The sequence below is a fragment of the Ixodes scapularis genome, unplaced genomic scaffold, assembly GCF_016920785.2.
Source record: "Ixodes scapularis isolate PalLabHiFi unplaced genomic scaffold, ASM1692078v2 PGA_scaffold13__105_contigs__length_92229423, whole genome shotgun sequence".
Taxonomy (NCBI): domain Eukaryota; kingdom Metazoa; phylum Arthropoda; class Arachnida; order Ixodida; family Ixodidae; genus Ixodes; species Ixodes scapularis.
Window position 1 is genome coordinate 34,803,976 of NW_024609839.1, and position 72,089 is coordinate 34,876,064.

At 48.6% G+C, this 72,089-nt stretch overlaps 1 protein-coding gene across 1 annotated transcript; it reads left to right on the plus strand.

Moving 5' to 3' along the window:
- Nucleotides 1-46,014: 46,014 nt before the first annotated feature.
- On the plus strand, nt 46,015-49,567 carry LOC120849846 (the record flags this gene model as incomplete). Its single annotated transcript, XM_040222101.2, has 2 exons — nt 46,015-47,265; nt 48,083-49,567. Coding segments are annotated over exons 1-2 (2,736 nt in total), but the record flags the coding sequence as incomplete, so codon positions are not given.
- Between the last annotated feature and the right edge of the window lie 22,522 nt (nt 49,568-72,089).

Sequence of the window (72,089 nt, forward strand, 5' to 3'; positions counted from 1 at the left end):
AGCACAGGTGTTGCAGTTGGTATTGATCCCGCTGGTCTGTCGCACGTTTCGTCAACACAAACATTTCATACACACTCGTTACGCGAATTGCAAGCTGTCCGGACATTTCACCGAGCGTGTTACGTACCCAGATCACGCCGCTTTGTGGCAACAGTCTGCAGTGGCTCATTACCAGAAAAGTGGTCCCACATCCATTTCAGTTCAGTTCGTCCACGGCAGTCGCCAAACCCCGAAGGAGAGGATTTATTCGGACAGAATGCCACTAAAGCAATGCAGCTTCTTCAGTGGTCAGGATAGATTCTCTTCTGCTAGTTTTGTTATACTGTCACGGATCCTTGTTCCAGTCCTATCTTCTATCAATATTCACTATTCTGGGACACTGCAGGTCATGCTCAGCTGTAATCGTATGTTCAGGTGGAGGTGCTGGGCACTTTACCCCTAGCCCTTCACTCTGTGTGAACCCGGCGGCTCTTCAGCCGAGTTACTCGATAATGGGACACGGCTGGCGGACTATTCTGCGTCTTATACCCCTGTCGAGCCGTAGGCAAAGTCCTGACCCGAGCCTGGCAGAACAACCGCAAGACGACCGAGTACCACAAGGAGTAACCTCGGAAATACACCACAAAGCACCTGAAATCCGAGCCAGTTGCTGCTACCAGGAAAAACCACCGGAATTCGGTCTCCTGTCAGAAAATCCGAAGCTGACTGAGCCAACAATGACAAACCTGTAGCAGCAAACCGTGTCCCCTCCCACCATTGTCTGCATGCCCGTCGCAAATCACACTCCGACGCTTTTTCACGCAAGCTGTATGAAGACGTCAAGGACTGGATTGAACAATATGACAGTGTCGCCCGCCACATTGGGTGGACAGACAACCAGCTCCTGCAGAACCTATACTTCTCGTGGAAGCAACCGCCGGCGCTGGTCTGAGAACCATGGATCCTCCTTAACGTCATGGGAAGTTTGCAAGATCAAGCTGAAGCGCGCATCCGTCAGCCAACATCAACGAAAGAGAGCCGCATTCTTGATTCTGTCCAGGACACTGCCCCAATGAGAGCGCCACCGCACTCATGGAGGATGTTTTGCGCTTGATCGAGCGCCCACGCCCACGCCGACCTTGATGCTACAGAAGACAAGAACCTAAGAATCCCATGCGCCTCACGTGAGGGACAACACCTTCGGCAGCCTTGTCCGCAACCCCCCAACAACAGTCGAAGTGTTCATATCACTGAGGCTTCCAACATGGAATGTGCACTGCATGCCCGAGCCTGCCACTATGAACAACTTCCCGGCGTCTCGACACACGAGTTGTCCAGCTACTACTTCGACGCCAGCCTCCCAGGCATCCACGACATCACCCACGACGTTGTCTGGGAGGAGATCAGGAAGCTACTTCCTGCCATCAGTTGCCCGGCTTTTATTTTGATTGCCGAGATTGTTTCGGAACAAGTTTGATAGGTATTTCAACCGAGACTTCTGCGAGCGAAGCGGCATCTGACAAACCAAGGGCAACTTACGCCACAATGGCACGACGACCGCCACCGGCTGCCCCTTAGTATTCAGTGCCAATTCAATGAGACACTCTAACGCCGAAGCATTCCCGACATCGTGTGTAGGACTATGCTCAACAAAGTACACCGAGGAAAACGTAGGTGATGCGAATGTGCGACCGAAAACCACTTTGCTACCACTGCATGAAGCCGACCATGTCTACCAAAGCAGCCCGTACCCATGAATTGGTCGGCGAGGGTTCGTGCCAAACGACCCTCGATTACGTCTCGAGGAGCGACCACAGGAGATTAAGGATTACCTTCGGCGACCTTTGTCCCTGATGCTGAAGGTGCTGAATCGAAGATTCTGAATCCCTGATTACCCCAAAGCTCCTGATGTCTATCACCTCAACAAGAGGTAAGCACGACAAAGCAGGTGAGCGTCGATGCAGTGACAGTGGATTTGGTGTCGGTTGTCGTCCAAGGACAATACCTAAAAATTTGCTGACACCAATTTTCTGTGTCCACTCCACGAAGCACACAATTTCCAACTTTGAGGGAGAATGCCCCTGAGTGACTTGAAGGAATAGAATGGTTGGTTGCTCTCAAAAGTGAACTGCAAGCATCACCAGACTTGGATAGCAAACAAAAATTGTTGCCAGCTTTCAAGTCAACGGTACAGCAAAAGGCACAGCCACGTAAGCAATACATGCCCGAGCTTGCTAAGTTGATGCCTAAAACTACCAGGAAAATTTTCGGATTAGAAGCCAGCCCTGCAGCTTCAGTGCACATGATGTATGATTACAAGACAGCATCAGTCGGTCAAAGTTGCCACTCGACCAAACTGAATACCGACGTGCCAGGAGCGTCATCCGACAACAACGTCCACAGGTACTACGACTGAACGCCTGACACGAGACTGTCGCAGAAAGAACTCGTTATGGAACCATTTACTAAGAATCAATAATTATGTAATCAAGTGGAAATAAACATATTTGATACACTAACCAGATAAACATATTTCCGCTTGCCTTCATGCCTTGAGAGTCTACACACCGAGAATTGTGTCCATTGCACGCTCTGGACCTTACGAGGACACTCGCTTCTCTTCTCCTTCAATATTAATTAAGGGGTCATACCAGACTGGCAGACTTCTTGCAAGGGGCTGCACTCGTACAACCTTTCCTGAACATGTGGTGCATTCGAAAACCAACTCCAGTGATGTGAAAATGTTACTTATTAATTTATTCCTTCCAGGGGCCTTCGTAGGCATTGCAGAGAGGATACTTAAAACTACACACATGATAATAGCATTAAAGCACACTGCTGTAACTTGTTAATTGGAAAAACAAACACACCTCTGAGCATATAGTTTAATAGTATGTGTTGATGCATTGTTATATAGCATGACACTTCCTATATGTATGACACAATAGACCCTTTGCAGAACTTTATCAAGCAACACAACCGTCACCATTTTTTTCGGCGCAAAGCACACGAATGGGCCCCAGTTCACGTCGAACGCCAATGCAGCATTCGAGTCCAATAGGTGCTGAGCGGAATTCACAGGGATGGCGGACATAACATTCTTGTCGAACAAATACCCAAAGTATGAAAGCCTGGGGTAATTACAGTAGTAGCTACAGTAATTTGTTTCATCAGAATTTGGCAGACGGCAAAGGCTACGGTCTCGGTGAATCAATACACACATTGGAGAGAGGCACATGACAGCATATCACCACAGTGCTCGTCTGCAGATTTGTCACACACCTTCGCTCCGTCTCTGATTGGCTCGAGGGGGCTGTGGCGGTTGGCCTTTTCCAAGTTACGGTGATGCGAAGTATAGACAGCCCACACTTTTACAAAGAGTCTATTGAAGAGACCGAAAGGAATGGTAGTCAACATTTTTCAACAAGACTGCTCTCCAGGCAAGGGATGAACACAAATATGAATCATCTTATCCGGGTAATTAGAACAATTAAATAATTGACCGACTAATACAATGCACTCTTGATGGAAAAGAGTATAGCAGCAATAAATCCTACAAAACAGAAGAAATGGGCAGTTATTCTATGCATGCACCAAAAGAGTTGTTCTTATAGCAAGTCGAATAGCTTTGAAGCAGGTGCCTGCAACGATTTATTCTTCCCCATACTCAATAAAACGCCAACCTCGTAGCTGAAAATAAGGGTGCACTTCGCACTCACACACATAAAAAAAAAAAAAAGGAAGAAAAGCGATCGAATGTAGAATCGTGGATTAGCACAAAAGGTTAAAATCGCAGGAGCTTCCTCGCTAAAAGTTGCTATGGTTGTTCGGTGACGGAGGGCTGAAACAACTTCCCTTAGGCCCTAACGCGACGTCTACATTTCGCGTAGATTCTCAGATATTTCAACGTTCAAACAAAGCTAAGAGAATGCGAAAATTTCATGTTAAAAGCACTCAAAGTTCTATCGATCCTCGGACACATCCCGGAATCCGAGCACCGGTACGGCGATGCAGAGCTGATGCTGTCTCACAGGCGTTAATATCCAGATGATCCAGAGCGATCTTGCGCAAAAACGGTATAAAGTCTCATTCCTTCATATTTTCACATTATACCTGCGTCAGCGAGCACGAAGAAGCCCGAAGTCGTCGGAAAGCAGCTGCACATCACGGCTACCGCGCACCGAACAAACTCGCATCCGCCAGCTCTGGGCGCTGCCATCTTACCTGTGACGTCACGGCTCTTGGGAGGTCACGTGACGAGTGGTCACATTTGCGTAAAATATGGCGGCAACCGGGGGGGTGCCACTTCCGAACTTCCGGTTTATCACTCTAAGCCCCTCTACCTCGTTGAGACTTTCCTCCTTTCGCCATGTTGATCGCGCTGCGCAAGCACGTGGTCACGCAGTCCCGAGCGGGTGACTTCTCGCTGCTCAATAAAGAGTTTTGGTAGATGGTTTTCGGCGTCCCGCAACGCTTTCCGCAACCCGCTATGATACCCGCGGAACTCCACAGTCAGCGCACGCGATCGGCGCGCAGGCGCAGCAGCGGCTTTTTCGTTGCGGAGGGCTTAGCGGTGGAGGAAACTCGGTCTACGGAAACTCCCTATTAGGGAAGTGTAGTAGACCGTTCCCGCAGCCCGCTAAGCACCCGGATAGCGCTTCGTGATCCGCCACAAGACCTTGAACTATGCAGACAAGGCTGGCGGTGCGCATGCGCAGCTGCGGCATTTTCTTCGGGGATACTGTAACAGAAGAGAAAAGCGGTCTACTACAACTCCCTATTGATGGCTCTAGAGAGAGAGCTTCACCGGAGCCCCGCCCGTCCTCCTTTCACGTCACAGCGCACCTGACTCGGAAGATGTTGAAGGAGTTGAGAGATGCCGAAAACCTCAATCTTTGTCAAGTCTTAAAATAAAAACTAGGACATGCAGGCAAAAGCGGTTTTTTGTTCTTTACTTCAGAAGGTCGAGACACCAACTCCCAAATTATTGAAGTAAACCACTGAAATTGTTGCACAGCTCCTTTAATGGGGCTCAAAACCTACTCGCTAAAAGTATGTAATACCGGACACAAATTGCAGAATGTCGGAAGTCATATTTAAACTTATAGTTGAACTATGGTCGATTCACTTGTCGTTTTCAACAAATTGGGCGCGATTAGAACGGCGAAGGTAGCCCGTACAAGATGCGACGGCTTCCGCTGTCCGCAGCCTACGAAAGAATTTATGAAAAATAAATCACTGAAACAATTGTGGACAACAAATGTGACGGTACCAAATGTCGACTAGTGCTAGATTGTGCACTATTGTTCTTGATATAAATAGCGCACCTCTTTGGACGGATGTCGTAGTAGTACGAGACGACCTGCGTCTGCGATCGCCACTCTTGAAGCCGTCCCAACTGCGTAGGCGAGGATGTTTCGTGTGACAATATAGTTCTCTCGGCACACAACTTGTGCAAAAGCACGTTGACGTGGCTCGCCTCCAAAGCTGCCGGGGAGCGCATATATTTCCGCCCGAAAACAAGGGTATGAAATGAACTTGTTCCGGCACTTTTCGTACAATCTACCGCCGAGCACATATTGCTGCCCATTGCAAATAAGTGCGCCTTGTGTCGTTCCACTTCTTTGTCCTTGTCTTTTTCGGCGCTTTTAATTATTTAAAGAACCATGAGCCAAGTGGCCCAGTTTTCTACTTTAAAGCTTTAAACCTTGAAGCTGCGAAAAAATGGGAGGCGACCTCCGGTAGAATTCCGGGGAAGATTTGTCTCCCGGCTACCGGGACAATAGGCACTGCCTAATTCTACACGTAATCCGGAAGAGTGCCCGAAGAAGAACTGTCAATTGTCGCCGAGAAGAATGTTGCAGTGCACTTACGATGGAAATGGCGAACTTGAATGATGTAATCCGAGATATATGTCGACGCGGGCACTGGAGAAAAGACACACAAACGCAAAGAAGAGAAGGAAGGGCACCGTAAAGATTCAACACGATTGGGCACAGGCTGTCACTTGCCAAACCGAACACAAACCCCTCAGAATAATGTATTTGGCTTTTTTGAAGAAAACTCGCTTGTAGACGGTACACGTGTACGACTTTCCAAATATTAATAACGTTGGTACAGTTCAAAAACGTTGTACGACAGCGCCGCCGGCCTCAGTACGCACGAAACAGGGTAACCAAGCACACATTCAGGGATTGGGAACCGCTACTGAGTCATTCGTCATCCTTTTACCCCGCGATCACACTCCTGACGTTTCACGCGTGCAGAGAGCGCAGTTAAGATGTTAAAAAACAGGCCGTTGAATGATCCGGCGAACGCGCACTCTTTCCACGCTTTCGGCTTGGGGAGAGAGAGAAGCAGAAATTATTGTAATGCACCTTTTACAGAAATGTTGGGCGCCATATATTGGCAATCAAGAGAAACGTTTTTGATGGCCTGCCTTGCTTCCGGTTCTCCCCACTCCAAGCAAGGTTGACTCTCTAAACGCGGTCGTTAAACGTGCTCAACGTTTGTTTTACCTCTTGTTCAACGGGATCAACGAGAACATTTGCTTTCAACGAATGCGTTGACTACGGACGACTTCGTTCGTTTGTACATTTTCCCAAATGAATGGACGAGGAACTTTGCCGCGGTGCCCCTTGTGATTGACGGCACAGTTTAAGCTCTCTTCGGTCAATGAGGAAGCATGGACGGTTAGATAAAACTGGGATTCATGTTATATGCAAAACCCGGCAGTGAATTTAAAAAAAAAATATTGCAGACAAAATTAAAGCTATTGGTTTAACTCTGTTCAAAAATGTTTGATTGACAAGATGCATTTTCATAAATATTAAGGCTCACTCTAAAATCATCCAAAGAACTTGTCGCCTGCACTTACCAATGTCAAATCTTCATCAAAGATGTATTTTACTGGTAGATTTTACCATGTGAAATTTCAAAGCGTAGCTCTATTCCTGTTAAAAATAAGACCAACGAACTTGCCCGGGTCAACAGCGGACGCCTTCGGGACTACTAAGTTGTTTGTGAGCACCGCTGACCCTGGAACGTTTGGTGGTCATGCTTTTTACTGAAAGCGAGTAACAATTTGACATCGCACGAGGTCAAATTCACCACTAAAATACATCCTTAATAAATATTTAAGATGTATATGTGCACATGGCTGTGTCGGTTATGATGCGTACGAAAACACTCGACCGCGGCGGCAGGTTCACAAGGTCGGTAATTACCCGAATCGCGACTGACGTCGTGTTGGGCTCCACCGGCGGGAGAACAGGCTTTCGCAGCGTCAAATGGTTTGCTCCGAGGTCTATGAAGGCGCCATACTCACAGGGAAAGTTCATTCTGAGGATGACGTCTCTGGCACAGTTTCGTAGAACGACGAAGTTTACAGGACACGTCTTGCCGTAAACCTCGACTCGGGCGTTGCACAATCCGACGGGTGGAATAAGGTGTCCTCCAGCGGTTCGAATTTTTGGTCCACTCAGTGTGGCGTAACTTCCCGCAGGCGGCGAGAAAGAATCCCACTCAACACTGAGTAGCCTGCTCCGGTATCCACCAGTGCCGACACGTCCTGGCCATCGAAGACAATGTTGGGGTTGTTTAGCACTGCTCCGGAAGCATCGTTTCGATTCGTGGCGTCGCAAGAGTGAGAGCTTTCCGGCGTTCTTGGAGGCGCTTTACGTCGTCGGCCTACGGTGACTCCAGGGTTTACCGCCCTTAGTTTTCCTGGCGAAACAAGGGAGACAGACTCTCACGGCAGGATCTGCGTGGAGGTGATGCTGGGTGGTGGGGTGTCCGACGGCAGATGGAAATCACGGCGGGAAGACGGTCGGAGGTATTCGTCGATGTCCCGAGGTCGCTCGCCGTACCTTAGGCGAGAGTCGCTCGGCTGTAAACCTCGGAGCCAAAACTGGCGGTATAGTAGCAGCAGCGACAGAGATGGCCAGCTGCTCCACAGTGGAAATATAATGGGTGCCGGCCTGCCACCCTCCCATCGTCGGTCCTTCGAGGCGCACATTGCTCCCAGTGGGAGTGTGCTGCGGCGAAGGGGCTCGCGTCCTGGTCAACCTCCGTACACCATACCTCGGGAAACCTCACTCATGAGGGCCCTCACTCACCCTTACTCACTTCATCTTCACAGGTGAGGTGAGGATGAGTTTCTGAATCAGGAAAATTCATGCGTGTGACGGTGAGTGAGGGCCGTGAGGGCTGTGAGGACCGTGAGTGCGTGAGGGACGTGAGGGCGGTGAGTGCGTGGGGGGCATGAGGGGAGTGAGAGCCATGATTGCGTGAGGGGCGTGAGGGCGGTGAGTGGCGTGAGGGCCATGAGTGCGTGAGGGGTGGAGGCAACGACGCCGGGATGTCGTTGGTAGTAGGAGGCGCGTGCTTGGAGGGCGCGCTCCATGTTCGTTGCTTCCGTGACAAACGCTTCGACGGTGGTCGGCGGGTAGGGGACGAGGCCCCCAAAGATGTCGTCCCTCACCCCGCGCATGAGGACACGCAGCTTCTTGTCATCAGTGGCTTGTGGGTCGGCACGCGCACTCAGCCGCACGACGTCTTGAACGAAGCTGGTTACGCTTTCGTTGGGGCCTTGCGTCCTCGTCCGAAGGAGGTCCTCGGCTCTCTCCCTTCGGTGGTGACTGGCGAACGTCCCTCGGAGCTCTCCTTTCAGCTGGTCCCATGACGTAATCGAGGTTTCACGATTCTCGAACCACTGTCGCGCCGTTCCCTCGAGGGAAAAATAGACATTTTGAAGACGCTGTTCCGGAGTCCATTGGTTGTGCAGCGCCACCCGTTCGTATTGCTGCAACCAATCTTCGACGTCTTCGTAGATCTCGCCGTGGAAGGACGTCGGTGTACGAGGGGCGACGGGCAGGTAGACGACGGGGGCGACAGTCGGGGTCTGCGACGACTGGGGGTCCTTGGTCGGCTTCGTCGACTGGTTGGTCTTCTTTGGCAGTAGACCGGTACAAAACCCGTGCAGCGTACCCCGCACCTCCACCAGAAATGTCACGAATTAAGGCGACGAGAAAGCAAAGAGTAAACTGAAAATAAAGGTTTAATGGGCGAAATTGTGCCAAACAAAAATAAGTAACGGAAGAGCGTCGAGGCAGCAGAAAAGCGGGCGGCGATTCGGCGGCACTACAGAGCGCTAGCGAGACTGAGACTGACTCGACAAGGTCGCGGGCAGCTGCTTATCTACCGTGCGTCACTATCTCGAAAGTTCGACAAGGAAGGTTCGAGCGTCGCGCGCTCGGGGCGAGGATGAACTGGCACTTTCGAGAATAACAAAGCAGAGGGAAAGTTACGTCTGCTGCGAGAATGACCGGGAATCTTCTAGAAGACCGTGACCAAGCGTTGCCTTCTCGGCTCTGCGCGTGGCATTATCCCCCCTTTAAAAGTGCATCGCCCCGATGCAAAACGAAAGGAAAACGGAAATGGCTAAAACAATTACGGCGAAACAAAACAAACATGCAGTTTCACAATCCTAACGCGCGTACAACGGCTTGAGTCGAACTACGTGGACGACTTCGGGTCGTGGCTGGCGGCGTCCTGATGGGCGAGTTCCGTCGGGGAGCACCTCGTAGTTCAAGTCCCCAAGGCGGCGGATGACCTTGTAGGGTCCGAAGTAGCGTTTTAACAGTTTCTCGCTGAGACCGCGGCGGCGAATGGGCGTCCACACCCATACCCTGTCTCCGGGCTGGAACTCCACGTCGCGGCGGCGAAGGTTGTACCGGCCAGCGTCCACACGTTGCTGGTCCTTTATTCGAAGACGGGCTAGCTGGCGTACTTCTTCTGCTCGTTGGGTGACCAGCTGGGCGTCGTCAGTGCCGTCATCCGTCGGGTCGTGGGGCAGCATGGCGTCGAGCATCGTTGTCACCTTTCTGCCGTGCACCAGCTGAAAGGGTGTAACGCCGGTAGTTTCTTGAATCGCCGTGTTGTACGCAAACGTGACGTAGGGCAGCACTTCATCCCACGTCTTGTGTTCCACGTCCACGTACATAGAAATCATGTCGGAGATGGTCTTGTTTAGTCGCTCCGTCAGCCCGTTGGTCTGCGGGTGGTATGCCGTGGTCCGGCGGTGGTCGGTGTGGCTCAGGCGGAGAATCTCTTGTGTCAGTTGCGCCATGAACGAGGATCCTCGGTCCGTAATCAGGACTTGGGGAGCGCCGTGTCGGAGGACGATAGACTCCACGAAGAATTTGGCTACTTCCACGGCGGTCCCCGACGGGAGTGCTTTTGTCTCGGCGTACCTGGTGAGATAATCAGTTGCCACGATTATCCACCGGTTTCCCTACGCCGACGGTGGGAAAGGTCCGAGAAGATCCATTCCAACCTGCTGGAATGGTGCAGTCGGGGGCGCGATCGGTTGCAAGAGACCTGCCGGCTTCGTCGGTGGTTTCTTGCGTCGTTGGCATTCGTGGCACGAACGGACGTAGAGGTGGACAGTCTTCGGAAGCTTGGGCCAGTAGTATTTTTCTCGGATTCGAGCAAGAGTCCTACTGTAGCCAAGGTGACCAGATGTTGGGTCGTCGTGGCAGGCTTGGAAGATCTCTTCTCGAAGACTAGCAGGAATCACTAACAACCACGTCGAGTTGTTGTCCCCGAAGTTTTCTTTATAGAGGATACCTCTCCGGACGGCGAATCTTGGCAGGTCACGTGAGAAGGCTCGGGGAATCGTACACCCTCGTCCCTCCAAGTGGTCGATCAATGCACGCAGCTCAGGATCGTCCCGCTGGAGCGCTGCCATGCCGTGAATGCTCACCGCGCCAAGAAAGTGGTCGTCGTCGTCGCCTTTGGCACATCCGGCAGCTGACTCGACAGAGGCTCTGGACAGGCAGTCGGCGTCGCTGTGTTTTCGGCCTGACTTGTAGACCACGGTTACGTCGTACTCTTGCAGTCGTAGGCTCCATCGAGCGAGGCGTCCCGATGGGTCCTTCAGGCTCGCTAACCAACACAGCGAATGGTGGTCGGTGACCACCCGAAAAGGAGTCCCGTACAGGTATGGGCGGGATTTCGTGATGGCCCAGACGACGGCCAGACATTCCTTCTCGGTCGTTGAGTAATTGCGTTCCGCGTTCGACAGCGTCCGGCTAGCGTATGCGATCACGCGCTCCGCACCGTCTTGTCGTTGGACCAGTACCGCTCCGAGTCCTGTATTACTGGCGTCCGTGTGGACCTCCGTTTCGGCTGATTGGTCGAAGTGGCCGAGAATCGGTGGTGACTGGAGCCGTCGCTTTAGTTCGTCGAATGCCTGTTGTTGTTCTTCACCCCAGTCGAAGTTCACGGCGTCTTTCGTAAGGTGCGTTAGCGGCGCAGAAAGCTTGGCGAAATCCTGAACGAATCGCCGGTAGTATGCGCAAAGTCCAAGGAATCTTCGGACGGCAGTTTTGTCGGTGGGCGGTGGAAAGGCCGCTACGGCGCGAGTCTTCTCAGGGTCAGGACTTACACCTTCGTTGCTCACCACGTGGCCCAGGAACTTCAGGTCTCCGTAGGCAAACCGGCACTTCGTCGGCTTGAGGGTGAGTCCTGCGGTCCTGATTGCCTCTAAAACGGCCCGAAGGCGTCGTAAATGCTCGTCGAAGTTGGCCGAGAATACCACGACGTCATCGAGGTAAACGAGACAGCTCTGCCACTTGAGGCCTGCCAGGACGGTGTCCATGACACGTTGGAACGTTGCCGGCGCCGTGCACAGTCCGAAGGGCATCACCTTGAACTCAAACAGTCCGTCGGGCGTGACGAAGGCAGTCTTTTCTCGGTCTCGTTCGTCGACTTCGATCTGCCAGTAGCCACTCTTAAGGTCCATCGACGAAAAGTATCGGGAGTGGCGCAGCCGGTCCAGCGTGTCGTCGATGCGGGGGAGCGGATACACGTCTTTCTTCGTGACCGCGTTGAGCCGCCGGTAGTCAACGCAGAATCGAAGCGTTCCGTCTTTCTTCTTTACCAGCACAACTGGAGAGGCCCACGGGCTGCTCGAAGGCTGAATGATGTCGTCGTTGAGCATCTCCTGTACTTGTTCATGAATGGCCTCTCGTTCCTTTGGGGAGACCCGGTACGGCGGCCGATGCACAGGGAGCGCGTCCTCGTTGGTAATGATGCGGTGTTTCGCAACTGTTGTCTGGCGCACCCTCGACGTCGTCGCAAAGCAGTCGCCGAACTCGGCGAGGAGGTCTCCGAGCTGTCCTCGTTCCGTGGCGCTGAGCTTGGGGTTAACGTCAAGCTGTTGCGGCACTGTACTAGACGGCTGACATGGCGAGGGCTGGTCGAAGATCGCGGCGATTTCGGCGTCGGCCCGGAGTTCCTCGACGTGTCTTATAGTGGCACCTTTCGTTAGATGCTGCGCCTCCGGTCGAAAGTTTGTCACGAGGACCACACAACGTCTATCCTGCAGCTCTGCTACGCCCCTTGCGACGCCTATTCCTCTTCCGAGAAGCAGTTGGACGTTGCCTTCCAGAAGGACTTTCCCGCTGGCAACTGCGTCGGTAACGACGGGCACAGGAACACTCGACCGTGGCGGCAGGTTCACGTGGTCCCCAATGACTCGGACGGTGGCTGGCGACGTTTTGGATTCCTCCGGAGGTAGCACGGGCTTTCGCAGCGTCAACCTGTTTGTTCCAAGGTCGATCACGGCACCGTACTCACAAAGGAAGTCCATGCCAAGGATGACGTCTCTCGAACAGTCTTTGAGGACGACGAATTTGACGGGGCAAGACTTTCCGTGGGTGTCCACGCGCGCAGTACACCTTCCCACTGGTGTGATGAGATGTCCGCCGGCGGTTCGTATTTTTGGGCCATCCCACGGCGTCATCACTTTCCGAAGGCGGCGAGAGAGCTTCCCACTTAAAACGGAATGGTCTGCTCCGGTGTCGACGAGTGCCTTCGCGTCGTGGCCATCGATGGTAACGTCGAGGTTATTCGACACCGTCACAGAAGCGTCGTTCCTATCCGTTTTGTCGCTAGTGTGGGAGCCCTCCGACGTTTGTGGAGGATATTGGCGTCGTTCGTCACCGGCAATACCACCTCCCGGGATTGCCGCACTCAGTTTTCCCGGCGAGGCAGGGGGGACAGGCTTTCTCGGCGGGACCTACGATGAGGCGATGCAAGGCGTTGCGGTGATGGCGATCGGTAACCGTGGCGGGGAGACGGTCCTGGGGATGGCGAACGGCGGAGGTATTCGTCGATGTCCCTAGGTCGCTCTCCGTAGCGTGGTCGCGGGTCGTCGGGGTGGAAGCCTTGTAACCCCAGCTGCCGGTACGGGCAACGGCGGTAGACATGATCGGCTTCCCCGCAATGGTAACAAAGCGGGCGTCGGTCGGCCGTTCGCCACACGTCAGTTTTCCTGGGTGCTGGTTTTTCCGGGCGCACGTGCTGTCGTTCTTCGCGACGTTGGTAGTACTGTGGCGCTGGAGGTTGACGTCGTGGTGGCACCGTAGCTTGGCGGGGAACTTGCGGCGGTCGTCTGGCCATGGCGGCGTAGGTCAGCCTCGGTTCCTCAGGGGCTTGCTCGTTGACGGGAGTTTCAGGCTGCAAGGCCCGCTGTACCTCGTCGCGCACGATCTCGGCGACTGACAGCGACGCCGGGCGCTCAGTAGCGGGGAGCAGCTTTCGGAGCTCCTCTCGGACGACGTCCCGGATAACGTCGCGTATGTCCCGGGTGCGGGCGCCGATGTCGGTGGAGGCAACGACGCCGGGATGTCGTTGGTAGTAGGAGGCGCGTGCTTGGAGGGCGCGTTCCATGTTCGTTGCTTCCGTGACAAACGCTTCGACGGTGGTCGGCGGGTAGCGGACGAGGCCCCCAAAGATGTCGTCCCTCACCCCGCGCATGAGGACACGCAGCTTCTTGTCATCAGTGGCTTGTGGGTCGGCACGCGCACTCAGCCGCACGACGTCTTGAACGAAGCTGGTTACGCTTTCGTTGGGGCCTTGCGTCCTCGTCCGAAGGAGGTCCTCGGCTCTCTCCCTTCGGTGGTGACTGGCGAACGTCCCTCGGAGCTCTCCTTTCAGCTGGTCCCATGACGTAATCGAGGTTTCACGATTCTCGAACCACTGTCGCGCCGTTCCCTCGAGGGAAAAATAGACATTTTGAAGACGCTGTTCCGGAGTCCATTGGTTGTGCAGCGCCACCCGTTCGTATTGCTGCAACCAATCTTCGACGTCTTCGTAGATCTCGCCGTGGAAGGACGTCGGTGTACGAGGGGCGACGGGCAGGTAGACGACGGGGGCGACAGTCGGGGTCTGCGACGACTGGGGCTCCATGGTCGGCTTCGTCGACTGGTTGGTCTTCTTCGGCAGTAGACCGGTACAAAACCCGTGCAGCGTACCCCGCACCTCCACCAGAAATGTCACGAATTAAGGCGACGAGAAACCAAAGAGTAAACTGAAAATAAAGGTTTAATGGGCGAACTTGTGCCAAACAAAAATAAGTAACGGAAGAGCGTCGAGGCAGCAGAAAAGCGGGCGGCGATTCGGCGGCACTACAGAGCGCTAGCGAGACTGAGACTGACTCGGCAAGGTCGCGGGCAGCTGCTTATCTACCATGCGTCACTATCTCGAAAGTTCGGCAAGGAAGGTTCGAGCGTCGCGCGCTCGGGGCGAGGATGAACTGGCACTTTCGAGAATAACAAAGCAGAGGGAAAGTTACGTCTGCTGCGAGAATGACCGGGAATCTTCTAGAAGACCGTGACCAAGCGTTGCCTTCTCGGCTCTGCGGGTGGCAATATGGCGACGCGGGCACTGGAGAAAAGACACACAAACGCAAAGAAGAGAAGGAAGGGCACCGTAAAGATTCAACACGATTGGGCACCGGCTGTCACTTGCCAAACCGAACACAAACCCCTCAGAATAATGTATTTGGCTTTTTTGAAGAAAATTCGCTTGTAGACGGTACACGTGTACGACTTTCCAAATATTAATAACGTTGGTACAGTTCAAAAACGTTGTACGACAGCGCCGCCGGCCTCAGTACGCACGAAACAGGGTAACCAAGCACACATTCAGGGATTTGGAACCGCTACTGAGTCATTCGTCATCCTTTTACCCCGCGATCACACTCCTGACGTTTCACGCGTGCAGAGAGCGGAGTTAAGATGTTAAAAAACAGGCCGTTGAATGATCCGGCGAACGCGCACTTTTTCCACGCTTTCGGCTTGGGGAGAGAGAGAAGAAGAAATTATTGTAATGCACCTTTTACAGAAATGTTGGGCGCCATATATTGGCAATCAAGAGAAACGTTTTTGATGGCCTGCCTTGCTTCCGGTTCTCCCCACTCCAAGCAAGGTTGACTCTCTAAACGCGGTCGGTAAACGTGCTCAACGTTTGTTTTTCCTCTTGTTCAACGGGATCAACGAGAACATTTGCTTTCAACGAATGCGTTGACTACGGACGACTTCGTTCGTTTGTACATTTTCCCAAATGAATGGACGAGGAACTTTGCCGCGGTGCCCCTTGTGATTGACGGCACAGTTTAAGCTCTCTTCGGTCAATGAGGAAGCATGGACGGTTAGATAAAACTGGGATTCATGTTATATGCAAAACCCGGCAGTGAATTTAAAAAAAAAAAAATATTGCAGACAAAATTAAAGCTATTGGTTTAACTCTGTTCAAAAATGTTTGATTGACAAGATGCATTTTCATAAATATTAAGGCTCACTCTAAAATCATCCAAAGAACTTGTCGCCTGCACTTACCAATGTCAAATCTTCATCAAAGATGTATTTTACTGGTAGATTTTACCATGTGAAATTTCAAAGCGTAGCTCTATTCCTGTTAAAAATAAGACCAACGAACTTGCCCGGGTCAACAGCGGACGCCTTCGGGACTTCTAAGTTGTTTGTGAGCGCCGCTGACCCTGGAAAGTTTGGAGGTCATGCTTTTTACTGAAAGCGAGTAACAATTTGACATTGCACGAGGTCAAATTCACCACTAAAATACATCCTTAATAAATATTTAAGATGTATATGTGCACATGGCTGTGTCGGTTATGATGCGTACGAAAACACTCGACCGCGGCGGCAGGTTCACAAGGTCGGTAATTACCCGAATCGCGACTGACGTCGTGTTGGGCTCCACCGGCGGGAGAACAGGCTTTCGCAGCGTCAAATGGTTTGCTCCGAGGACTATGAAGGCGCCACACTCACAGGGAAAGTTCATTCTGAGGATGACGTCTCTGGCACAGTTTCGTAGAACGACGAAGTTTACAGGACACGTCTTGCCGTAAACCTCGACTCGGGCGTTGCACAATCCGACGGGCGGAATAAGGTGTCCTCCAGCGGTTCGAATTTTTGGTCCACTCAGTGTGGCGTAACTTCCCGCAGGCGGCGAGAAAGAATCCCACTCAACACTGAGTAGCCTGCTGCGGTATCCACCAGTGCCGACACGTCCTGGCCATCGAAGACAATGTTGGGGTTGTTTAGCACTGCTCCGGAAGCATCGTTTCGATTCGTGGCGTCGCAAGAGTGAGAGCTTTCCGGCGTTCTTGGAGGCGCTTTACGTCGTCGGCCTACGGCGACTCCAGGGTTTACCGCCCTTAGTTTTCCTGGCGAAACAAGGGAGACAGACTCTCACGGCAGGATCTGCGTGGAGGTGATGCTGGGTGGTGGGGTGTTGATAAATACAAGCTTTACTGTCAGCTTTAGAGTGTGGACGGTGCGTCCATCGCGGTTCTCGGTCCAGGAACAAGTGCCCGAGCTCTCACTAGCACGCGATTGTCACGAGGCTCGCGGCATCGGCTGCTTAGTCCACCTGCCGGTGGCGCCGGTACATAACACCTCTTCCCCCTCAGATGTAGCTCCCATAGCGTTCTGGAGGGTGCCTATTTCTTGGAGGTTGCTCCCTTCTTCCGCTTCCGGCGTCTGTCGTATGTTCCGGCGTCGTCTCGGAATTATCTTGAAATGACGATCTCTCGGTAGGGTGATCGTGTTGAGAGTCCGAAACAGGAGCAGGAACAGACCACTCAGCCGATGGAGTCGATGTCGTAAATCGACGCCTTATTTGATCCACGTGGCGGCGGGTTGATCCAGTTGCTGTCTCTACCAGCCAGGAGCGAATTCCAAGTCTTTTGGTCAACTTTCCTTGGATCCACTTGGGGGTTCCTTTGAAGTTTAGGACATAGACTGCCTGTCCCTCTTGAAATACCCTGGACGGCGGTGTCTTTTCCATATCTCGTTCCTTGTGACTACTTTCTCGACGAGGAAGGAGTCTACTGATGTTAGTAGCAAGCTCCCTGTTGAACATCAAAAATGCTGGTGTTTTTCCTGTCGAGCTGCAAACTGAGTTGTGTTGTTTGTACAGGAATCTAGCAATTCTCAGTGAGAGCGATCCCGTTTTCTCTCTTGACAAACTTTGCTTAAGTTCGTAAACCATGCGCTCGGCTTGGCCGTTTGTCGCTGGATGGTACGGAGCGCTGGTCACAAACTTCACGCCATTCTTTTCATAAAAGTCTGTTATCTCCTTCGATACGAAGACGCTTCCGTTGTCGGAAACAATCTTGCGAGGCAGTCCAAAAGTTGCGAACATACCTCGGAGTTCTTTGATGACCGCTGCAGATGTAGCACTAGTCATGCTTCGCACTTCTAGCCACTTCGTGTAGGCATCTACAACGACAAGGAACATGTTTCCTTCCAGAGGGCCTGCAAAGTCCAAATGCAGCGTGTCCCAAGGAAGTGATGCGTGATCCCACGTAGGAAGCGGTGCCTTGCTTGGTATCTTCCTGGACTCTTGGCAGATGGGGCAGCTGCCAACAGCGTCCTCTATGTCGCGGTCGATGCCAGGCCACCACACATAGCTGCGTGCAGATGACTTCATGGCCACGATCCCCTTGTGTCCAGCATGCACCAAGTTCATGGCTTCAGGACGTGCCAAGGCTGGTATGACCACCCGGGATCCCCATATGACACATCCTCTTTGAGTGGACATCTCTGCGCCTTTTTTTCTGTACGCGGTAAAGTCCTTCTCCGTGAGCTCATGAAGTTTGCCTTGCTGCACAGCCTCGTAGACGCGGGACAGAATCGGATCCGCGCATGTCATGGCTGCTATCTTCTCTGCTGTCAGCGGAGAACTTGTCAAAGCTTCAATCATCAGGACGTCTCCCGGTGAGCAAGGCTCGTCGTCACTGTCAGGTAGGGGCAGACGGCTTAGAACATCCGCGTTCTGGTGTCGTTTTCCAGGCCTGTACACGAGTTCGTAATCGTACGCCGACAGTTTGACGCACCATCGCCGCATTCGGGGTGACAAGACTTGTGGTACCGGCTTCTGCGGTCCCAAGATGCCAAGCAGTGGTTGGTGATCGGTGATAATAACGACACTTCGTCCGGCGATGTATTGGTGAAAGTGCATCGCCCCAAACACCACTGCTAATCCTTCTCGATCAAGCTGTGAGTAATTTTTCTCGGCATCCCCTAGAGTTCTTGACGCGAATGCGATTGGAGCTTCCCTGCCCTCGTGGTCGACTTGCGCAAGAACTGCGCCGACGCCATATGGTGACGCATCACAGGACAGAAGCAGTGGTTTTGACTCATCGTAGTGAGCCAACGTTGTCTTGCGGAGTATTAACTCTTTCAACTTCCGGAAAGCGAGGGCATGGCGCTCTTCCCAGTGCCAAGGGACGTTCTTGGCTAGTAGTCTGTAGAGATCGCAGGCTACAGTCGCTCGGTTTTCTAAGAACCTGTCGTAGAATGCGAGCATTCCGAGGAACGACTGCAGCGTGGCTTTTGACGTAGGTTCTGGCAACTCCCTGAACGCCTTGATCTTGTCGTTGGTTGGATGAACACCAACCGCATCGATCGTGTGGCCCAGGTAAGTGACCTCAGGAACGCCAAATAGGCATTTCTCACGGTTTGCTCGCAGGCCAGCTTCTTGGAGTCTTGACAGGACAAGGTTCAGGCGCTGGGCGTGTTCCGCGGTTGTGGCACCGCTGACAATGATGTCGTCCAGATACACGCTGACACCGGATATTCCTGCAAGTGTTGTCTCCATGCATTTCTGGAAAATGGCTGGTGCTGCCGAGACGCCGAAAGGAAGTCGCTTGACACGATAAAGGCCCTTTATCGTGTTGATGGTAAGAACGTCAGCTGTGTTCTCGGTGACTCGTAACTGCTGGTATGCTTGAGCCAGGTCGATGGTGGAGAAAATTCTCCCTCCCCGCAGCTTTGCGAGCACCTCTGTCACTGTCGGCAGTGGATATGACGCCTTGAGCGTCACAGCGTTGACGGTGCTGCGGTAGTCACCACAAAGTCTGATGCTGCCGTTTTTCTTCCTTACTACTACAACGGGTGTTGCCCAATTCGAGTGCTGAGTCTGTTCAAGGATGCCTTGTTCCGTGAGACGCTGCAGCTCGGCTTCCACCGCTGGTTTGAGCGCGAATGGCACAGTGCGAGCTCGTAGAAACTTGGGTGACGCGTTGTCTTCCAGTTCTAGGCTTACCGCTGGCCCGTTGTAGCCGTTCAGGTTTCCGTCAAAAACTGACCCGTACCTTTCGATGGTGGCTGTCAGGCTGCCGTCCAACACCACCTGGTGCACGCCGCTGAGGCCAATTCCCAGGGCTGCAAACCAATTCCGCCCAAGAAGGTTACATCCGGGGTGCTTCATCACAAGAAGAGGCAAATTCACTTTCAGTTTCTTGAACTGGACCATGACGTGAATTGTTCCCAGAGATTCGATGCCTTCCCCAGACCAGGTACGCAGAGCGATGTTATCGTCTGTAAATTCTGGAGGATTCCTCGGCCACGCTGCTCGGAACGTTTGTTCGCTGATCAAAGAAAACGCCGCTCCCGAGTCCACCTCAAATCTGAGAGGAACACCCTGAACCTCCAGGCTTATCATAACCTTCTCTGCCGGCTCCCGCCGCGGTGTTACGGCGTACAAGTCGCCCAGCGTGCCTGACGGTTCTGTAAAGGGGCCATGATTTTCCTGTGGTTCGAGTGCCTGTACGGAGTTTTGGCTGTTTTTCTTTCTCTTGAAGCAAGCTTTCGCGATGTGTCCCGTCTTTTTGCAGTACCGACACTGCGATGTTCGGAACTTGCAAGAACTAGGACTGTGGAGTTCTTCGCAGCGATAGCAGGGCGTGGACGATGGCGTCGTCTTCTCCTGGCGACGATGCGCCGGACGCGTTTTTTCCGCTTTGTTTATTTCTTGAAAATCTGCTTTTATTTGCCGCTGGTGGTCCTTGGCGCTCTCGGCTCGTACGGCAATGTCGAACGCCTTGAGAAACGTAAGGTCCCGCTCCGCAAATAGCCGCTGCTGGAGATTTTCATTTTGAAGACCGCAAACAAAACGATCGCGCAACATTATGTCCATGGGTAACATCGTCGCGTTGCTGGAAACCGCTGTTGTGACCGTGCTGACCGTGCCGTCGGCTGCCCCAGCAGCTAGTGCTGAGACGGGAAGGCTAGCTGTGCTAGTCGTCGGAGTCACTTGAACGTTCCCAAAATTGCAGTCTGCTGCAAGTTTCTTAAGAGCAGCGACGTAAGCGGTCACTGACTCTTCGGGCTGCTGATCTCGCCGTTGGTACTTGCAACGGCTGAACAGTTCTGCCGGCCGGGGATCAAAATGTGCTTGTAGCAAATTCACGATCTCCTCGAAAGTCAACTCACTTGGAGACCTGGGAGCCACCAATGCCTTGACCGTTTCAAATGTGGAGGGACCACACAGAGTTAGCAGAACGGCCCGTTTCTTGGTGCCATCCCTGATGCCGTTGGCCTCGAAGTAGTAGATGAGCCGCTCCGCCCAAGATGACCACCCCTTTCCCGAGAACGCTTCCATGGTGCCGTGAGTCGCCATCTTCTCAAAGCCGCAGGTTCGTTTCTCTCACTCGTCGCCAATTGATAAATACAAGCTTTACTGTCAGCTTTAGAGTGTGGACGGTGCGTCCATCGCGGTTCTCGGTCCAGGAACAAGTGCCCGAGCTCTCACTAGCACGCGATTGTCACGAGGCTCGCGGCATCGGCTGCTTAGTCCACCTGCCGGTGGCGCCGGTACATAACAGGTGTCCGACGGCAGATGGAAATCGCGGCGGGAAGACGGTCGGAGGTATTCGTCGATGTCCCGAGGTCGCTCGCCGTACCTTAGGCGAGGGTCGCTCGGCTGTAAACCTCGGAGCCAAAACTGGCGGTATAGTAGCAGCAGCGACAGAGATGGCCAGCTGCTCCACAGTGGAAATATAATGGGTGCCGGCCTGCCACCCTCCCATCGTCGGTCCTTCAAGGCGCACATTGCTCCCAGTGGGAGTGTGCTGCGGCGAAGGGGCTCGCGTCCTGGTGAACCTCCGTACACCATACCTCGGGAAAACTCACTCATGAGGGCCCTCACTCACCCTTACTCACCTCACCTTCACAGGTGAGGTGAGGATGAGTTCCTGAATCAGGAAAATTCATGCGTGTGACGGTGAGTGAGGGCCGTGAGGGCTGTGAGGACCGTGAGTGCGTGAGGGCCGTGAGGGCGGTGAGTGCGTGAGGGGCATGAGGGGTGTGAGAGCCATGATTGCGTGAGGGGCGTGAGGGCGGTGAGTGGCGTGAGGGCCGTGAGTGCGTGAGGGGTATGAGGGCCATGAGGGCGGTGAGTGCGTGAGGAGTGTGAGGGTCATGAGTGCGTGAAGGGCTTGAGGGGTGTGAGGGCCGTGAGGGCAGTGAGTGTGTGAGTGGCGTGAGGGCCATGAGTGCGTGAGGGGCGTGAGGGCAGTGAGTGCGTGAGGCCCCCTTCATACAGAGCAACCTTCTCCGCAATTTTAGTGTTGCTGGTGAGTTGTTCCCTAGCTTTCCCTAGATCACCGTGGCCTATATCGACACGAATTGCTGAGACCGGGTCCGGCTCGAAACAACCAAGCAACTCGGAGCAATTCGAAGACGTTTGAAGCGGCTGCATGCAATCAAAGACGCGATATTTTCACGTGATACCTCGTGCCGGTGATGATGGCAACAAAGGACTTGGTTCTGGTTTGAAATTGATCGTTTTTGGAAATACTCTTTCAGAAAGATGCATTAGTATTCTCAACGAGATTTAAATGCATAAAAACACGTTTATAGCGCCTAATTGTGTGTCTAAGTAGTGCAAGAAAAATACAATATCATGATGATGACGGCAAATTGCAGCAATTGGTTGCTTCGCGTGAATGCGGGTGGCCCGTATGTTGCTGGCGTTGCGACGTCAAGTTTCTGGGCGAAATTGCCCCATCTGAATCGGGCCTGAATGGCGTGAGGGCCATGGGTGCGTGAGGGGCATGAGGGGTATGAGTGCGTGAGGGCCGTGAGGGTGGTGAGTACGTGTGAGGCGTGAGGGCTATGAGTGCGTGAGGGCCGTGAGGGTGGTGAGTGCGTGAGAGGCGTGAAGGCCGTGAATGAGTGAGGGGCGTGAGGGCGGTGAATGGCATGAGGGCCATGAGTGCGTGAGGGGTATTAGTGCGTGAGGGCCGTGAGGGCAGTGTGGGGCGTGAGGGCCATGAGTGCGTGAGGGCCGTGAGGCGGTGAGTGAGTGAGAGGCGTGAGGGTCTTGAGTGAGTGAGGGGCCTGAGGGCGGTGAGTGGCGTGAGGGCCATGAGTGCGTGAGGGGTATGAGTGCGTGAGGGCCGTGAGGGCGGTGAGGGGCGTGAGGGCCATGAATGTGTGAGGGCCGTGAGGGTGGTGAGTGCGTGAGGGGTGTGAGGGCCATGAGTGAGTCAGGGGTGTGAGGGCCGTGAGGTTCAGTGAGGGTGAGTGAAGGGCTGAAGGTGAGTAGCTGTGAGGGTGAGGGTGAGTGAGGGGCTTAGGTGAGTCTGGATGTGAGGGTAAGGGTGAGTGAGGGCGACCTGAAATGCCGACCTCTGCCGTACACTGAGCGAGTTGCGCGGCCGGAACACGGATGGCGCCACCCTACAGCAGCGCTCGCGTGGTCGGAGGCGCTCATTACTAAAAGCCAAACAAAACAATAATGAATCAAACTTCATGTAGCTCTAGTTATGACTGCATATTATTTCACTAAATACAAATTGCGTATTTTTAAAAATACAACATTTTTTTTAAGTTCGTGCCAACATCACGCTTTCAAAATGTTGATTTTTTTCTCTTTTTTTTGTGCTTCTTAAACGAAACCGCTGCCTGTGCGCATGCGCGCTTTCGCTCTGTGCGTTCTGAAACCAGTGGACCGTTCTGGAGGCGTCCATAGGTCTGCTCGGTGCTTTCGCGCTTTCGCTTGCCTTCTGTGCGTCAAGCGTCGGCGCCTCGATCATCGCATTGCGCGAGCCTCGCACTTTCGGGCGAGTGGAAAAATGTTCGTGTCTTTGAACTACCTCATTTGTGCGGTTACACAGAGTGGTGTCCAAGCAGCATCGGCGACAAGAAGCACCCGTTCGTTCGGATCCCAACTGAAGGCGGTGAGTTTGAACGTTTTCACCCCAATTGAAACTTTTTTCTAAGCTGATCTTCCAGCCACAAATTGCACCATTGGAGGGTTTTGTACTCTTTTAGGTAATTGAACATATAGTTTCATTATCGAAATTTACAAAATGTCACCGTGATTTCATTGCAATGCACACATTTCGGCGAGCGTTCTTAGCACGGTTTTGTGGATGAGGACCGTCCTGCAAATATTTTATAATCTGTAGATTGTTGGCGAAATATCACTTCCTCTACCTCTCGTCGATTTCGTGCACAGCAGTGTAGATTCCCGTCGAATAAATTGTAGTCTATATACAAATATTCTTCTCCCAGTTTTATAATATTTCAAAGTTTATATCGTATACATCTGCCCGTTCTTATTAATGTATCTCGTGTTGATTCCTTTACAGCCCTGCAACTAGTTTGCCACGTTTTGATTCGTTCAAAGATAAATAAAAAGCTGCATAGTACCTTAATTTAATTTCAAAAGACACTTTGAAAATTTCGAAATATTTACGCATAGAAGGGCGGACTGCAGACAGCAGAGCTTGATCGCGAGATGTGCTATCCGTCCTTCCATGTGTAGTTCTTTCGGAAGTTTTTACACCTACCAACGCAGTCCCCTCATAACAACTAAAACTCACGTTAAGCTTTTTTTCTCGTTTGTTGCACATAAAATGGCATCGTTTGTATCATGTTTTTTTTTTGTGTATCCATACAGATCTTCAAGGCATGAAAATCACTCCAACAAGCCTCAGGGACAGGGAACCCCAATAGACAAAAGGTAGTGTCCGTGGTAACGTTTTTGTGAATTGCACTTGATTGTTGGCCAACCTATCAAGGTTTCTGATTATGTAACCATCAGCATGCTAGGTTCCGCCGTAAAACAATGTAAAACGAGGGTGGCTGGGGCAAACAGGATGATAAGAAAAACAAAATGATAGTAGGAGCAGCCCTATGCAATGTTTCATAGCCCTGTTTCTCTTCTGCAAGTGTATGTGTTGTGACGAGAAAAACTGATGTGTTCTTGCATTGTCCTGTGCAGATCCTGAGAAGATAGAAAACACACATACAGCAAAAATGAGAAAGAACAATGGAGTGACTGGTCCATCCCACGGGCATCATAGCATCTCGGTGGCCACACCAAGAAAACCTGGTTCAACTCGTGGTTCAACTTGACGGCGCAATCGACAGGTATTGGAAGCTCATCAAGAGGCCAAGAGAAATGAGAAATACCAAAGTGGTCTACAAAGAGCCAGGTCTAAACATCATTACGAAATATGTCTCTAAAGATTTTGGTTCAGGTCTGTAAGAAATCAACGAAAAAGTTTGCTCAAATTACAATGCATTGTGTCAACTTATTTGCATGGACCAGTCAGAATCACGCGAGCTTTCAACTAGGCATGAAATTTTTTGGGACAATGTTGTCCACTGCATTAGCAGGTTGCTCCTTGCATGATTTTTATGGAGCAAGATCATAGGCTAACAGACGCCTCTGAGCATCCACTTTGTTTAGACAAGTTGTTAGCCTGCTGGTGGCCAACAACCTCTAGGCGTTCTTCTTTTTTTAGGGTGGGAAGGGGCTTAGAATCAGTAATTTCAGGAACCTTGGCAGCTAGAATTCAAACTACCCACTTGTAGAGTTTCACTCTTCAAGATCTCAAGTTTTTCTGGACAATATCTGACCCAATAAATTTTGCATTATTGTCTTATTACACAGGTTGAACAATTGAAGTTTTATCATAATATACGTTCAGGTTGGTATTTGAGATTTCACAACCAATAACCATTTAAGTATCTTCTTCGACGCACCTCACCGATGGGGCTGTTTGCATACAATTCTCCGGCAGGGCTCCATATTTACTTCCGACTGGGTTTGCTTCTATGTAACACGTATCAGAAATTATGATTATTGTTTTCATGCCACGGAAAGAAACATTTCTTTTTGCGGTTACAGTATTTTTCTTTAAAATGGACATCTCCAATTTTCAAAACAATTCTATATAACGTCAGTCATCTATAATCATAAGTCAATGCCAAGATCCCAAAGAATAAACAATGTAGGTGGTATGTCGTTTATTTTTGTCACCTGCGACTGGGAAAGGGAAAGAACTGCAACTGATTCAAGCTGGAAACCCCAGAAAATTGTAACCATTGAGTCACCACGTCATATCTGACAATGGTGAAGCTCTCGGTAAATTATGTAACCGAAGAGCTTTATTATTCTTTTTTGTCTCACTAATATATTTATCCCCTTTTTTGCGTTCGTCTTTACATAGGCCACAATAAAATGATAAAAAAACATGTATTTATCCATTTTGTTCCCAAGCTAGCTGTCGAAAGGACGTACTTCGGGTTTATTTATTTGATGTGACGAGTGAGAATTGCATGAAGACACATATCAGTCCCTGAAAATATGAAGGATATAGCGGCGTGACCGAAACGGTCGACCTTGTTAGCGAGATATGACTGAATTGTGTTTTTCAATTGCGAAGACAGATATCCTCGCGCCTTAGTTGCATCTGAGGTTTACGAAACTTTAAGCAGTCACTTGGCGAACTATAGCAGTAATGGTAGGTGCCCGCCGATAGCCTTTCAAAGTGAAAAAGCACTTTGTCGTCTTCGCGCTAACAGTGTCGTACATTGTGTCTTCACTGTAGTACCTCTTGCTAACGTAGATACTGCGCGAATTATTAATTTTTTTCCGCATAGCAAGGCTTGTTTAAAGTGACATTGTAAATTGCTTTCCTTGTCATGCAAATGACTGAATGAATGCGTCAAAGAGTGCGAAAAAAAAATGCTGCATCTGTTTCGATTTCCTAGAAGACGCCGACGACAAGTAACTGACTGTCAACTGCTGGACACAAGGTAGGCAAGCAAAACTTACAATTCTTGCCAAAACAAGTGGCATGGCACGCGCGAACCGCAAATTTCCAAACGAAACCTACAGCAATACCGAGGTACGGAGCAGCGGCAGAGCACGGCGAAGGGGCTGCGCCATGTTGGATTTTGAGCAACTTCGTCTTCGCAAACGGCTAGGAAGCCGCTCGAGCCAGCTCGACGCCGTAAAAGTCATAATTAAAACGTTATCGCTGTATTTTATCAACATAGTTTTTGTATCTTATTTTAGATTCGCAATCCATCAATAAAGCAATCAGTCGCCGATTCGTTGCAGTAATGAGCGCCTCCGACCACGGAAGCGCTGCTGAGCGCCCAGTTTACCCAGAAATTGACTCCACTGAATAAATGGCAGTAACCGGGAGGACAAGAGCTGCGGGCGACGAGTTGCGACGTCGTAGCTCGGGGTCGATGGTTCCGAAGCGGCGTTGACGAAAACCTCCGCAGCGCTTGCTGAACCTTTTCCCTGACAACCTCGGCGAATGAGGGCGAAGCTGGTCTTGCAGCGGCGGGTAGTAGATTCTTCGTTTCCTCTCGGACGACGTCCGGATGATCTTGCGGATGTCCAGGGTGTTGCAGCTGATAGACAAAAGGGCGGCGACGCCGCGAAGTTTCTGGTAGTGCCTGGCGCGTGCTAGTATGGGGCGTTCCATATTTATCGCCTCCGTGACGAACCCATCGACTGTTGCCGGGGGATTGCGAATGAGACGGCTGAATATCTCGCTCGTCACGCTCCTCATCAGGCGGCGCACATCTTTCTCCTCGGTAGCCGAGGGTTGGCGCTGGCGCTCGGGCGGAGAACATCCCTGACGAAGCTGGTGGTGCTATCATTTAGGGCTTGGGTCCTTGTTCGAAGGATGTCTTCGGCCATCTCGCATTCGTGTTGGCTTGTAAACATCATCTTGAGTTTTTGCTTACATACCTCCCAGAAAGGTAAAAGAAGGCTCGTGGTTCTCAAGCCAGTGCTTCACAGCTCCTTCCAGTGAGAAGTAGATATTCTGCAAGCACTGCTCAGGTGACACCCCGTCATGGCGTGCCACACGTTCATAGTGTTGCAGCCGATTCCCAATGTCCTCGCAGACGATCCCTGGAAAAGCTTCCGAGTCCGGTGTGTGACGGGTAGGTATTAGGGATGCCCCGAACCACCCTAGGTTCGAATTCGAAAGGTGTCGATATTTTCGAACCGATCTGATGTTCGAATTCCAAAGGTTTCGATATTTTCGAACGTACGGAGGTTCGAATTCGAAAAGTTCGTAACTTTAAAAAATCGTGGAGTTTCGAATTCGAAATGTTCGAAGCTTTCACGGTTTCTAAAAGTTCGGGTTCGAGTATTTCGAATATGTTTTACTTGAGGTTCGAGAAATTCGAAGTTTTCAACCTTTCCTAACTTGAAATTCGAGAAAATCAAATGTTTCGAATTTGTTCGGATCTGAAAAATCGAAAAAGTCGAACGTTTCAAATTCTTATAGACATAAAGTTTGATAGATTCGAAGATTTCGAATTTCTTTCTACATAAAGTTTGAAAAGGTTGAAGGTTTCGATTCTCTTTTAAAGCTAAACTCGAAAAAAAACTTCGAAGGTTTTGAATTTCTTTCAAGTCCAAGTGCGCAAAGTTCGAAGTCTGGTTTTCATGTTCCGCCACCCAGTTTCAGTTTCAAATAACGTTTTCACGACTCACTGGTTTTCACCAAATCAGGTTTACAAAGTTCAGGTGTGATATTTAGACTGCGCGAAGTTGGTCAGGCAATTAAATGAGAGGATGAGTGTCCCGGATGTGCTGGAATATTTGCCAGTGCAGAGTGACATGCGACCATAGATCAGTAATTGTGACCGCCAGCCTGGGGGGGGGGGGGGGGGGGGTTCGGGGGTCATTAACGTGCATCAAAAAGTAGTGATCACACGAGCGCACTGTTTAACGATACTTATCCAGTTCGAAACGACCAGGAGCAGGCAGGTAGTTGAGGCACACAACAACCTTGAAGCGATCTGGCAAGCTGCCTCCCTACCCCTTGCACGCTGGTAGTAATCCGATCGAACGCCGCCCGAGTGCCGCTGGCATATAGTAAGTTTAGTTTGTACATGATACAAAATCCTGAGACTGGGAATGAAATTTCAAAGAAGAGGTCTGAGAAGACAAAAAAAAGGGGGGGGGGGGAACAGGACAACGCTTTAAACTCAACTCTGGAAATGAAATTTGAAAGAAAAAGTGTCAGAAGACGGAAAAAAGGGGACAGGACAACGTCTCAAACTTAGCTCAGGACAACGTCTCAAACTCAGCTCAGCTGAAAACTCAGCTCAAGACAACGTCTCAAACTCAACTGAGCTGAGTTTGAGACGTTGTCCTGTTCCCTTTTTTCTTTCTTCTTGCACTGTTCTTGCGAATTTCATTCCCAGTTTCGGGATTTTGCGTCATGATAAACATACGCCAGCTCGCTTGCACCTTGAAAATTTTTTAGTTTGCAATTGGTTTGGAGGTTTATTTTCCGGGACGGAAGAAACGCCGAGCAAAAAGCGCAGAAGCTGACACAACTTGAGGTCGAGAAGCGTTCTACCATACCAGTGGCATCAAAAGAAAAAAACGGAGAGGGGGGAGAGGGAATGGGAGGGGAGCTCCAGTCACTCTCCCCCCCCCCCCATCCCCCAGTTCTTTCGAACTGTTAAATAAAAGAATAGGGTCGAGCTTATTTTAATTTGAAATTTATGCATATATATAGCCTACTGTCGCTCTTCACTGCATAAAAGATCGCGTAGATGGTCATGGTTAGAAACTCGTTGTCAGAAGGCACTACTCGTAACATGCTGGGTGTTTCACAAGTTCAAAGCTATGTCTTTTCAACCTAAATAACTGTGCCATTGGTGACAAATAATCAGTAAATAAACATAACAATAAATACACAAAATAAAAAGTTGGAGAGAGAAAAAAAAAAACTACCAAGAACCCGCCGGAAGTGTTGTATTCTTGCATATTCAGAGGCCCGGAACTACGAAACGACTTTCTCCTACCAAAATCTGTACAGGCTTAAAGAAACACATCCCAGGAACGTGAAATTAGAAAACATTCATTTTTGACCTTGTTGAACTTGAACAATTTTAGAAATCTTCCCCCATGATTTAATTCATTCCTCAATGTGAAAACATAATAAATACATTATTTTCCACTCTGCAGATGGTTATGATATGTACTATCTGTGGTGTTAATTTAAATGCGATACCTAAAACAATTTAGGCGAAACAAATTACCAAGTTCAGGGCATAATTGCCCCTAGATACGTTTGACTATTTCTTCGAAACTCGTCTTGAACAACAATAATCACATCTTAAGACGACACTTATCTAGGCTATACATAGATCATTCTTAAAAGGTTTAACATCTCTACCATAAATAGCTTCGGCTATAGCGCACTTCAAATATGGCACAAACGACGATTGTCAAAAACCCTTCGTCCTTCCTTGCTCCTTTTGGAATCTATTTCTTTAAAACCAAGCATGCCAGATGATTGAAATAAGCGGTAGTGTCTTTCGCAAGGGATGCGGCACCGCATGTAAAAATGCGAGAAAAAAAATTAAGAATGTACCTCGCCGCCTGAATCCAAACGAAACCGCCCACCGGTCTTTCGAAGTTCGAGGAACTTCGACCTTTTACCCTAAAAGTTCGAAGTCGTCGAACTTTTGACTTTTCAGGAATCGGAAGTTTGTCAATTTTCGAATTTTTAAATTAATAAGCTCGAAAGTTCGAAAGTTATCGAATTTCTTAGCGTACGACGTTCGAAAGTTCGAAAAGCCTCAACCTTTTTAGTGCAAGAAGCTCAAAAGTTCGAAAATCATCGCATTTTTTGTCTATCAAGTTTGAAAGTTCCTACAAGCATCGAATTTCTCAGCATAATAAGTTCAAATTTCGAAAAGCGTCGAACTTTTTAGTTTAATAGGTTCGAGAATTCGACTTCCGTCGAATTTCTCAATATGGAACGTTCGAAAATCGAAATCTTTCGAACCTTTCGAATCGCTTGATTCGATAATTGAAACTTCAATTCATAAAAGTTCGCGGCATCCCTAGTAGGTATACGACGGCGGCGGCGTCCGTCGTCGGCCTCGTTGGCTGCGTGTTCTGTGGTCCTGTGGTGGAGTAGGCCTTGGGTGGGGCGACTTGATCGGGCCTCGGTCTTCGCTTCGTTGCGTCTTCGTAGGCTTAGGATCGGACTTGTACTGCGGGGCCTTGGAGGGGTACGCTGCTCGAACATCCGGTACCCAGCACCTCCACCTAAATTGCACGAATGACATATGACGAGGCGACGAATAACTGTGGCGAACTTGCGGCTGAACTAAATAAAAATGAATGACGAATAACAGGCAGCGCAGGCATCGATGATCGCGTAATGGCAGGATCGAGCGCAGGCGATATAATGACTCCGGCTCCACAAGCGGAGCACCTAGTGGACACGCGTGAGCTTGCACAACAATCGGCGTAAAAGGTTCGACGCAAAGAACATTCGGACCTCGAACAAACAACAGGGTTCTCCAATTAACCAGAACGCGACATTAACAGAAATAACAAAAATGTACGTTTGTTCCCAGGATTCGAGTCTCGGACCTTTTTGTGGGAGCCAAGCACGATAACAGTTCGGTCACCGCCGCGATTGCTCGAAGACGCGCGTGGCAATATTTGTGCTTGCCTTTTGTTGTGTGCATTTTCGTTTTCATTCATTCTCTCCGGAAAGGGGGGGGGGGGGGGGGGGGGGGGAGTTTCTTGCTTCTTCTTCTTTTTCTATGTGATTTCCTACCTACTGCTGCTCTCAGAAATCTATCCTCTTTCTCTTCTTTTCTGACTGCGCCAGACTAATCAGTTCACCACAAGACCGTGTGAGATGATCGTCCTTCTATAGCGGTACGCTTAACGGCGTACTCTACACAAACGTCGTTTATTTCATCTTTCGTCAAACAAACAGCAGACTCGATCGACGTGTGAGTGACGAGAGGAGAGCGTTTTATCCAGGAGACTTGGGCTGGTCGTGGCCGCCTCGTCTGATGATGAGGACTTACGTGCTTGGGCTGCCTCGCGTGTGTCACGGCGTAGTCCAAAGCTGGGACCCGCTGGTGAAGGAAACATTTGCGATACGCGAAATTTTAATCACAACAGAGAGTCTGGCACCAATGAAGCCACGACCGGCTAGCACCGAACACATTCCCCCGCACAACGGTCCACGAGTGCCGCAGCTTCTACTCACTATTCGGAAGATGATGAAGCGAACGACGAGGGAGGAAAACTGGCCCTCTGTCTTGAAAACAAGGTCGGGTATTTATGGGAAAAGGGTCCACTTCACGACAAGAGTCGGGGACATCCTCTCTGAGCCAGCAAGGCGCCTGGACTTTTGCTCCCTGAATTTGTAATTTGTGCGAACAGCCTGAAGACCTTCAATACCAAAATAGCTATATGTTGGCTTCTAAGCGTCGTTCAAGCTAGATTTTGGATTGTAAAACAAGGTTGCCATACACAACTCTCAATAAATCACACCTAATCGCGGAGGATCCGCCAACCGCGTCTCGGTGTATCTGAACGGGGTCGCACACGAACCGCCTCCGCAACCGCTACGCAAACGCAGCTCAACGGCCATTGCGAATGCGCCATCACTGTGTCTACTGCGTAAAAGATCGTGTCGCTCTCCGTATCTGACAATTTCATCAATTACCATATCAAATGCTGAACGTCGCAAGCCTCGCTTTGTTTTTATAGACCTTATACCAGATTATTACAGTGCATTCCTTAGTAGAGAATTTTAAAAAACATCCCAATTTAGCATTGATAAGAGGGCATTATAAAGAAATGGCAAAGTTCTTTATTTTAAATTTATTCTTTGCAATACAGAGCAGTAAGGAACTTACACTCACCGTTAATAAGATCCTACGAGAAACGCAGCAGTGGTGGTGAAGCCGTCAACTGCCTGTCTTCTGTTTTTACCCTAAACAATCTGAGTTCTGATTCGTTTCTTTTCGTAAATAGAGGCTTATTCGGCGGGATACAGACGCGCACATCCTGTCGATCTGACACAGCTGCGCGAGAGCGACAGGAGGTTACTTATAGTTAGGTGCATCGCGATACAAGGGTTTCGCGACAGTATTTCAGAAATACATTTCGTATATGTATTTCTGTATGGCGATACATTTTTTCCCCAGTATTTGTACTTCTGTATCGAAATACAATTCGAATGTAGTTTGTTTGTTTGTTTTGTATCGGGATACAATAAGGATGAAATGTATTTCGTTACATTTCTTGAGAATTATTCACCCCCCCCCCCCCCCAAAAAAAAAAGAATTACAAGTCCGCACGCATTTTTTTTTTTCTGAAGGCACCAGGGGTAAAGGGGATGCTGGGGCATTGTTTCTATGATGACCGAGGTTCTTTCCAATTCTCCAAACTATTTTTCTATGCGTCCTCTCTTCCTCTCTTCTGAGAAGTGTTGCGTAGTCGGGGACTCGAACCAGGTGGCATGCCAGGAGTGGAGTCAGAGCATCTTCTGCCGCAGGCCCTTAGGTAGGGATTTCTTGAGTCATTGTTTGCTGGCATCCAATGCCCGCTGCTAACCGTCCCTCTTGCCTTAGCGTACACAGTACACCCAGCCGGCAACGCTGAGTCACGGTTCGTTGCAGCACGAGCCTGGCGATGGTCGACTGGAAATCGTAGGGCGACTCACGCGGTGAAGTTCAACACATATCCGAAAGTGTGTGCGGCTGCGTCCGTAATATTGCACGGCTCAAGCGTACGTCATCCGTCGATGTGAAAGTGACCCGCTGCTCTGGTGATCTGAAACCCAAGAAGGAGGCCAGACATGGCCTCGCTGCGCCAACTCAGACTTTGTACACCTGCGACTCGTCCAGAGCGCGCTGTTTCTCGGAGAGCTCGCACCTGTGCCGGTAATATCTGGTCGCAATCTGCGAGGTCTCTGTTTTTTTTCTTTATTAGAGCGCAGCTCTTAGGGGCCCGTTTCCAGCCTGAGCGGCGTCGGCGTCGGCGTCGGCGTAACTGGGGGGGGGGGGGGTCACGTGACCCCCCCCCCCCCCCGAGATCACGTGACCCCACCGGGGTCACGTGACTACGTGACTACCCGCAGGTGACGTGACCCCCCTCAGTACCCTTCCCTACTCCTCCTCAAGAGCTGCGCTCCAATTCGGTGTTACAGGGATTTGTAAACGGCTTTCATTTTTATTGTTTCGTGGATTTCATTCATCTGCAGAGGCGGCAGAGATAAAGCCATGATGCCTGACAGTGCCTCTGCACCTGCAGTTCATACAGCGGAAATAGCATTTCAAACAAGTCACAGTGATTATAAATAACAAGACAGCCATCGTCATAAAAACACATCGAAACAATTATTATAGACATATCTGAAAACACATTAAATACAATGACTCAACTCAAACAACTACAAAAGCGGCACAGCTTGAACTATGTGGGGCGATATGCTTTTCATAACACAGAAGTAAAATAAAATTAAAATAAATATAAAATTAGACACCGGTTTTTTTACATATCTACTAATATTTATAAACGAGGATTTCTAAAAGAAAGCGGAAACAAGCTAAATCAAAACCAAAAATCAGGCTAAAAAGCCACAAATGAGAATTCCAAAGTTTCGTATACGTTACGTTTCATTGAAAATAAATATAAATAGATGAAAATGCGATAACACTGCAAACTAGAGCTCGTCTGCAGTCTTTTTTGAACTTTGGAAAAGGGGAACTGAAATTAACATCAATACCGGGGCAATTTCATAAGTTAGTTCTCATGTTCCGATACACTTTGCCTGCCATAATTTTTTCGTATGCTTGGGATTCTACGTTTCGGGTCTCGTAATGTGTAGGCCCCAGAATGAGGTGTATGTGTCAAATATAGGTTGTTTTTGTAGATCCATTGAAATAATTTAAAGTGATATATCTGGTCTGCCTTCAATATATTATATTTAACAAAAAGTGGTTGAGTGCTCAAATTTCTGACATAACCTCTGTAATTTTCGCAAATACGAAGAATTTTTTTCTGAAGGGTGATTAGTTTGTTGTAGTTCGATGCTGTGGGCGTACCTCAAACCAAAATACCATAACTGATCTTAGAATAAAAGAGAGAATAGCACAAAGTCATTTTAAGCCAGCTGGGTATCAAATTTTGCATTTTATATATAATGCCAATAACTCAAGACAGCTTTGCCTTCAGTCTATTAACACGGATGGACCACGTGACCTCTTCGCTAAGCCAGACGCCTAAGAACTTTTGCTCTGCAACTTGTTCTATAACGGTGTGAATGATGATGCTAGGCGAAACTTGGACCGCAATCCATGCATCGGTGGCGGAGTGTCGGCAGAAAGGACCTTCACAACAGGGATGCCACCGCAACGTTTTTTCAACCGTAACAGAAGATAAAACATGTGTTCCAAGATGCTTCATGTGGCCCATTATTTTCAAAAATTCCAAGGGACACTGCCTGCACGATTTTCAACGAGATAGCCTACAACGAAAGTACGCATTGTGCTTTCATACAGCAGCGTGGTGAAGTTTCATGTTGAAATTAACCTGAGACTGGGGTAGAGAGGAAACATCAAAACGTAGAAGGGACAAAAAATAGACAGGACGACGTCTCAAACTCAGCTAACTCGTTTATTTAGTCCACCTCCTTATATAGTCTCAATCTCAGGGTCATCTCCACCAACACAAAAGGACGAAGTCTATACAGTTCAAGCGCCACAGTCTTCATCACTCAATGCAAGGACGTTGACAACCTTTACAGGTTGACGCGATAAGGCAAAAACCATCCACCTTCAAACTTGAATAGAAGGATCTCTTCCCCTACTATTCTAAACACAGTTCATACCTCTGAATCATAACACGCCCTCTTCACATAAAAAAAGCACTGAAACGGTAGTTGCGCCTAACACACAAAGCACACGACACAAAGCAAAAATGTTTTACAGGTTTTTGTAAAATCACCAAGTAGGTCGCACTACAAACACCCTAAATGACAAAAACAAATTACAATTTAAGAAACGCGGGGATTGTAAAGTCATTGGTCAGGAACGCGGGGATCGTAAAGTCATTGGTCAGGAACGCGTTAGAAAGGTCATGTGTCCACCACATCACTGGATCAGTAGAAAATCAGTGGAAATGGTTGATAAATGTAGGTTATGATGACAGTTTTATAAAACGGCAATTATAATTGTTTATTGAAGGCAGGAGAGAAACCAAACAGGAATCAAGGAACCGCTTTGCCGTAATCCCTTATTATCACGACATCTCTCACAACCTGAAGGCATGTGCGAGGCAGTTTGGAGTAGACACGGTCTTTAGTTCAGATTTCAGATTAAATAAACTGACGCCATTTCAAACAGGTATAAGTGAGTGCAAAAAGGCTCATCGGGAAAAATCGGTATGTTGCGAGACTGGTGTTGTGTATGAGAGACCATTGGAGTGTGGATTTAAGTATGTAGGTCAGACGTCACGCTGCATAAATGACAGATCAAACAAACATAAAAGAAATGTAAAGAACAATGCACAAAACTCAGAAGTAGCAAAACATATTCATGAATGTAACAACTGCACGGCACTCTGGTCGGAGGCGGAAATAATACACAAAGAGAGGAACGACGTAAAGAGAGTGGTAAGGGAGACCGTGCGGACAAAGTGTCTAGGCAACTGCATACGTCAGGTTTCACTGCAGTTCGGAAGCCATTAAAAAAACTTTCTAAAATTGTAATTTATTTTTGTCATTTAGGTTGTTTGTAGTGTGACCTACTTGTGATTTTCCAAAAACATGTAAAACATTTTTGCTTTGTGTCGTGTGCTTTCTGGGTTAGGCCCAACTGCCGTTTCCGTGTTTATTTAGTTTTTTTATGCGAAGAGGGCGTGTTATGATTCAGAAGTATGAACTGTGTTTAGAATAGTAGGGGAGGAGATCCTTTTGTTCAAGTTTGAAGGTGGATGGTTGTTGCCTTATCGCGTCGACCTGTAAAGGTTGTCAACGTTCTTGCATTGTGTGATGAAGACTGTGGCGCTTGAACTGTATAGACTTCGTCCTTTTGTGTTGGTGGAGATGACCTTGAGATTGAGACTATATAAGGAGGTGGACTAAATAAACGAGTTAGCTGAGTTTGAGACGTCGTCCTGTCTATTTTCTGTTCCTTCTACGTTTTGATGTTTCTTCTCTACCCCAGTCTCAGGTTAATTTCAACATGGTTAATATTTGCCAGCTCGCCTGCACCCTTACGATTTTTTCTATAAAGTTTCATGTTCAAGGCCACACCTACAGGTGAAGAATACCAGTTCATTCCACCGTGACATCATGTGATCAATGTTGACAGGGGCGTCCTTATGGGACACCTCCTTATGGGATGCCCATGGGATTTAGAGTGACATTGAATTTATTTAGAGGCCGAAGTATTTTTGCATCCCTCGCCAGACAGACAGGACATCAAGGAAGGGACTGCGGTCAGTCCTTGATGGAACGTTTTTTTGACCGTCCGAAATCACTACCTTCAAGGCAAAGTGCCAGGCCTACGGGAAAGTAATTTTGGGATCAAAAACTTCCACCACAAACTTCAAGCTTCACTGGGTCAAGTGATAAAAAGAAAGGCGGCTGACTGGTCCGGCAAGCGCGTACTTCCTACTGCACTGCCAGCCATAACTCGGCAAACCTCATTCACCAGGGCTCTCACTCACCCTCATCTTCACAGGTGAGGTGAGGGTGAGTGAGTTTCTGAACAAAGAAAAATTCATGAGTGCGAGGGCCGCGAGGGCCATGAGGGGCGTGAGGGCCGTACGTGCGTGAGGGGCGTAAAGGCGGTGAGTGCGTGAAGGTAGTGAGTGGCGTGAGGGGTGTGAGTGCGCGAGGGGCGTGAGGGCGGTGAGTGCGTGATGTTCTGTGAGGGGGAGTGAAGGGCTGAAGGTGAGTGTAGTTGTAAGGGTGAGGATGAGTGAGGGGCTTATGTGAAGGCGACTGTGAGGGTGAGGGTGAGTGAGGGGCTTATGTGAGGGCGACTGTGAGGGTGAGGGTGAGTGAGGGGCTTATGTGAGGGCGACTGTGAGGGTGAGGGTGAGTGAGGGCGACCTAAAATACTGACCTCTGCTGTCAGCTTAGGGGTGAGGGAATATAGAGAGGTCGAGTGTCGTGCGAAGTGCGTTGGGGCTGGGTGATGTGCTTTGGTACTGCGGATGTGTTACAGTGAAATGGCAGAGAGCTTTCGAAGGGAAGGAGGTGCGAAATAGTCCACTATGTTTTCAAATTTTCGTACTGAAAATTGGGATTTTGACTTTCTCCCTTCTTTCTTTTGGCCCGCTAAATAAAATTCTATTAGTAAAATGGAGTGTCGTCGCTAACGCGTTAGAAAGAACGGCGTTACCGGAACCGCGTTACGTTTTTGTAATCTAGTAACATACTTGTTATTTTTTTTCAAAATAGTAATGGATAACTTACGTTATTTACTTCTAGTAACAGGTAATGTAGTTAAGTTACTCATTACATCTTTTCGATCGCTTAAAACAATTCTTTTTTTTAAATATAGCTTGTTAAGATTGGAACTCTGGAATGACTTCTTGAAACAGCCCATATATCCCGGATTGTCGGGTATCGGAATAGCGCGTGAGTTCTACTCTCCCATTTTTCAAAAATATTTATTTATTTTCTTCAGTTTTTAACATTTTACAATCTTTGCACATATAAGCCGGCAAGGCTTCTGCGTGGTTCGCCGCAGGTACATACTCAGCTAAACACACACCCATGATAAAATGAAATTTGTGCCTCCTGGCATGCCCAACAGTTTCGTTGTAATAATATAAATGTTCAACTCTCTTTACGACCTTTCGCCAAAAGTAAACAAAAATTATATAACATTGAGGGTCGTTTCAACGTTTATTTACAAACTGAGGTAGAACAAATCATAATTAATCACAATAAGACATCTGTAATAACAGAGAGTTTTAGCAGGCCGTTTTCATTTTCGGCTCCGCTCTAGGGGTGCCAAACTGCGCATGCGCGGCCTGCTTCGCCGGAATGGAAAGCGGAGGTCAAAAAACGCGTTTTAGTAGAGCGTTTTTCTTCAACGTAATGGCGCATTCACTATGGAAGCGGATCCGCGTTTGCGAGGCGGTCGCGGATGCGGTTCGTGAGCGACCCCGTTCAGACACACCGAGAGGCGGTTGGCGGTTTCTCGGCGATCCCGCATGATCTTTTGAGACTTGCGTTTCGCAACCCTGTTTTACAATCCGAAATCCACTTTAATTCGAGATCCAAAGCCGAACTTTTGCTATTTTGGCGCTCGGAATATTTTTCTCCGGGATGTTCGCACGCATCACGAGTTCAGGCAGCGAAAAAAAAAAAAGCACGGTCCCGCCAAACTCGCCTGCGATTCCCTCGACTTCGCCCACAAGCAAAGCCCAGCTAGGCGCGCCTTGCTGACTCAGAACAGGATGCCCCCGACCTTTTCTTCGAAGTGAACGCTTCCCACATGAATAGCTGACCTTGTTTTGGGGATAGAGGGCCAGTTTTCCCCCCTCGTTCCCTCGTTGTTGTTCGCTCTTATCATTTTCGAAGTTGTGAGCTGTGGGGTGAACCGTGGTGCGCCGGAATGTGTTCGGTGCTAGCCGGTCGTGGCTTCGTTGGTGGCGGACTCTCCACTCGTCACTCGCTTGTCGATCGAGTCTACTGTTTGTTTGACATTAAGCTCAAATGAACGCAGTATGGATTACCTCTGAATTGTCTGGTACGTACACTTTATTCCTTGAGTAGGTTCCCTTCATTTATTTTATTAGTAGTAAACGTTACAGGTCGAGCTTGCGCAGCTACCCTGCCCCCTCCACGGTAATGCGTTGGCTACGCAATCAAGCTCAGGACGTCTCTATCGGCTTTCGTGGTGGTCATGCACGCTGTCGAAAGCTTTCAATAGTTCACGCGACTATCTTAGTGGGTAGCAAGACTGCCATTTCAGTCGATCAGGGGCGGGTTCCGACGTTCTACGGGCAGAGACTAACAAGGCAGCGAGCTTCGGGCAGTGGCACCCGGAACAATAAACAGACTCTTACCCGAACCAAATCACCGGTGCGAAGCCCGTTAAAATTACGAGTCAATTCTTTTCGCGGCGGATTCAAGTGACGGACGTGAACATCAAGTTTCTCCGTTGATTTGCTGAAAGCTAAGACTACAGCACTAGGACTACAGCGCCTTGGACGCCTCACCAGCGACAGGTGCCATCTTGTTTCGAAAGTCACTGACGTCACGTCAGCGTCGCATTGTGATTCGTTGCCGCTTTGCGGTTCGTGAAAGCGGTTGGGAGAAATCGGTCCCGAAGCGGTTGGCAAAAACGCGCTCCAACCGCTCGATCCTAGCCGCTTTGCGGTTGAGAACGCGCGGATCCGCTTCGCGAACGCGGATCCGCTTCCTGTGTGAACGCGCCATAAGAGCGTTTTGAGCAGGGTTGCCAGGTGTTTGAACTCCAACCCACCAAACGTCTACGAGATATAGCCCAAAAATAGCCAAATGTCGATCCAGAAAAATAGCCCAAAAATAGCCCAAAAATACTTATCTTTGAAACGTTTATTTTGAACAGAAAAGATACATAACACATTTTTATCCATCAAATGCCCCAGAAATGGCGTTCCTTGCACGTTAGGCGAACTTCCTGAAACGCTCGACTATCGGGGCATGGTGACCAGAATGACGTCACGGGAGAACTATGCCGAACCAAACACAAAGTATAGGTGCACGCCAGGCACGTAGCCAGGATTTTGTTTCGGGGGGGGGGGGGGGGGGGGGGGGCCGCCCATGCCAAAATGCTGTATGAGGGGGAGGGGGGAGAAGAGGTCCAGGCAAAATCGAAGATTTCGGGGGGCCAGGGCCCCATGGGCCGCCCCCTGGCTACGTGCCTGGTGCACGCCAATCAACAGACAACCTAAAGAATGCGCAGAACAGGTGCTGTTAAGGCCGCGAGAAATCGCGCCGTCACTTGTTGAGATGGAGGAATAACAGCACACTCTTGCAATCGGACAAAATTCGGAGGTCAAGGCGCGCAAAAAGCAGACAAATTTGTTTGCTGTCGCATACTTATCAGGGTTAAGGGACTGAAGCGTCAAATATTCACGTAACTTACTGTAAAAATACATTTGAACCTATAAACCCAAGTGCTTTCAGGCATTTTGGTTCCAGCATAGGTCGGAAATTGCCCAGTGCACAGGTCAGAAATAGCCCAATTCTCACGTCAGAAATGGCCCAATACTAGCCAAATAGCCAACTACCATTTTTTCCCGCCAAGTGCAAATAAAACTAGCCCAATTTGGCTATTTATAGCCCAACCTGGCAACCCTGGTTTTGAGCGGGTTCGAAAAATTTGCTTGTGTAGCCCCACAAGTGGACGTTTATAGTACTAGTAAGACAAAAAAAACCTAAACGTTAACACCAAGAGAGTGAAAGGGAGCTTGTTTGTAGAGGTAGTAAAAACGAAGGCGACAATAATGAACAGAAAAGAGTAGGCACACACCTGAAGAAATATTAAGCTATAGAATATAAATATAATCGTTCAAACTTGTGTGCGAGTGAAGCCGAAGGTATAAGCATGAGCATGTTGCTCTTTAAACGGTACTTGCACTGCACGAGCGCGCGTGCTTATCAAGGACGCTGAAAGGCCGGCACTCGCTCTTGTAGCTTCTGCTCCACTCGAATTAATACTGAAAGAGATTTACTTATTCGAAGTAGAAAAATAAAAGAAAAGGACGAAGTTTGCGCATTGCGAGTACATCGTTTTGCGTAGTACGAGTACAGTGTTGCACAAGGCTAGCAAGGCATCTGCACGATGAATCCCCGCTGTTCTCAAAGAAGGAGACTTCTACTAACGAGATTAAGCTGGCGAGACATCGAATCTATGATTCGTATCCCTCGTGCCATCAAGCGCCGAAGCTTCCTTTCCGAACGCGGTTTGCTGGATATTTCCAACGTAGAAAAGAAACCCTTTAGGAAGCTATCCTGCTTAAAGAAGTACCTGGCTGCTCAACATGCGGGCCTCCAAATACCAGCACCCGACAGATCGGCGCAGGGTGTTGCCAATCTGGCGAGACGCTTTGCATGGTTCTTCCTCGACTGGCCTATCCCAACCGTCTGTTCGTACTTGGATGAGCGTCTGGACGGAAATTGTCGGTGTTCTTCAGTTCTGTGAACCTCATCGTGGGTCACATCAACGAGAGGTTCGGCCACCTGCTCGCTGACATGAACAAACATAGGTGGTTGACCCTGGCGAAACTAGAGCTGTGCTCCCAGGTGAGACCCTGCATGGCTTGTGTAAATTTCGCGTTTCCATTGTTTCTAGCACAGCTGCACTGTCTGGTGAAAGTTACTTTTTTCTATACGCCAAAGGTGTACATGGGCAGTGTCAGGACAAGTCACGACGAGCGCGTTCGTAATCTATGAGTATTAGTAGCCCACTTTTATGAGCCCTCTTTGCTCTACTTTACGCTCTGCGAGAAGCATCGTCCCCGCCGCGCATGCGTGGCCCGCTCTGAGTTGGAGCGTATAGTTAGCGGAGTGAGCGTGCGCTCCGCTTCACAAGTTGTAGAGCGGACTGAACTCAGCGTCCTTAGCGTGATCGCTTAGATCTCAAGATGACTCCACTTACTCAATACGCGTCGATGTTTTTGACCGTGACCTCAGCTTGAAAGAGGTCGAATCAAGAAGTAAAGCGTACGCCCCGCGCGTAAAAAGTAAACCATTCGATTTGAGTTCTATGTAACACAAAACAGCATAATCAAACGAAGTGAACGAGTATCACTTTGCAGCCAGCACGGCGTCTGTAAAGTCGTCGCGTTTTGTGGACGTCCTATGGCTATGCAGTCAGATGAACGGGTGCGCGTGCTTGAACGCCGATTATATCTGTGCATGCGCCCTCCTGTCGAAAATGCCACTGAAAGCTGACCACGAGCATAGCGCTCGCAAGCTGCACCATAGAAATCATTCCCCTCTCAGCTTTATTTATTCACACTCATTCGCAACCTTTGAATTGTTTAACTTTCCTCAAGAAATGTTTGCATTGGATTTCCTTGGTAGATTTAGAAAATAATAGAAAATTGAATGCAGCCTTTTTAAAAGTGCAACCCATGGTGCCGCTAGTCTTCGAGGCCGCCTTATTTTGGCCAATTGTCTAGGGAGCAAGAGAGCTACGTCATTGTTTGTCGCGGGTGCGAGTCTAAATATATTAGACACGAATGCTGCGTCAATACTGAATATGAAATTGGTTCTAGTCACAAGTCTCGCACTAAAAGCGATGCCCAAAATATGGCAGCCGAATATGTTACCCGATGGTGTTTTGAAAAAAGTTACCTATAACGGTTGAAAGAATATTCCACGTCAATTTTTTGTCTGGTGAAAACCAGACAGGCATAAACAATGCAAAATTTAGCAAACACAACCCTGGACTTCTAAGCAATAGTGGCAGATTAGAACAGTTTTCAGAAGTTTGTTTTGAATTCTGGCGTAGCGGGCCTCGCATGCACAGTTTGACAGCCTCAAACCTTAGCAGAATTAAGGAACTATATATAAATATATATATATATATATATATATATATATATATATATATTTTAATTTACGATACCTAGTGTTTACAACCCTAAAATGGAAATACGCTTTATCTTAGTGGAGTAACAAGTCCCATATCCCATGTTTTGGTAGTGTTTAAATACTGCCGTGTTGCAAGAGTGTTTTTTTTTTGTTTTTTTTTTATTAGGCCGTCAAGGACAAGGGAACACCCCTGAACAACTGTTGGGGTTTTGTTGACCGCACAGCATGCCCATATGCCGTCCATCAAAAAAATCAGAAGAAGACCACAAGAGGGTGCTCGTCGTGAAGCACCAGGCAGTGATGTGCGCAGACGGCATAATTTGACGGCTGGACGAAACCTACAAAGACCATGGGCATTTTTTGTTTGTTTAATATTAGAATGCATAAAATTATCACAGTAAATCATATTCAAGCTTTTGTACTGAGCGAAATACATGTCCAACTGGGCTCAAAGGCATCTAGAAATATTTTAATAAAAAACGTTTACTAACGACTCTCATTTTACTTCTCAGATGTGCGTGTGAATATTGCATCTAACCAAATTACAGTGTTACTGTTGAATTCAGCATTGTAAGAGTAGCCTATGTTGCGTGGCCTTCTATTGCAAGAAAAGACCGTAGCACAAGTGAGGCAGAAACTAGGCAGGAGCTAGGCCACGGTCCCACTGAATGTGGCAGTTTAGGTACTTTTTGGCAGGTCATTACTCCTCTCCTTTTAAATACTGTCTTCTGGGATTGATGTCATTCGAAAGGCAATGTAATCCTCTTTCATTTGATATTATGTATGTGTTGGTTTTTACTGTCCGTGCGCGTTTGTAACGTTGCGAATATGATGGCGCGGACCCTCACTTGCTCCGCTAGTTCATGTTTCATGAACGATCCATTAAAGATAGCACGGTTCCAACATAGCAGTTTTGTTAAGATGATGTCGGAGCAGAATGTAACGATACACTTTTTTAGTATTTGCACTACTTTGTTTTTTTCATCCCTCCAAATATTGCCCTAAAATTGACATTTTTCAGCACAAATATGTTTTTAATGACAAGCGCTAGGGCAATGAAATTAGCTACAGATGTAGTGCTTATTATTGGTAATATTCAGAAAAAAATTTAATGTTGTGTAAAATTTTTTTGTTTAGATATTTTATATCAAACGTAGCACTTTTTGGTGCTTCGAGTCGTGGTACTTCAAATGCCGCTGAGGAAATATTTAAACTAGGATAAAATCCTTTATAACATTTAGAGCTACAATGGTTGCCCAAGAGGTGGACGATGGCTTTTTTTTTATTTTCTAAGTCATAACACTCCAGGAGCCCTGCAAACTTGCCTGTTTTTGACGCATATCTTTTTTGGACATAAAACAGATTAATTGGCATCTAATAACATTTATTGTTTGGAATATATATACATTGCAATGTATTAAAGTTTCACAATGATATGGCTTTGGTTTTTAATAGGTGTAGAGCTTAGATAATTTTAAAAACAATTAAAAACCGTTTGGGTGTTCTGTTGCGCTACCTGGCGGATGACAGACAAACTGCTGATTTTTAATGTTCAAAAAATTTCCGAGGGCGGCGTTGGCGTCAGTATCATCATCAGTCTCCGTGTCTTTTTACCTTCAGATTAAAAATATAATGGAAGATTTGCTATCGATAAATGATTGGTTCAAGTACTGGGTCAGGTTAATAAATCTAAGACAAATAATTACACAAGCGTAGCGTGATATAATGTGTTCATTATTTGATATTGAAATCAATAAAAAATAAAGACGAAGAGGAAAAGAATAAACCCGAGTTCACTGGTTGTCGCCGACTGGCTTGTACGCCTGGATGGGTAGAGGGGGTTTTCCAGAAATATGGATTTCGGTAATGCCAAGAAGGGTTTGGGCGGTGGCCTCGGAGTTTACCATGACGGTTATTGTGTTGGTTTCCTTGGTGGTTTTAATGGAGACCGCATCCGGTGCGAGCTGGACGGAGGCGGTGATGGCCTCCATTAGCCCTTTTTTTTGGGAGAGTTGTGACGTCTGTCTTGGTCTTTGGGCGCAATGTGATTATGTGGTGCTCCTCCGTTTTGGGTTTAGGCGGGGAGTCCACGGTGCGCGTGTTGGATTTTGCGCTAAGGCCTGCTCTCTTGGCCGCTTTTTTTGAAAGCTTTGTCACCCATGGGTGGGGCGAGTTGTGATCGTTGTCGCTGTTTTCTTCTTTGTTAGCTGTGAAGGTGAACAGCGACGTTGAGGCCGCGGCAGCCCCATCAGAGCAAGAGGAGAGCCCACTTGAGGAAGGATTTTGGGCAGCTGTTGTCGCCGACGGGGTCATTTCTGACGATGCCGCTTCCATGTCTTGGTCGCCGGGCGCGTGGTGTTCAATCGCGACGTCGGCGTTGTCGAGTTTTTTCTTCGGTGGTTTTCGTGACGGGATGGTAGTGGTTTGCCCCGTGTTAGGCCTGGGAGTAGGTGAGGCTTGGTGTGATGAATCCTTAGTCAGGCCGAGTTTCGAGTTGCGTTTCAAGCGGACCTCAGAAATCGCCGTCTGGAGGCAGGCGTGCATGTCTGCTTCGGATACTTGTTCGAGGTAGCGGCCTATGGCATCTACGGCATCGACCAGGGAGAAGACAATGTTTCACTGATGGCATGCCTGGAGACTGAGGGGTCAGTGATTGTGGCAGCTCGGCCGATGAGCCGAGGAGGCAATACTGCACTCATCACCTTCCAGGGAACCCATCTACCCAGACACGTCTGGTACAGGCGCAGCGTCCTGCAGGTGTACCCGTAAAGGGCACGAGCTGTGACCTGCAGCAACTGCCATAAGATCGGCCACAAGCCGGACATCTGTCCAGAACCCCAGGTCTGCTCCACGTGCGGAAAGCCCCACGAAGAGACAATAGACGACCATGGAAGCGTGACCTGCCCTTCCCCCATCCCTTTCTGCTAAATGTGCCGAAAGAATGGACACCTGGCTACAGACAAATACTGCCCAAGGAGACTTGATATTGTCCGCAAAATTCGAGAGGCGGCGCGACGGCGCACCACTCCTCCGGGGTCTCAAGACAACTCAAAGCGCATCCGACAAGGCTACCGCAAGAAGCGGGGAAACGGTCAACAGCCTGCGCCCCAGCTAACTGCTCCTACAACGATTACCATCGACCCTGCCATGCTGCTCCAGCTCTTCACGGCCATCGCCGCCCAGACCGACACTGCCGTGCAAAGCAACCTTAACCCTCCAGCATGGCAGTAAACGTTACCCAGTGGAACTGCCGAGGTTTGCGGTTACGTGCCGCACAACTCAAAGCCACGCATCATAACAAACCACAGGAACGCCCAGACGCCTACCTACTGCAAGAAGTCTACTGTACCACCGTCAAGCTGACCGGCTATAAGTCCTACGCAAATCCCTCGATACCGTCCGTTAGGGCGGGCCAGTTCGGAGGCCAGGAAGGACAAGCCATGGTCTACATCAAGAAACACTGGCCGCAGCACGAGATCGACCTTCAACAATGGTGCACGGAACATCAGGAAGTGGTAGCCGTCCGAACCACCCAGCAAGACATTCCTGTCATTCTGGTGTCCGTGTATTACCGACCTGGGGCTTCCGTCAGGGAACCCAGGGACCACGGATGGATTGCTCACCTCGACGGCCTTTACCCAAAAGAGCAGAAGATAGTCGGGGGAGACTTCAACCTCCAACACACAGCGTGGGGCTACGCCAAGGACACCTCGGCAGGCCAAAATCTTTTGGATGAAATGACCCACCACCGCTACACCCTGATGAACACCGCAGGGATGAAGACACGGCTGAGCTGCAACGCTGGGCAGAATCACACCACCCCAGATACCACCTGGACAAACAGCCCACACACGGCCATCCACACTTGGAAGCCGGAGGCCGACACTCGCGGGAGCGATCATCTGCCCATCAGGATAGTCCTGGCCCTCAACGGATCGGCGGCCTCCAAGCCCGGGAAACGGCTCGTACATGTCGTGAACTGGGACCTGTACCGGAGCAAACTCCAAAGCAGCACAGCACCAACGGTCTTCGAGTCCATCAAGGAGGCCCTCCTGGCCGCGACCACGAAGAAGCAAATAAAGCTCGACACTCCCATCCCGGACCTTCACCTGTTGAATCTTTGGGCTCGGCGGCTGAGGGCTCTACAACGCTACAGAAGAGGCCCGAAAAACGCGAGAGCCTTGAGGGAGGTGACAAGAGCCACGGTAGCTGCCCGCAAATATGCGGTTCAGCTCGATCGGCAAAAGTTGCTGGAGTTCAGTGCCTCGCTCTCGGAAAAAACATCTGCTCAAAAACTATGGGCAGTCAGCAGAGCCATGCTGGGCAAAACAAGGGATCGCGCAGCGACCCTCACGCTCGCACTCACGAGAAAGAAGACGGTTGAAACGCTGGCGCAAGAGGCTGGAGACACGCTCTTCCCCCAGCCAGCGGCGACCAGCACCCCACCAGCTGTGGGGGACCCATACGAAAGGGTCAAGATCAACGAGAAGGACCCCATGAACCAACCTTTCACCAGAGGAGAAATGGAGGACGCTCTGCACCACGGGAAACCAAACGGCGCTCCAGGTCCGGACGGAATAACCACCGCCATGCTCCGAAACCTTCCCGAAGCCACAAAAACTCGGCTTCTTGAAGACATTAACGAAGTGTGGCGCACTAGCAACATTCCAGACCAGTGGAAACTCTCCACTGCTATTCCAATTCCTAAGCCCGGCAAGAAGCCGACCACCTTAGCCAACTTCCGTCCAATCTCTCTCACCTCCTGCGTCTGCAAGCTGGTGGAGAGAATGCAACTCGGCCGCCTCTCCTGGTATCTGGAGCGAACGAAAGCCTTTCATCCGACGCAGACAGGGTTCAGAACTGGCCTGGGCACGCAGGAAACAGGAAAGCCTTATCCTACTCTCCAAAGATGTTATTTCAATGCCCATTCTACAGAAATTTAAAATCAGAACAGTCGTCGCGATCGATGTCAAAAAAGCCTTCGACAGCGTCCCACACTGGGCAATTGTCCAAGAAGCGCGCGCCCTCGGCATTGAAGGCCGCGCCCTAAATTTCATGAAGTCTTTCCTCGAGACTCGCACCTTCGCGGTCCGGATCGGCAAACAACTGGCAGCACCAAAACCGAAAAAAGTAGGAGTTCCACAAGGGTCAGTTCTGTCCCCACTCCTCTTCAATTTGGCCATGGCGCGTCTCCCCGGTCGACTGCAACAGGTATCCAACCTCCACTTCACCATCTATGCGGACGACGTTTCCCTCTGGACAGTGCGCGGCGACGTTCCGCAACAACAGCGCATCCTTCAACGGGGGATCGACGTCGTGACAAGTAACCTCCAAAGCGTAGGCTTAACCGCCTCGCCGGATAAGACAACCTACGTAGTCATAGCCCCCAGACGGGAAAGGGACGCGAACATCAGCTCAACTCTTCACTTGACTCTCGCGGGCCAACCGATCAGATCAGCACCTGAGGTACGCATCCTAGGACTACAATTCCACGAGGATGGCACCGCAAAGGCTTGGCTAACAATGGTCGCCCAACAGTGCCAGGCAGCACTAAACGTCATTGGAAGGATCAGCGGCACCAGAGGAGGCGCTGACAAGGAAGTTGCCCGCCGCATGGTAAAAACCCTCATCGTCTCCCGCATCTGCTACGGTGCCCGCCACTACCGACTTACCAACACACAATGGAAGAAACTGGAAATCCTCACCAACAACGCAGCTAGAATTGTCACTGGCCTCCCCCGATATACACCGCTAGACAAGCTCAAGGCACACGCGAAGCTCAACACGGCTCGAGAAACCGTAGAGGAGAGAGCACGAGCTCATCTAGAGCGACTCCAACACTCAGCCTCCGGACGACAAATCCTAGAGATGATCGGCTCAGATATCAGAGCCCTTCCCCCTCTCCCGGAGGTTGACCCCCCATGGAGCGACGATGTGTGCCTCGTGGACGATCGACCAGTACAAAGGGGAGCCGGGCCCAGTCGCCCTGGCAAGCAAGCTTGCCAAGTGCGACAGCACTGCAAACTCGTCCAAGAGTGGACGGACACCAATGAGAAGCTCGCAGTATACACTGATGCGGCTTTCGTCTCCTTCCCTAAACCGATTTGCTCCGCTGCGGTTGTGATTCCCCGCCTAGGAATCACCATGGCCGAAACATTGCCCGGCGGCACATCGGTCAAGGGCGGAGAACTTGGAGCTATCCAACTGGCACTGCGCACCGTCATCGAGAAGGAAATCCGACCGACACACCTACAGATTTTCACTGACTTTGCGGCTGCATTAATAGAAAGTCGCTCTCGCCACTCCCCGAACAAGCGAGTTAAGGCAATCCGAAGGATGGCCTCCGACCTAATTGCAGCCGGTACAACCATCAAAGTGTCCTGGATACCTGCCCACGCAGACATTCAGGGCAACGTACAAGCTCACTGCATGGCCCGCGCGCATCTGGATTCCCCCCGCGAGCCGAGTAGTGTGCCAAGTCACCTACAAGAACACGGGTACTCGCTCCCGCCTGAGCTTGGCGACGATGGCGAAGACCCAGACTACGACCCTGAGGAGGCAAAACAGCTCGTTAAAGAATCCTCAAGACAGACCCTGAGGGCAGCCCTGACCCCCTGCGTAAATCCGCTCCCGAGCGGAATGGGCAGGGGATCAACGGTGCTGCTCCGGAGGATAATCACAAACACCACATGCACACCGGCACGCAGGACGCATTGGACCAAGCCACCTACATCACCCCATTGCAGCTTCTGTCAAGACCCCAGCCTTCTTGCCGACCAAAGCCACTTACTCTGGGACTGTCCTGAGCTGGAAGAGATTCGCCAAAAACACATACCACCAGACGTATCCAGCATGGAGGAATGGGTCTATCCTCAGGGCCCTCCCGACAAACGTCGGGCAGTTATGACCACGCTCGTGGATTTCATCCACGATGCGGGGCTCACCGCCTATCTATAACCCCCCTCAACCCCTCAGCCCCTTCCCTTGGCCATAGATCCAGGCTTGTAAGCCACCGATCTCAGCCCCATTCTCCCTCCCCCAAAGGCCAATAAACGCTTTCTGAACTGAACTGAACCCGAGTTCACTTCATGCCTAGAGCCACTAAATGAGCTTTTAAGTATCGGCACTTCGTTCTCCAAAATTGTTTTGGGCGCCGCCATTTTGGGTCTTGTTCAGATCAAGCGCAACGGCCGATCGTCATGATCCAAAGGTACGACTTCCTCAGCATTAGATGCGGTGCTAAGATTGATTGATTGAAGTCCTTTAATGAGAAGGATGGCTCGAGGCCGCAGTGGGGAAGAAGGGGAGGGGGAGGGGGAAGGGTAGTGGAGGGGGTTTGGTCATTTCAACATGTCGGGCAGGGTACTAGGGCAGTCCACTCGCGCTACACCGCTCGGAATAAGCCACTGACTTTTCCATGATCTGCGACCGCCTTTTGGGCATCATCGTCTGTTTGTATAATAGCAGTAAGGGCTGCAAAAGAGGTCACTTGTAGGTCGTCTATGCGGTCTCGGCCCCGTGCGAAGGCAGGACAGTACTTTACAAGATGCCACAAATCTGCGCGGCACTGTTAGAGACAGCGGCTGCATCTTGGTGGTGCGGCTGATACAGGTGGCGGCTGCCACTTACTGATTATGTGTGGTGTGTAGGCCGCGTTCGCGATGACTTTGTTTATGAAAACTTCTTGCTGCCTAGAAAGTCCTTTGATGACAGGCGTCTGGGGTGTAGCCTCCATGATACGCTGTTTGCTAGCGGTGTTAATGGAGGTACGAATGAAGTGCATGTACGCTATATGCCTGTTCAAGGATGTTTCGGTCGGATCCAGGTGATAAGGTGTCTGGAGTGTGGGATTGTCGGGGTGCGGGGTGGCGTAAGTGTGGTCCGTCCCGCGTGCGTGTACGGCTGCTGCATGCGCCGCAGCATTACCCCCGTCATTCGCTGTATGTCCTGGGGTCCAGAGTATGGTTACCTTAATTCCAAATTCTTGAAGCATCTGCAGCCTTTTTCTAATTTGATTCGCTGTGGCGTCTTCCGTGGTGGAGGAGGATAGTTCCTGCACCGCTGCGAAGGAGTCGGTTAAGACGCGATATTGGTGTCGGAGGGTCGCGTCTCTGTCAGTGAAGGCTGTGTTCTGTACGTCCTCCAGTGCTCCCCAAATGGCGAGGAGTCCCGCATGGAGTGCGGTGCCCTGTGGGAGAGCACATGAGTGCTGTCCTTGTATGCGAGGGTCGGTGTCGCAGATCCAGGCCATGCTGACCCTGTCGTTTCTTGCCGTTGCGTCCGTATAGACATTGACAATGTCTGCATTGCAATATTGCTGATGCAATATTGCAATGCTCTGTCGCGGGTTGTTTAAACATTCGTGGGGCACGGAAAAGTGTTTCCTGTGATTTTAGATAAAGCTTCAGATAACTGGCAACCATGATTTTAAGCCACAATATGGCCAAGTGTTGTTACTCTGAACCGTAGCTAATTTACTGGCACAAGCGGGAACAATGAGGAACAGGCAGATGTCAAAAGGTAGTGACTCGTGGAATCCACGGGGCTTACGTCATGGCCCCTCCAGGTATTACAAGCCTCTTGTACAAGAGCATGAATAATGTCATTAAATAAGCTACGCTTTAGAGTAGCGACATTTGGCCATATTGTGGCTTAAAATCATGGTTGCCAGTTATTTGAAGCTTTATCTGAAATCACAAGAAACGCTTTTCCGTCCTCCACTTTAAACAGTTTGCGACAAAGCAAAGCTACATTACATGAGCTTCCTAACACCGAATCTAATGCTGAGGATGTCGCACTTTTGAATCATGACGATCGGCAGTTGCGATTGCTCTGCACAAGCACCAAAATGGCGGCGTTCACAACACTGTCGGTGAAGAGAGTGCCTATACTCTAAGCGCCGCTCATTTATTGGCTCTAGTTCCCGCGAAACTCCTTTTCCCCGACTGAAACTGAAACTAAATACGAATAATACACCATTATTATAGATTATTTAGTTACAACCAACTACACATAATGAGAGGAGGAAGCGGCCGGGTAGGAGGAACACGGGTTTCATGTGCGACCGTTCTAACCGTCTCAAAAGAGAGAACGTGCGAGCTTTCGCTGGTTTAAAAAAAGGCATCCAAATAAAAGAGGCGGCACGCTGTGTTCTTTGTTATTAGGCGTCTAATTGCAAATTGTTGTGTGTATGTTTATACAGCCGGAACTTAGTCTGCCTTAGTGGGCGTCTGGTGTCTCAGCTGTAGATGAGCAATTTAGCCAGCGCGGTACAACCGCAAACCTGGGGTCTTTAACGTGCACCACGCAGTAGGGATACACGACCGCACACCGGTACGATGCTCATCCAGATCGAAACGGGCATGGGGCGGGGATGGTTCTGCAGCGCGAGCTTTTGGCTCCAAGCGCTCCGAGCTGGTGTGTGGTAGACCATGCCTTTGGCCACCGACTCCCCCCCCCCCCCCCCTTTTTGTGCGTCTAATTAATATACAGGTATAAGTATTCGAAGATCGACGATGGACGTCGATGGTCTCGAGGTAATGTAACGCAATAACATTACATAAATAATAAATTTGTTGAAGGACTGAACGACTCAATTTTTGGTAATATGGCGGCAGCCTATTGTACTTACTGTTGATGAAGAGCAATATGAGGTGACGAGGTAATGATTAAATGATAACGCTGTATAAGGACGACTATTTTAGTGGGTGTCAAACCACAACGTACAGTGCCAGACTCGTTTCAAGTATCGTGTACCCAAAGACTTTCTTCACCCGCAACAGAATATGGTAGAATCAATGAGGATGCTGCTTTACAACTGTACGTGGAAGAGGAAAACTGCACTGTGCAGAAGTGCAGCTTATTCGTTAATAGGAGGGACAGATTTCTAGCAGCGTTCCCTGATTGACTGCTTGGAACAAATGGCCTCGTTGACGTAAAGTTTCCCTGTTCCAAAAGATTCTTGAAGCATACTTAAACCGCAAAGGAGTATGAGGCGAAAAATAAGAAATAGGGGCCTGGTGTGAAAGGTCCAAATCCCCACCATAGCTTCTACTATCAAATACGAGGGCAGTTACACAATACACAAAGAGAGTTGTGTGATTTAGTTATATTTACACTCAAGGGCATTGATATCCAACGTATTCAGAGAGATGACACCTTCTGGTCAATCAACATAGAGCCTTTTCTACTCAAGTTTTACATGGAAGGCCCGACTTCCGCTGAAAGTCCTCACGTAGACGAGTTCTCCGACCGAATAAACTGCCATTACTCCCGATCTGGGAATCTCTCGATCTTCGTTCGTAGGCCATGGTATCATGAGATCAAGGGGTGTGGCTCTTTGTCTGCCGAATATTGCTTCGGCGGGTGTTTTTACCGTCTAATATGAGACCGTCGCGTGCTGCTGGAACAAAAACCTGGCGATTCTTCACTGAACGGCTTCTTTCGTAAGCTTCAAAAGGGCATTTTTCAGTTTCGCACACCATCTGTTCTGCTTGCCCGTCAGTTTCAGGATGGTATGGTGCGCTAATGTGATGCCTGATGCCGGTTTTTTTTTTCTTTTATTCTTCAAAAACTTGTTTATTTTATTTGAAGCAAGATATGGCGCGTTATCAGAGGAAAGTATTTTCGGTAGGGCAAAAGTAGGTAAAAGAGACCGTAGAACGTCTATGACGTGTTTGGCCGTCGTGGCAGGCATCGCGTAAACTTCCAGCCACTTACAGCACGCATCGATCATGACTCCGCAGATGCGGATACGTTTCGCCACCCACCGACTGAATAGTGGATCGTTTTCACTTTCTGTTCATGATGGCGTTGGACTCAAGGAAGACTTTGAGTATTTCCAGAAAGCTTCTGGGAACTATAATGGGCTATAATGTGACAACCTTTACAACATCTTCCGGACCCCGTGAAACACAATATTTCGCGACGTTATTTTAGTCGTCATTAAAATGGTGAGGTAAGTACCGTAAATCGCAAAGCACTTTACTTGACGTCCGTTTATATTGGCGTCTTGGAAGATTGAGTCTACTGAGCGTGCATTCCTGCAGAAGTAATTTTCATTGATAGAATATTAACACGTCAATCAACATTTGATTCCTTCTTGGTAAGGTTTATTGCGAAAGCCCGTTACAACCGCGGAACAGAATCTCCCTATATCAGAGAACAATTTATACCCAGCCTGACATTCTGGCATACATCCGTTTGCTGGGCCACGCTACTTGAGCTAGCTGAGCACAGCTGGCAGCGGCGCGAGCAAGGCCACGAGGGGAACATGATGGTGCTCGAGCCATCCCACTGTGAACCAATGTTTCGGCCACCCCACTAAAGCCCCTCGATGTGTTTGCGCTTAAAAACGCTTTTATCAAGGGGCTTTACACCCCACGGGTGCGTGCCGCCATCTATTGGTTGAACTAACGCCTTGTTCAAGATGGCTGCCGTGGGACCGCAGCCTTAAGCTGAAAAACGCACTTTCATAAACACACAAAATAAATAAAAAGAAGTGTATAGTCAAGCAAAATGGTTTCATGTCACCCCCCAAGGCTAATATATACACTGCGCTCCACTGTTAATACGAACACGAAAAAAATCGCTTTTATTTGCAGTTTATTTCTTCGACAGCTATTGAAAGAGCTGAAAATTTCTCGCTCAGATTAGTGCCCCAAACGAGCACTTTATTCCACACCAACAGGCAAATGTCAGCCCCTCGAATTTGAGGTGAAAAATGAAAACAGGATATTGAATGCTCCCGCTAACAGTGTCGCGCGGTGTACATAAACACCAAAGCACCATATCACAAACCGAAGCATACGAGGGAGAAAAGACTCATTTCATTGGGGAAAAAAAAAGTAGAGATATAAATAGAGCACTCGCTTTCGCTAATTCTCACTGTCTTGCTGCCTGAAGTAACCAAACAAAATATCTGTCCGTTTGCCGACTGCTCTAGTCTTTGGTCTTTAACCTTTAATTTTTGGCTCTGGAGAGCCGCGGCACCGCGGAAAGCAGCAGCCCGTACCACCGAGGCCCGCGGTGCCGCGTCTAGGGAACATGGTAATGTGATGAGTATATACGTGCAAGATGACGACGACATGGGTTTTTGGTATTGGGGAGGGTGGCAGTCCGATTCGCACTAGTCCAGACTTCGTGGAGGCAGGTTGGGCGGGTGAACAGCGAGCTATGAGGATCTTGCACGCCGTTCGATCAGTGCATGAAGGAGCACCAGGAACATAATGGCGCTATTGCTCACTGGGGTCCACTGGGGTCAAAGAATCATGCTCCAAGGAGGTAGTCCAGCCGAAGTAGAAGCTGCCGCCTCCGAGGAACCGAGGCCCAGGGCTCAGATTGAGACACCGCCGTCGCCCGGTGTGTCATCCTCTCAACGTCGTCGTCGTCATCTCGCATAGAAAAATCGAGCCCGCTGGCTTAGACAAGGCAGCACCTGTTCCCACCGTTCAGGGGCCGTGAAAGGATTGCGGCCAGCGATTTCTCGAAGCAGCCAGAGGTTCGTGACCAACGTGAAACGTTCTCTGGGAAACGCCTTTTCAAACAAAGTCCGCGCAGCTTCTTAGTGCAGCGAGGTTCATAACGGTCAAGCGCGCTCCCAAGCATGATTTCAAATAGCGAGCACCCACCTTTCCAGAAAAGCACCATCTACTGAACCTTCACTGAGAGTGGAACGTACTTCTTAAAATGGCGACGATAGCGGAGCTGACGCTACACGCTCAAATCCCAGAGCGGGTCGCGCATGCGCGATGGTGACTCCGCTTTCAATAGAGCGGAGCGGAAAACCGAAAACGGTCTACTAAAACTCTCTATTACCCCGAGCCCCGCGGAAGGCGCCTGCAAATTAGGCGCTTGGTGAGTAGCGTCACCACGGACCCCAGGCATGGGGACCACCATACCCGCACGCAGGGGGCACCTACTTTATAGTAGCTGGTTGGTGAGTGGCGTCACTCCGAACCCCGAGCCATGTGGTTCGCCCACCCGCGCCTGGCTGTGCGTGACTTAACCTGTGTCCGGGAAACAGGGGACTCTGGTGGTTGGCCTGAGCCCGGGGTATGTTTGGACCCTTCGGGCCCCCCCGGGTAAGGCAATACACCACTTCGACCCCTGCTTCTCGTAGACGGGTGCCCTGGCTTGGCCCGACCAGGATGATTAAGTCAGTCGCCTCTTTTACTCTCTTCCTACCTTCTTTCACTTTTCCCCCCAGCTCTTTCTCTTTTCTTCTACACTATCTTCCTTCCTTTTTCTCTTTCTTAGGCGGCAAGGGTCAACCTTGAGTGGAAACAGGACCTGTCCCTGCTTGGGTAGGTCCTGTTTCCACTGCTGCTCAAGCAACCAGTGCTTGGGCAGCACTGGTAGAGTAATTGTGTCAGCCAAGCCTTTCTTGCTATGGCACATTATTTACCTTCTTGTTGGGCTCCGTGGTGAGTGGTGCACCCGGCCACTAATTTTTCTTTTCGCCTGTATGGTTTCCATAACTAAACTACCTGATCGGGCCCTGAAAAGGACCCGCACCCAAGCACTACCAAAATTTCTCTCCACGGACAATGTAAGTTACCATTTATAAGATTTTTTGTTCTCCACTCTGACGATGCATCCAAACCACTTTCAAAAATGTCTCCGTTCCTTGTCGCCAAAGTGCTTCAAGGCACGCTAGAAGCGAAGTAGGACGCCAAAAAGCTCTTCTCAGGCGACCTTCTTGTGGAGGTTTACGAGATCTAAGTACCAAGCTACGGCTTTAATGAATTTCCAAACGATCCAAGATCTTAAAGTGAGAGTGTCAGCTCACCGAACACTAAATATCGAACACTCGCACGACGATTTGATTGACAGTACCGAGGAAGAAATCGTAGAAGGTCTGCAATCCCAAGGAGTTGTTGCAGCAAAGCGCATCACAATCCGATGAGATGGTGAAAAACGACCCACGAAACATGTCATTTTGACCTTCGAAGAGCACATTTTACCCCCGTCTATTAAGGCAGGATACATTAATTGCAAGGTGCGACCTTACGTCCCAAATCCACTCCGCTGCTTTCAGTGCCAGCGGTACAGTCACGGATCGCGCACTGGCCGCGGTCATGAGACATGCGCCAGGTGTGGTGGCAGGGACCATACCGCTCATGGCTGCAAAGCTGAAAGCAAATGTGCCAATTGCAGTGGCAACCATCCTGCCTACTCTAGATCATGTGAGCACTTCAAAAAGAAAAAAAAATATTCTTGCACTGAAGGTTAAAAAGAACATAACCAACCAAGATGCAAAGCGTCGCCTCTCTGCCTTCCAGAGGGGCTCTTTTGCCGAGGCGGTGTCCAGTAGGGGACCTGCACCGTCGAAGGTATTGGTGGCAACCCAGGTCTCTCTTGGGAACCCTGGGAAACCACTTCAGTCCTCTACGCCCGGGTTAAAGCTTTCTCTCCCTGGGCATTCCCTTTTTGCTGCAAAGGCAGCCGAGGCACCCAGTTGCTCCAAAGATTCGGGTGCCGCCGAGGCAATGGAGGTGACTGCGTTGCCCACACCTAGCAGGTCGTCTTCGGAAGAGAGAGAGCGAGCTTCTCGCTTGTTCTCTCAGAAGATTACTTCCTCGCCCAAGAAGCCTTCAGCCTCAGGGGGGAGCACACCAGCTGACTCCCAGTGTCAGAACATGCTGGCAATGCCTGTCCGTGGTTCGAGGACTTCCTCTGGTGAGGAGCGGCACTCCCGCCAAAACTCGCTGGAGAGGTCCTCCTCATCCAAAGGGCAGCATCTGGCTGCCCCTTCAGGATCTCAGGGGAAGGACCAGAGGGACTTGGGCAATATCACGCCCAGTATCTCTCCGGCCTCTTCAGTGGGGGGCGGTCGTAGACGGGGTTATCCACCCCGTGCTGCGGACCTACCCAAACCTCCAGGAAAAGTCTCATCCGAGAAAGTAGAGGCGATGAACGAGGCTACTGATCCGCCTACTCCTGCGTCTGACCATGAAGGCATCGAGTGGCAAACCCCAAACCGTAAATCTAAAGGGTACCCTATTGAAAAAGGCCAATATGAACTCGGCTTATTGGAAATATTGTATTCCAATGAAGTTGATGGAGACCAATAAAAACTTATTGTTATCCGATTAACCCAATACGCACGATGGGAATTCATATCGGAGCACAATATCCCGATATAGTATGCGGTTATTGGTGTACAACAGGATATTGGAGCACAATATCCCGATATAACTTGCGGTTATTGGTATACAACACGAAATCGAAGCACAATATCCCGACAGAACTTACGGTTATTGGAATAGAATACGACACCGCGTGCATATTGGTGACCGACATGGACATACTGTGCGGCCACACGATATATAAATATCGGTCGTCGATCACGGGCCCAAAGGAGAATACAATATCGCGTGGATAAATCTCAGAACGAATTCCAAGTTACCAACATGAATTACGTCGGCATATATCGCGGACTAAGAGGATACGTAACACAGTATTGATCGCCTGTGAAGCAACTTGTGGATATCGGTACGCCCACATATACGACATCGCGTGAATGATATCGTAGAACAGCAGGAGTTACCATACGGCAATACGAGAGAGAACGATATTGGAGGGGGATACACACAGAACACAAACGTTCCGCGTTGCAAACACATTCACATTGATCGAAAGCGCAAGTGTACGTACGGCACACAGTACACACAGCCTCGAGCGCTTGAAATGCTAGACAAGCACCAAACCATTCAGAATAACTAGCTGGGACACCCGCGACCTACCTTTCAATGAGAAAGCCCAATAACGACGTGCTCATTGGAGTGATCGTCTTCAAACAAATGTTTATAGCAGTATTAATGCAACCAAAGTTAGGTTACCGATGTTGGAACCCAAATCGAACGCGATACGTGACAGTGTCAGTTCGCACGATAATGTAATGAGGATTAATGGGCTTGACAGGTCACGTGCTTCTTACCCGCACATTTATCGATATTGACCCACCTTTCTGGGTAATCCTACGTCGTACACAAAATCCACAACCACACACGAGCACATTTCACCCACCACTCTTCGTCGCCTGTTTCGCAAGATTCACACACTGTAAAAAACGACGGGAAAAATACGTGCATTTACGCCATCAAACGATAGGTTACAGACTCGTTTTATGAGAAAAGTTTCCATCGTCAACCCGCGCGCGCGAAAGCTCGAGCGCTCGAGCTTCGGAGGCAGTTCGAACTCCGAAGGGAGGCGAGCCGAGCGAGATCGAACCAGACGAGCGGCATAGAGCGGCTGAGCGTGCCGCCGAGTGGCCGAGTCCGCCGATCCAGCCAAGCCTAGCTGAGCCGCCGAGATTGCGCGATTGCGCCATTGCGCAGCGACCGCGACCGCGCGACCGCGCCAACCCGGCGAGACGGCGGCGATGGCGGGACCGACGGATGACAGCTCGTCAAGATCGTCGCGCACTTTGCTTGTGGGTTCCAAGTGAAGCCAACGCACCTTCAATGGCTTCGAAAGGTACGTATAGACGACTTTATTACTTGCAGCATTGAGTGCTTTGGTATACACAGATCAAAGTGAACACTGAAGGACAGAAGGGAGACATGATGTTTTGAAATCGCAGCTTATTTGAACGCATGCGTCCCCTGCTGAAAGCGTCTGGCTGTGCTCTGATGCAGATGTCATTTTGAGTGCGTGTACTCTGATGTAACCTCAGTCGGTGTTTACACTCGGCTAGCTTCGCTATCTTGTTATCTCATGTGCGAAATAGACGTAGAAACCAGCGCCTCGTCTCTTTCGGATATTCAACCTCCAGCCCCCTGGCTCCCAGCGTGCTTACCGGCGCAAACCGTTCGACGTGTTGGATTCGTGGGCTCGTTCGAAGAGGCGTTGTTTAACGCTCACGAGTCGCCGAAGTGTTACCGGAGCTTCTCTTTACGAAAGTCGCGATCGACGCTGGGCTCTGAGCTCGTACTTTTTTCTTCCCTGGTAGACTAAGAGTGCCGACCATTCATCTGTGGTGCCGACTGGCGCCGTACCAAGTTGAGAAAAGCTAGCGAGTCTGTCAGATTTTCGTGACGCCGCCCAACTGCTCTGCTACCGGCTGCGCTCAACAAATAATGTAAAAAAAAACAACGCGTTTTTTAGTTTTTAATTTTTTTTTGCCATGTTTCATTTTAGTCGCCGCAAAGTGAATCGCGGCCGTACGTCGGTTGACTCCCGATTACTGTCTCTACATCGTAGATTGTCTCACCACAATGGTGCCTCGTTGGTGGGATCTTATTCTGATATCGTTACATCTTGCTTTTTCATCTTGGCACACTTCTAGACGACCGTCTACATGTTGCACTCCTTGTCGACATGTCGCTGGTGTTAGAGACAAATCTGAAGTCGCTGTTTGCTCACTCCTTGGTGCACATATTTCATGTTCAACATCAGGTATCTGAAGGAGGCGCCATGAAACCCTGGAGTTTGTTTAGAGGTACCTCAACATACTGTATTCAAGTGTCGTTTTGTGTGTTATAGTTTCCTACAAAACCAAATTGCTCTTTGTTCGTAATATACCCTACAACTGTTCACTACAATTAAAGTTGCTATGAAACATTGGCCGCGAGAGGTAACTCGGCCAACGCAGCCTGAAAATTCCTCGCATAATTTTCTTCATGGGTCATTTTGGACATTGACAAATTTTCTTGTGAATAATGAGTGTTATGCACATGTGTTCTACTTTTCGTACAGGTACTTCAGTTAGATAAACCCCAGCAAAGGCAGCAAGACAGTCTCATGAGGTCACACCAAGGATAACTGCATTCCTGCTCGAGTCCCGAGTCTTGTCACCCAACTTCACTGAACATAATGGTACATTCCGTTTCCTTAACTTTTTCTTCTGAAACGTGTTTTTTTTTATTGTTGCTTTTTTTCTATTGAAAAAAGGGTAGTACAACGTTTAAACGCCCAATGTTTTTTTGTTTTTTTTCCTTTTTGTGACATCTGTAGTACATCGTTTAAACACCCAAGCGTTCATAAATGGTCTCTGTACAAGACAATAGGGTGTCTTATACTCTGTTTCATACTTAGGGTGCAACGCTGTCAAAGGTACTAAAGAGATCCGCATGAAAAAATAGAAAAAGTGTTGCTCCGCGCGTTTCGTGGACGAGCGGTAGAAGGCGCTGGTCTGGCGATATTGACGTCTCGGTGGCCGTGGTTCAAACCCATTTTACGCGCAAAGTTTTTTTTTTTTTTTTCTTTTTTAGACATATTTTTTGTGCAAGATTGTGCGCATTGACGAAGTGCATATTTCACTTCCTCCTTCTTGATTTTTATTTATAAGTCGCCGAGAGGCCAAATTTCTACCATCTAGTCTGCCGCTTTGCAAGTGTTATTTGTCTCCAGCACCGAGTTATATTTTTCTTTCGTGCAGCGTGGAATGAGGAATCGCCCTGATAGCGGCCTTTTCCCAAAATTTATAGTAAGACGTTAATCGACAATAGTTGTGGCATGTACAGTTTATTTTGAAATAGCTGTCAAGGGTAGGAATCTCCCTCTCGGAGCACTTGCGATGCATCTTCAGGCGAATGGCGTTCTGTGTAAACTCGTCATGCTTGACGGTCCCCGTGCTTGAAACTTTCACGTTGCGAGGTTTTTGCTTCGGGGACGCCACCTTGCCAGATAGGCACTGCGCCTTGCACTTCGCGACAGTACAGTGCACACTCCAGTGTCGTTACTGACCGCCTCCAGGACTTCACGACCGAATTCTCCGGGGAATGTGTTCTTATACTCCCGTATACGTTGGCAATCATCTGCTTGCACTATTTCAAGATTTTCGCACAACGAATCTTCGAAAAGATCCGAGCAGGAGAGGTACTTGAGCTTTCTGCGTAGGACGCCATCTTCTCAAAACCAGCCAGTGCCACACAACCCGAAAACCCACAGCGGCTGCCACACGGATGAACACGAAAACAATTTAAGGTGGTTTACATTATCTTTTCCTTTTTCTTAAAAAAACATTTGTGCTCCGTTGAAATCATAACGCCACTGTCGGTTACTAGCCCCGAGGAGGCACATTTTCCGACTTTTTAAAATTTGTTTGCTGGGGACGCACTATCTTATGGGGCGAACGTAGGCACGGTCAGCAATGCAAACCAGTGCGCTAGCTTTGACTGCGTTGCACTCTATGTATGAAACAGAGTATAGGATCGCTTCAGATGGGGCAACCTTTCCAGCAATTTTGGGGCTGCTGGAGGGTTGTTCCCAAGTTTTCCCTAGATCGACACGAGTTGCTGAGACCGGGTCCGGCTCGAAGCGGACGAGTAACTCTGACTACTCGGAGATGTTTGAAGCGGCAGCACCAATCAGGAATGCAATATTTTCACGCGACACCCCCGTGGTCGTGATGATGAGAACTGAGGACTTAGTTCTGGTTTGAAATAGATCATTTCTGAAAATAAACTGTTTCAAAAAGATGAGCTAGTATTCTCAGCGCAATTTAAAGATATAAAAACATGTTTTTAGGATATAACTGTGCGTCTAAATACTGTAAGAAAAATAAAATTTCATGATGATGATGGCAAGTCGTAGCAATTCGGTTGCTGCATGTGACCGCGGGCGGCCCGTGTTGCTGGTGTTGCGACATGAAGTTGCTGGGTGAAATTGTTCCGTCTGAAGCGGGCTTTAAGGAACTGAATTCAAGGGCCGTGGACCTCTGGGTGCAAGCCCACTTGGAAACATTTATCTTTTCTTTTTTTCATTTTTTAGTATGTAATATATATATATATATATATATATATATATACATATATACTTTTTTTAAGTTTTAACATATAGATGCATAATTTACACACTAATTCATTTTAAGAAGCGCTTTTATTCACACTCTGTGGCTTTCTAGTGCTTGCAATAGCTTCTCGGTGAGCTAATGCCAGCTCTGCAAAGGGAGAGGGATCTTCCCACGCTTTGCAGGCTGTAAAGCTGTGGCTTGCACAGCTCTAGTGTTTCACCCCTCCATCACTGGCTCCATCACGAAGCATAGGTGCTGCATGAGTCGCGCCACACCGTAAGCCCATATACGGTCGGGTGACAAACCTGGGACCATTTGTCACTGCACTCAGCTATGGTATGGCGGCATGGTCGGGGCATGAAGCAGGGGTACAGCTTGGGAATGCTGATCTTCATGACATTTTAAACACATTTTTCATTACTTTTGTGTCGAGTTGTCAGCATTCTAAAGGTGAGAAAGCAAGCAGCAGCGACAGCAAGAAAAGTGAAATTTAAGACTGCTTTTACCAAGAATCAATCACGAGCACTAGAAAGGCATGGAGTGTAATTAAAACGCTTCTAAAGGTGAATTAGCGTATCAATTAAGTACTTGTGCCTCAAAAATACAAAAAAACAATGTAAATATAGTTATAATGATAAAAATATACACCAGGAGGACTTAAACCAAAACTACAGTCTGTAAGTTTGAAATTTGACACCTTAAACCACTTGGCCACCACCCAATTTTATTTCCAGGTCGTTCATCAAGGTATATGCATTTTGTTTGCAGCTGTCGGCTGCAAGAGAGATTGCCTTATTTTCATTTACTTTACTATTCCCACCAAATAGGACAAGTGATAAAGAATAGAACCTCATTTGGTTCGTCGAGCCACTGTGCTTGCATCAAGGCAAACTAGCCTGTCTTGCTGGGTTCATATTTTGTTTCATCACCTGTTTAGGATTCTGTTGTCGCTCATCAAAAGAAGAGAAAAAAACTGACTAATTCTGACTTATTCTGGTGTGCAGGTACTCTTGGCAGTAAACTCTGCTAAATGGGGCAAAATATAGATACTTTTTTTTAGCAAATAGGCATCGTTTTAGCAAAAGGAGCTACACTATTTGACTAACGTGAAACAGAACGAGCCTCTCCACTCGGGTCTTTTTTCATCTCTCGCAGACACTATTTCCTGCTTTTTGTGGTTTGTATAAGACTTTTGTATTCTGTCCGGCCAAAGCATCTGTGTTACACTAAGACTGGGTTCTTTAGGATATCTACAGGTATTCTTCGCAGCAAGTGGCTTCCAATCAGGAACACGAGTTTGTTCTCGGCCACCGAGAGCAGGTATTTTCAAGGTGAGCTATTGCCCGCCTATATGAGTTTTGTATTTCATTCCTCTTGAATGCCATAACCAATGTGTAGTGGTCTTGCATTAGTATTTTGTTGTCTCTCTTCTGCAAAAACACCCAAGTTTGACTAAGACCGGGTTCTTTTTTATACATGCAGGTCTTGGTGGCAAGCACCAGCCAATCAAGGCCAGAAGTTTGCTCTTTCCCGCGCATGGCAAGTGTTTTCAAGGTGAGTGATTGACGCCTATCTGAGTTGTGCGTTTCATTCCTCACAGACACTCTATGTCCTGTCTTTATAGTGGTCTTGTGTCAGGCTTTTGTGTCTCTGTCCGGTCAAAGCATCTGTGTTAGACTAAGACTCAGTTCTTTAGGATATCTGCAGGTATTCTTTGCAGCAAATGGCTGCCAATCAGGAACACGTGTTTGTTCTCGGCCACTAAGAGCAAGTATTTTCAAGGTGAGCTATTGCCCACCTATATAAGTTTTGTGTTTCATTCCTTTTAGATGCCATTTCCTATGTGTAGTGGTCTTGCACTAGTACTTTGTTGTCTCTCTTCTGCAAAAGCACCCAAGTTTAATTAAGACCGGGTTCTTTCTTATACATGCAGGTCTTGGTGGCAAGAACAAGCCAATCAAGGCCAGAAGTTTATTTTTTGCTGCGCATGGCAAGTGTTTTTAAGGTGAGTGATTGATGCCTATCTGAGTTGTTTGTTTCATTCCTCACAGACACTCTATTTCCTGCCTGTATAGTGGTCTTGTTTGAGGCTTTTGTGTCTCTGTCCGGCCAAAGCATCTGTGTTAGACTAATCTTTAGGATATGTGCAGCAATTCTTGGCAGCAAGTGGCTCCCAATCAGGAACACGAATTTGTTCTCGGCCACCAAAAGCTAGTATTTTCAAGGCGAGCTATTGCCCGCTTATATGAGTTTCAGTATTCGTCAAGGAGCGCAAAATCAAAGTCGGGGGGTTGGCCATTGCAAAAATGTTGACTCGGAAGCGCATAGGGAGGAAGCTTTATAAAAGTATCCACCTGCTTCTACAAGACAAACCAAAACTAAAAATGTGGGTTCCTATTGAAAAAAAAACATTGTCAGCCCTAATTAATTTGGGGGCGGCACGGAGCAAACAGGCCACGGTACGAGTATGCTTGGTTCAGGCGTTTGTAGGGGTGGTAGATGACTCGGTGTTTTCTAAAAAAAATATTTTTTTTTCTAAAAGTGTGGTGGTCGAATATTCAGGGATGGGCATTGAGTCGGGATGTTAAGGTGAAAATTTCATCCACATGCCGGGATTCATGTGCCTTGTCCCCCTAGCGAGGGGGACAAGGCCTTCAAAATTTTGGGTTCGCAAAAGGGGTGCGTCAGTATTGACATCTCATTTTACATCATGCGTCTCAATTTAAAACGCACTATAAATGACATGCCTGAGATTCGTTTGGGTGTACTTCCTCTCAGCAAGTATATGGTTCTGTCTCAAAAGATCTAATCTGATATTGACCGCTCCTCAGGTCTCCACCGACGATTCATCAGGACGAGACCCAACCGGGACACTAGAGAGGAACGGCTTAAGCAAGGGAGGCTACATATACGACAGCTTCTTGCGGACAAGAAACAAAAATAGATAGATGGTGGGTGTTTCATTTGCTATGCCTTTTGGCGTGCACATTATGTTTGTTATGTTTCAAGATTCCTGCAGAGTTTGGTTTCAACTATTGTAAAATACCGAGCATGCGCCCAGGTCGCAGAAGCGCCTACCCTCTGATTCGGAACGATCCGCAAATAAGCAAAGGGCATACCAGACACCCATCCACCTGTTTTGAGCCATGCTCAAAATATTGGAAGAGCACATCAAGCGTCAGGTGCTGTGGCGTCTTTGCCACAATAGCGCCAGTCGCAGAGCTGACAGATCCGTGACTGGCGCAAGCCATGGCATGGCCTTTGGGAACCAGGGAATCGAGATTAAAGAAGTAGCGCAGAAATTGGAGGCGAGTGGTGAAGGTGAGCAGAGTTAACAGAAAACAAGGACGAAGGGAGTTCCGTCGCATGAGGCATCTGTGTCCCGTGCATGTAATTTTGAGTGTGCTGTACGTGGCTACCCAAAAAAATTGTTACTTGGATGTAACTAATCGCAAATCTCTCTTGCAGTTTCCATGGCCCACAAGCCAGCCGGCGCCAGTTCGTTCTCGTTCAAAGGTGAGGATTCTAGATTTTCTAGATTGCTCTGAAGCAGCAATACTGAAGCCAGACAAGCGGTACGGCATATTTAATTGACAGAACGACTGGGGACGCTTTCACTGAAGCTTGTTTTGCTGCAATACACGTGTGTATTGCAGCAAAACAAGCTTCAGTGAAAGCGTCCCTACTCGTTCTGAGCTCCGTCAATTAAAGGTGCCGTACCGCTTGTCTGTCTGGCTTTAGTGTTGCTGTAGGCGACAAAACGTGTGCCCAGTTTTGTCACAAGAGGCATATTATGTCACGCACATGTAATTTTGAATTTATCCGGCTTAGTGTGCTGTAGGTGACTGGTCAAAGAAATTGATACTTGGACGCAGCTAATCGAAAATCTTTCTGGCAGTTTCCACAGCCTAAGAGCCAGCAGGTCCCAGTTTGCTTTTTTTCAAAGGTGAGAATTCCAGATTCCCGAAGCAGGAATACTGAAGCCATACGACCGGTACAGCATTTTAATTGACGGAGCTCAGAACGACTGGGAGCTCCTGCATTGAAGCTTATTTTTCTGTAATACAAGCGGGCGCCAATGACACGTGCCCAGTTACGTCGCAAGAGGATATCTATGTCCCGCGCATGTAATTTTGAATCTTTCAGACTTCGTGTACTTTACGTGGCTACTCAAAGTAACTGCTACTTGGACGCAACTAACCGCAAATCTCTCTTCCAGTTTCCACGGCCTACAAGCAAGCAAGCACCAATTCGTTTTTCCTCAAAGGTGAGCATTCCAGATACTCTAGTTAGGTGCGAAGCAGGAATGGTGAAGCCAGACGAGCAGATACGTATATATAATTGACCGAGCTCAGAATGGCCTGTGGCAGTGGCATTGAAGCTTATTTTCCCACAATCAAACGCAGACATAATCTTGAATCTATCCAGGTTGGTGAAGGATTGCTACTTGTTGCAAACTAATCACAAATTTTTATTTTGCAGTTTCTATATGGCTACAGCTAGCAGGTGCTGTTTTCATTAAGATGAGGATTTCACATTCTGTTTTCAAACATCAAGTTTTTGAATGAGAGCCCTAAACAATTAACTTTCTTTTGCAGTAAATGCCAAATCCTCCAGTTCAGGAATATGTTAAATATATTTGGTATGGATAAGTCCAGTGTTTTGCTTCGTTATTCACAATTTGACAACAGCAACATATTTGTAATTTATCACTCAGAAATTCACACAAGAGGAGACTGCGTTGCAGAGAAATGTTGCGCTGAACGTGATGATCCAACTCGTATATAGTTTTATTGGTCGCCGATATAATATATTGGATTCCAATATCCATGATACGCTGAGTATATTGGAATCGTAAACCCTTATTGGATCTCCATACGACACATGGGGATCCAATAAGGGTTTATACGATATTGGATTCCAATATTTCCAGCGTATTATGGATATTGGAATCCCATAACAAATCCTTATTGTAATACAATACAATAAATGTAATGTTTTCCAATACACTGTCTATATTGTATTGCAACACAATAAAAAGATATTCTTTACCAATATCCATAATACGCTGTTCATATTGGGGTTTTCCAATACGGTAGAAACCTGTGACTGCTCCCAGATAGATTAGTTCAAATTACCTGTTTAATCGCGAGCATTAATTCTTTTTTTTCTCTTTCTTTTTATTAATTTATTCGTGTACTCGCTTACCTAAATGAGAAACTTGCATTTTATCTTTTACCAAACATCGATGATGTTAAGTATTTTATGAATGCGCTTCGGCCTATTGCCCTCTCTTTACAAGAAACGCATCTTCAAACACATCATACACAAATTTTTGCGACGTTATCAAGTGTTCCACAAAGATCGTCTGAACTCCAATTCTGGTGGAGTAGCAGTGGCCGTGCAGAATGGGGTTGCCTGTTTGGAGGTCCCTCTCTGCACACCGCTCGAAGCTGTAGCTGTACGCCTTCTTCTAGACCGCCTCATAACAATAGTGTCCATTTATTTGCCAGCAAACGTGGCAACCATTGCAACTTGACGAACTCCAATGGGTTGTAGGGCAAATTCCTCAACCATTCTTAATTTTAGGAGATTTTAATGCCCATCACCCCATGTGGGGCAGTACTCGCCTCGATTGTCAAGGCCGTGTAATTGAGCGGCTTTTATCATAATCTAACTTGTGTGTTTTTAACGGGAGAGAACCTACTTTTTTAGTTCTGCTCACAACTCATTTACAACTATTGACCTTTCTATTACTTCACCTTCATTACTTCCATGCTTTTCATGGCAGGCTTTTAATAATCCTTTTGGGAGCGATCACTTCCCTATTGCTTTAGAGAGTGCTGTCTCTCTTCCGACTCTTTCAACACGAATGCCCCGATGGAGACTAGACAAGGCAAATTGGTCCATTTTTCAATTAGAGGCGCTGATTGATTCATCTATAATCTCAATCACGAACCCAGATGAAGCAACACTGTATGTCACAGAAGTTATAATAAGTGCTGCCACAAGGAGTATTCCTCAAACGTCTGGTCGTCTTCCTAAGAGACGCAAGCCATGGTGGAATGATGACTGCAAAACAGCACGAAAGTCTCAGAACAAAGCTTGGTACATCTTTCGTAGATATTCAACTTCTAGCAACTTACTTGAGTTCAAGAAAAAAACAAAGCTCGCTGGACAAGACGCCAGGCGAAGGGAAGATCCTGGAGAAAATATTTGATATCAGTGAGTAGTTTTGTATCTACAAAAAAAAAAGTGTGGTATCGGCTTAGAAAGATTAGAGATGACTACCTACCCTTCAGCACTCGCCTCTTCCCTGCATCATCTTCAACGTCTCTGAAAGACCAAGCGAATGTTCTTGGGAAGCATTTTCAGGACGTTTCTAGTTTACACAAGTGCAGTGAAACCTTTAAAAAGTTCAGTTCGACATCAGCGAAACAGCCGATCATTCTGTCTGGTGCTCGTGACGCTCCGTACAACACGCCTTTTACACTCTCTGAGCTCGAAGTGGCTCTCAGTGTAAAAAAAAACAGTCTGCTCCTGGATCAGACAATATTTATTATGTTATGCTAAGGCACCTGTCATCTGATTCTCTAGGCAGTTTGTTGACCTTTTATAACTCATCGTAGCACTGCTCTGCATTCCCTGAGATTTGGAAAAGAGCTCATGTAATCGTTCTTCTGAAGCCTGGCAAAAATTCATCTCAACCAACTAGCTACCGACCCATTGCGCTCACAAGCTGCTTGGGAAAAACCTACGAAAGAATGATTAACCGACGTCTCGTTCATTTCTTGGAGACTGAGAATGTGTTTGGTATTAATCAGTGCGGTTTTCGAGCTGGTCGTTCCACCCTGGACCACTTAGTCTGCCTTGAAACCTCTATTCGTGAGTCATTCGTACACCGCCAGGTTTGTCTCTCTGTGTTCTTTGATCTGCAAAAGGCGCACGATACGACGTGGCGCTATGGGATCCTACTGAATCTGTATGCTAACGGTGTTCGGGGTCGAATGTTGCGATGTATACAAAGCTTCTTAAAGGGATGCTGAACCGAAATTTTGGGTGGAAATTCTTGGTTGCAATGGCATACATAGCATGTCCTTTACTTCTAAATGACGTTGTTTTAAGCGAGAAGGCGTATAAAATTGAATAAACACGAAAAATACAATTTTACGCGACCCCTGGTTAGCGTCGTGGAAAGCTCGATTCGTGATGTGCGCATTCTCATTCGCCTCAAAAGACAGACGGAGCCAAGCCAAGCCAGGCGCTAAGCCGGGTGGCGTTTGTTATTGTTAGTACCACGCGGGCTCTGCCCGCGTGGTACTAGTACCAGCCGCTTTGAAAACAGCCGCCGAGCGAAGAATCAGGGCGAACACCAACGAACGAGGAGAATGCGCAGAGGCACCAGGGGCGCTGGGGGCGCCGAGAATGCGCACGTCAGTTCCGCTACGCCTGCTCTCAGAAGGACTCGCTCGCGCCGGCGGCTTCCGGCCGAGGATTCGCTCTTCATTCAAAGAAATACAATATTTCGGGCCCCATCCGTCTGATTGAATATCGTTTTTAGGTACAGTACCATCCCGTGAAGTTCGCTTGGGCAATAATTATGAGATTTCAAATATCGGTTCAGCATCCCTTTAATGGGACGTACTTTCTAAGTCCGTCTGGGCTCCACCTTGTCGGATGTGTTTTCTCAAGAAAGCGGTGTTCTTTAGGGAGGGGTGCTTTGTGTCACACTTTTTGCAGTTAAAATCAGTAGCCTGGCTAGACAGTACCTTATTTGTTGTATTTGGATGATGTGCAAATTTCAGTTTCTTCTTGCAATCTGCATAGTTGCGAACGTCAACTACAACTGACAATCAACAGGATACGCAAGTGGGCAGCCGAAAATGTTTTTTTTTCTCCCCCGACAAAACCGTATGCGTTCCGTTTTCGCGCCGTCGATGGTTGTCGCCGGATTTTACCTTGCATTTGAATAACCTTAACATCACTGTAAAGGAGGCGCATATGTTTCTAGGCGTGATATTTGACAAAAAGCTCACATTCGTACCCCACTTGAAAGAACTAAAACAAAAAAATGCATACGATCTTCCAATATTCGTAAGGTGCTGTCGCACGAGACTTGGGGGTCTGGCAGACGATGCCTGCAGCGAATTTGTAACTCCCTTTCACGGTCCCGGTTGGATTACGGTGCACCGGTATATGCGTCAGCACGACCATCTGCTTTGAAGATGTTAGACCCAATCCATCACCTGGGGCTGCGTCTAGCCATAGGGGCTTTTCGTACGTCGCCCGTGCTGAGTCTGTACGCTGAAACGCATCAGTTGTCCCTTGAGCGCCGCAGACAATATCTTAGTCTCTGTTATGCCTACAAAGTTTATAGTGATTCGCACCACCCTTCATTCTCCACTCTGCAGACCTCTGCATCATTGCGCCTTTTTAAGAATAAGCCCAGTATTGTTCGACCCTTGAGCCTTCGGGCTCAGAGCATGGCAAGGTCGCTGCACCTTTCTTTTGATAAGCCTCTTTTGTTGAGACAGGCCTGTAGGGTTCCTCCTTGGGACTTGGTGCCAATATCTTGTGATTGGTCACTTTCAAGGTACAGCAAAAAGGTTGTTCCTCTTATTGTTCTCTTGCGGGAGTTCGTAGAGCTAGAGCAGAAATATAGTGACTATCTCCACTTTTACACTCATGGCTCGAAAATATCGACTTGCGTAGGATGTGCAGTTTGTTCTCTCGCTTTCAGCGAAGTAGGCAACTAAACCCTCTAGCAACTATTTTTACTGCTGAATTGTATGGTATCCGGATGGCTGTTAAATCTATTCTAGAAAATAACATTAACAAAGTAGTTCTGTTTGTTGATTCACAAAGTGTTCTCTTAGCTATTTCAGCTTTAGCAGACAACAAGAACGCTCTTGTGCAACAGGTTCGTTTTCAGATAAACAAAGCTTTCCATCTAGGACAACTTATCAAATTCTGCTGGGTGCCCAGTCATGTGGGCATTCCTGGAAACGAGAATGCAGACCACCTTGCACTTTCTGCAAAAACTACACGGAAACGTCTTTTGGCCTGCCACACCAAGTCCTCAAGCCAGCCTTAAACAAGTCAATTATTAAGTTAGGGCAGCTGGATTGGGAGACGCTGATCGATAACGAACTTCACATTATTAAGGCCAATTTAGAAGTATGGGAGAGTTCCTCCCATAAGAGCCGTCGTTCGGAGGCCCTTTTGTGCCGCTTGAGAATTGGTCATTCTCGATTGACCTCTCCTGCACTTGCTCTGCGGTGAAGATGTAAAACTCTGTGGAAAATGTGGGAAAATGTTAACTGTCCTTCACATCTTTTGCAATTGTAGATTTTTTTATCATTACCGTCAAAGATATTTTCCTGAACTTTTCACAAACAACCTCCTATTTCATCCTTATTTTTTGCTTGTCGATAGACCTTTGATACCATTCGCTCGCGTTTCAAGTTTCCTACATGCAATATGCTTTTTGCACCTGATATAGATAGATAAGTAAGTTTAGACGTAACTGCTACTCTCTTTAAATTAACTTTCTTAGTG